The sequence below is a fragment of the Protopterus annectens genome, chromosome 1.part1, assembly GCF_019279795.1.
Source record: "Protopterus annectens isolate FY-2018-M chromosome 1.part1, PAN1.0, whole genome shotgun sequence".
NCBI lineage: Eukaryota > Metazoa > Chordata > Ceratodontiformes > Protopteridae > Protopterus > Protopterus annectens.
Genome location: NC_056726.1, coordinates 977,563,816 through 977,635,904, shown reverse-complemented (window position 1 = coordinate 977,635,904; position 72,089 = coordinate 977,563,816).

Here is a 72,089-nt window from a genome sequence, read left to right as displayed (position 1 = left end):
GATTCCCAATGAGGCATCACACTTCCCACTGGCCTCTACCATTGTAATCAACTAGACCACTCTCTTACCTCACCACTCCATGTAACTGTACCTGTGATGTCACCCTTTATGGATGTCACATCTGTGGCCACAGTAGCTTAATACACAGCTATCATGCTCTTGGATTAGGAGACGTGTTTGTAACGTGGGACATCCTCACTGGTATGTGGCAGCTACATGGTGCATGCTGGTATATGCATACATACCTGTGACTAGTCCACATTGACATACGGGACACTAACTGCAAACACTGACATCCACCAGCATGTGCAATTAGACCTGAAGGAGGACAGCAGAACATCATGACCAACATGCAGTTACTGTTGTTACACAAGACACATACTGTTAACAGTACGAAATGCATTGTACACCTGTAGTACATGGTATTTCTGCTGCCTGTCAGCAGTACTCAACAATTGTAAGCTACACTTATCTTCCTAGTCTGTTCACCCTGTGCATCAGAACATATGAGCATGTCCCTGTACCGATGGTGTGGATGTCAGGGATGCGGCACAGGCATCATCATATGCACAGGGTGATAATGTTTGCCAGAGGCCTAAGCTGCACCATTGGATGACATCATGTGTGTGGGTTAGGGCCTTTGATCTAATTGGGCATGTGTGGATGTTATGCATGTCTGTGTTGCGGTGCCCTACATATGTTTCCAGTGTGTGCGTGTATGTATGCACACAGTTCTGCCATGTGTCTGGCCTACACAGGGGTATTATGGAAAGCTGCAGACTGTACAGATGAGGTTTTACAGTTCATGGTGTCTGGCCATGGACATGTGACCTGTGCCTGCCAGGGGTTGCACGGGCACTACCAGGTAGAGGTGCAGATTGGGTACTGTCTGATGTCACTTGTCCACTGGAACCATGTCCCTGTTGGGGCTGTCCCGAGCCAAGTGCACGTGGCCTGCTGTGTCGTGATGTGGACAGCACTGCTGCTGCTACCGCCACTATGGGAGTGCAGACATGTGAGGTAGCTCATACACGTAGACCTGAAACAGGTGATGTAGCAGGCTACGTCCACGTGCCTGATGCCTCACTCCTACCAGATGTTCCAACACAGACAGCTCATGCTCGCGGAGTATCATTCCACAGTCAAGGACACCAACCATGTCACCCAACAGTATATCCAAAGCTTCAGCAATCTGCTGATGAGTATTTACCATTGCCTGGATGTTGTTGTTTAAAGAATGGACAGCAGCTGTCTGTAGCCTCTGATCTTCTCTGTTGTGCTATTCAGCACGTGCGTGTGCCTCCATTACAGCCTGAAACATGTGTCTGATGATACCAGCTGCTGTGCTCTGTCTTGCAGGAGCATGTTGGCCAGAGGTCCTCCTATGAGCAGCACTGGCCACGTGCCTGTGTGGGGCACCACCAGTCAGTTGGCTGACACCATGGTGTGCAGGCACACCTTCCATAGCCTCCACACTTTCCTGTTCCAAGCTACCACATGACAACTTTCCTTCCTCTATGGCCACTGGTGATGGGGTATGTGCAGGCATGGGATCTGTGCGTGGGGATGAGGGGGGGTATAGCTGGAATGGCAACCAATGGCACAATTTCAGCCCCTGACAAATCTGCCTGTGACTCCATCATACATTCATCATCACTGCTGGAGTCTGTGGGGACACTAACATCAGATGTACCGCAGGAGGGAAATGTACCTACATCACCTGTGAGGGCAGACAAAAACTGTGCATTACAATCTATACAAGAGACACACACACAGACACACACACATGTGATATGACAGAAGGCATGCAACATGAATGTGATACGGCAGACAGCATGCAGTGCAGACAATAATAGTGGTAGTTATCATACATCCCTGGGTTGCACACAAACAGCATGCATGTGTCATAGCAGATGGCATGCAAATTACACAATCATAGTAGTAGTTAGCATACATCCCTGTGTTACACCATGTAGACCAGCACAGGTTAACAGTACACCTGCCTGATGTGTGGCATATGACCTTGACAATCACATGTAGTATGACATGTGATCTGCTGACGTGTGCAATGACATGCATACATGTTTAACACAACAGTGTCCTGTCAAATATACAGTGGGGCAATGGTGTCCCAATGCAGTGTTGTCTGTCTGCCCTACAGATATACTGCAGATTTAGCTGATATGCATGGCCATTGCAGGGAATCATGAGGCATCTCTATTGCTATACAGTGTGAGTTACAAATACAGTTCATAGCCATGACTGTGTTCAGATACGATACATACATATTGTGGAATGTGACCCACATCACTGAGGTCTATACATACTAAACCATGATGTTAAAGTTGTGACACAGGTCACTGATGGGTATACGGATGACACCCCTGGACATCTGCAACCATATTGCTGCTGCCTGCAACTATGGCCAGACATGACAAATACGTCGGTACACCATGTCCCACATGACATCTGTGTACCACACACACACACACACACACACACACACACACACACACACACACACACACACACACACACACACAATCAGTTTGCCATCTGTTCCCTATTGCAATATTACTAGCTTATCATTTTTTAATGTAACATAGGCAATTTATTCTTCAAGGGGAACAGCCACTTTATTTGTAGATGAAACAATGAAATACACAGTTGTTTCCTAGCAGCAACATCTTCATTAGTTAGAGATCCCTTTAATGTGGAATTATTTAGATGACTGACTTCTGCAGAGATTTTGCATATTTACAGATATTGGTGGATTGCAATGACAGAAGTTTGAGTGGCCTTTTATGGTTGAAATTTTCTGAAATGGGTAGTTTTGTCGTTATTGGTTCCTACATTTTGTTTCATTGCTTACTAGAAGATGGTTCAAAACTACAAATTTAAAAAACATTCTAGCAACTGGTGCTGTATTATACAAGAAACATAATTTAATGCAATCAGCAAGGTGAATCATAGAATGCATACATGTATGCATGGCCCTAAAAATGTGCTTGAAAACACCCCAGAGGAAAGTATGAAAGGTTCAAAATCATGGGCAAATTTTAAGCTTTACTCTTGTTACCAAAGCAATGATGAAGGTAAAACATTTTGCACCACATTACCTTGACCTGGCCAAGCCTTTTGATACAATTCCCTTCTCAGGTGGAGTACAAAAGATGAATAATGTAGGAACAAACACTTGCATCACTAGCTGGATTGCCAACTTGCTCACAGGATGCAGGAGATCAAAATAGGGGAAGAGACCAGTCAGCAATGGAGTCTCCCAGGGTTTGATGCTGATAATTTTTCTGTTTGGCATATACATCTCAAAAGTAAAGGAAATACCAAAGGGCTTTGGCCGGCTAGGTTTGAGATGACTGAAAGCTAGGTCAATCATTTTGTATAATTCCCACTTTGGCATGCATCTGTCCAGCCCCATGCAACAACTGGAATACCTTTAGAGATACCTTACCAAAAGGATACAAGTCCTAAACAAGAGGTCTTGCATGGACCACCTCAAAGATTTATCACTAAACTCAGTATTCTACAGAGTGCTTAGACGTGACCTGAGTCTGGCATACAAGCCATCCTCCAACCTAATACAGATGGACCTACTGAATATCAACAAGTCAAATGGCATCAGAAACACTTAGTCCAGGTATCTAAACTGAATGCTGTGGAGAGATGATATATATATATATATATATATATATATATATATATATATATATATATATATATATATATATATATATATATCAGAGACTACCACCGTTCCAGAACAGACTATCCATAAAAATCAAACAAAGCTCAACTGTCCATATTCAAATGCAGCTTGGATCTAAGGATGGGTAATAGAAAATGTACTCCAGGATTGCCCCTCATGCCACTAATGGATAGAGGCAGTTCCTAAATGCTGCATTCCTTACATGGGCCCCCTCAAAGTATCTATGGTATGATCAGAGTTATTCTCACTAGGGCTAATATACAATTATCAGCCATGGGATAGCTAAGACCAATCAGAAAATCAAGCACCAAAAGGGGAATTGGCTAAGCTTAAAATGTTCTTCAGGTGAACCTATGTTGTGGTAGTAAATAGTTATAAAACATTGCCCTTTATAGATAACTAAGTGGCCCTCTCACCCTCCACCCCCGCCCCGCAGTCTTCAACAGCTTCCAGCACCACTGGCCACACTACTGTCTTCTTCAACATTAATGCCTAACTGTCACAGATCTTCTTTCACACAATCCATCCACCTCTTTGCTGGACATCCTCACTTCCTCTTACCTTCTTCCTATCTGTCCCAAATCTTCCTTACCAGATTGTCTTTCTGCATGTGTCCAAACCACAGTAATCTAGTCTCTTTTATCTCTTCTGCACTTAGAGCTACCTTGGCTTCTGCTCTTATGTCCTCATTTCTTCATTTGTCCCACAGTGTGCATCCTACCACCCTTTGCAGGCACTTCATTTCCATCACATTTAGCTTCTTCAACTGTTCTGCCTTTACTGCCAGGTTTCTGTACCATACAACAGTACTGCTCACACCACTGTCTTGTACACCTTACTTTTCAGCTTCTTTGGCATTCTTCTGTCATAGACTACACCAGACACTCTATGCCAGTTGGCTGCAGCCCCTCTGATTCTAGCTTTGAACTCTTCATTCAGACTTCCCTTCTCCTCAACCACCCCTCCCGGATACATGAAGCTGTTTATCTGTTCCACTATCTTCCCTATCTTCTATCTCTATTCTCAGCTTTTTCTGATTTCACCAATTTGCTGCCATTACCACTGTCTTATTTGTGCTTAGTTTCATCCCATGTGCCTTCAGTTTTGCATTCCATTCTCCTATCCTTTGCTGAAGTTCTAGCTCAGAGTCTGCCTGTAATGCCACATCATCTGCATACAGCAACTTTGTTGATCTGCCCCCTCCGACCTGTTTGCTGATGTAGTCCATCACCGGTATGAACAGTAGTGAGCTCAGAGCTGAACCCTGGTGTACACCCACTCCCACTGGGAACCCCTCTGTGAGGACAAACACTGTTCATACTTGAGTCACTGGGTCCTTGAACATAGTCTGCACTAATTCTATTGTTGTTTCTGGGACTTCAAACCACCGCAGTACTGCCCAGATCAGCTTTCTTGGGACCTTGTCGTATGCTTTCTCCAAATCTAGGAATGCCCAGTTTGACTCTCTCCTCATCTCTAGCGTCTTCTCAAGTATCTGTCTCACTGCAAACATCAGGTCAATTGTGCTGCATCCTGATCTGAATCCAAACTGCTCATCTCCCATCTTACATTCTACCAATCTGCATATCCATTTATCAATCACCCTCTTCAGAACTTTCATGCAATGTGATAGGAGTTTGATGCCTCTGTACTGCCCACAGTTGTGGATGTCCCCTTTGTTCTTGTACACTGGGAGGAGTATGCTTATTCTATAGTCATCTGGGAAACACCTTTCTCTCCACACTGCTATGAGTACCCTCAGGAGCCATTTCTCCCCTATCTCACCCAGCATCTTTATCATATCTGCTGTAACCTCATCTGACCCTGCTGCTTTCCCTGACTTCATTTTCCTTAGTGCTGTTCTTACTTCTTCTAGGGTGGGCTCCTCTTCTTCTATCATTGTGGGCTGTTTCTGGGGCAGTACAGCTTCTGTGGGGTTTTCTTCATTCAGAAGCTGCTGGAAATACTCCTTCCATCTGCCTTTGATGTCCTGAGGACTGGTGAGCAGGTTGTTGCTGGCATCTCTTATGAAGGGTGTCTGATTATCTTCTTTATCTTTCTGTCTTTGCTTTGCAACCTGATATAGTTTCTTTATGCCATTTACTGAGTCACTTTCCAGAAGTTGGTAGAGGGCCTCTGATGCTCTATTCTTTGCTACTGCAATTTCCTTCTTAGCTTCTTTGTTAGCCAATCAGTAGTCCTTCCTAGCCTGGTCAGGTTTTTATATCTCCCATTTCTTCCTGCACTCATTCTTTCTTTTGATGACTTTCTGGATTCCGCGTTCCACCACCAGCCTTCCTTATGGACCTTTTTTCCATACCTGGCTCAGCCACATATCTTTTCTGTAGTCCTAACACATGTTTTTAGGCACTGCCATTCTTGTTCAACTCCACCTATTTACTCCTCTTCTTGGTATGTCAGAGCCCTGAGTAATTCCTTGAACTGTTTTACTTTCTCTCCAGTCAACTTCCAGGTCTTCAGCCTGGTCTCTGTTAACTTTAGACTCTTCTCTGACCTCTGCTTGCAGCTGATTGTGGCAACTGGTGGTTTATGCTGTGAGCCAACTGTTTCACTGGGGATGACTTTGCAATCATGGATTCTACCCCATTGCCTTTTCCTTACAAGGAGGAAGTCTACCTGAGTTGCATGTTGGCTACTCTTGTATGTGATCTTGTGACTGTCTCTCTTTCTGAACCATGTGTTGGCTATTAGAGATGAGATTATGAATACTGTCATATCATTACACTGGAGTCTGATTGCCATGAGGCTGTCATTAATTCTGATGATATGCCTCACTGCCTTCTGAAGCCTATCCCTTACCATAATTCCTATACCATTTCTAGCATGTGCCCCTCCCGAGTAGTAGAGTCTGGATCCCAAGCCAAGTGGCTTTGCTGCACTGCCCTTCGATCTCATCTCTTGGATACATAGGATGTCCAGCCTCCTCCGTATCATCATGTTATCCACTTCCAAGTTGCATCCTGTCAATTAACCTACACTAGGCATAGCAATTCTCAGTTCATGTTTGGCAAGTTGATTGGTTTTACATCCAGCTTTCAATCAATAGACCTATCCGAGGTAAGCCAGGCTGGGCAACTAGACACCAACCGGCCAGTAGCTTATTGACCCAGGGCTGCTGGGCTTTATGGTGGGCACACGCTGGCCAATAGGGGCACATATACCCCTCCCACCATTAGCAAAAGTCCCTGGCGTAGGCTAGAGTAGGCCGGGTCCTTAACCCACTTATCACCAGTAACTACCCATGCCCATTTTGGTAACATTAGTCAACATGATCAAATCATCTAGAGCCTTACTTTACACCATCATGTGGTTAGCCCTGCCACGGCATGCAGTTGGTGATCCATGTTCTCCTATCTTGAAGATACTGCGTACCACAGTAGATGCCCATAGCAGTTGGTCTGTACAAATCGTCTGCCTATAGGGCACCATGTAGAGTCTGTACTGCTGCCCACAGCTTCATTCATTGGTGAGTTTGAGATGGAAACACTCAGCATGTTTTTTGGATATGGGAGAATCCACATGGAGACACAGGGAGAACGTGCAAACCTAAAACAGGCAATGATTGGAGGTCAGGATCGAACCTTGTACCTTGCGCATGGGAGGCAAACACCTTAACCATTATGCCAACATCCTTCCATATTTGGACAATATCTCTGCAGACTATCTCCAGATGTGAAGAGTCTTTAGCAGCTGTTCAGAATCTCCTACATAGATTGAGTTTTCAAATCAGCATACAAAATCTTTTCTCATTCTTTCTCACAGAATTATATTCTGGAATATCTATTAGATTCTGTCCTGGGAAAAGCATCTCTTCCTCCAGACATAATTGAGATGTTTCAATTGTTTTTCTGGAAATTCTCCATCCAAAGCCAGATATCTCCAAGGGAAATTCTCAGGATTTTAGGGTACATGGCATCACTGATTCCCATGCTTCTCCTAACTAAACTTCCCATAAAAAAATCTATTGGTACCTTAGGTCTTTCTTGACTCCACAAATTTATGTTTTGTCTTTTTGGATCACTTTTTTGGGGATATGGAAGAAGTAAGATTCTCTGGTGTGTCCATCAGTTATCATCATCATCAATCCCCTTTTTCCATTTTTTATATGGAGTTGAGGTGTAATGTCAACTGTTGCTAACTTTCTCTTCTCAGTGCCAATCTCCTACCTTCTTTAGTGGTCATACCTGCTGCTGCTTGTCTTCCCACACACAATCCATCCATCTCTTTACAGGATAACCTCATTTTCACTTGCATTCTTCTTGTGTGTCCCAAATCACCAGATTGTCATCTGCTTTCCTGCACATGAGCCCAAACCTCTGTAATCTGCTCTCTTTGACTTTCTTTGCAATTGGAGCTATTTTGGTTTTGCACTGATGTCCTCAGTTCGTCTGCCCCACAGTGTGCATCCTACCACCCATCTCGGGCATGTCATCTCTTTCACCTCTAGCTTTCTCAGCTGCTCTGCCCTCACTGTCCAGGTTTATGTGCCATATATTGCTGGTTACATCACTATTTTGCACACCTTACTTTTCAGTTTCCATGACATTCTGGTACAGTGAGAATGTTGATAATGATCGCAGTATAAATAATGTACTTTGAAAATGTAGGTTGTGATAGAATGGGCTAAGAACATTTCAGGTGTAGAGTAAGAAGGTGTTGTCAAATCATAATATCGGATGATGAGAGAAGATAAGTAGGTATGCTGGGACAGCAGTGGGTTTGCCGGAAGAGGAGTGAGTTCGCCAGGAGAGGAGTGGGTTTTGAGAGCAATGGTGATCACCAAGGTAGGCTTGTGAGAAAGTGGGACGGTTGTTAGGAGATAGGTGAAATGGTAGTAGGTGAAATCAGGGGTGCTACAAAAAGTAGAGAAGAAGGTAAGTAAGATGGCTAAGGAGAGAAGTATGTCATCAGCATTTGTGGATTACTCTCTAGAAAATTTCCTAGACTTCTCTAGTTAGTCTAAGACTTCAGCAAGATAAATTCTCAGGAATCTTGGTTTATAGCTTCTGTGATTCTCCTGATCCCTCTAGCCAGGTTACACATTAGAAAAATTAAGTGATTTAAATAATGTTTGGACCGAACACTCTTATCTATTAGATTTCCAGATTTCAGTACTGGGTTTTGTAAACTGAGAAATTCTTTGGAAGACAGAGCAAATCACTTTGAATTCAGCTCTGCCTTTATTTTTCATGCCCTCCACTCAATCTTTGACAGCAGATGCATTAGATTTTGCATGGGGAGCAGTATCCAGAAGGGTAAAAGTGCAGGGCTTTTGGAATTAGCAAGATATGCTAAAATGTATCTGTATCAAGATGTTAACCATGATGTATGCTATTGACTCCCTTCATTACTTGTGGTACCAAGGATGATTGCAGGTAATTACAAACAATGCCACTGTAATGTGTATCAAAGCTTCTAAGGTTCCTTAGAAAACTATTTGATAATGAAACAACTTGCTCAAAAATATTGTGTCTGTGTTGTAAATCATCACCAAACTAAATTTAGTATAGAACTTTTTAGGTCTAATATTTTATCTATCATTAAGTCCCAAGCAACCAAAACTATGAATCTTGTAAGGCTCAAAAGAGCAATGTTTAATTCCTTATAACTCTTTTAGAAGACAATACGAGCGAGCATAGCTAAGCCAGTCTTAACTGATGCATATGTACATGCATGAATACATACATACCAATAGATATTTCAGACATAGATGATAATGGCCTTTTTGCATACCAATATACCATATCCCCATGAGTGTCCAAGATGGTCCTAAAAATACCTAAACTAGTGCTCACTTTAATATAATTTTGTATTCTATTCCAGGCATCAGTTACTTTCTCAGAGAAAGAGTTAGTGCATCTCTTTCCTAAATATTTTCCTGGATGAGTATTCCAAAAGTTGACTGACAAAACGGCATGCACAGAAGTTTGCAACACAAATAAATTAAAAGAAAAGAAATACACAAAAAAGACAAATTTTTTTTTTTTTTTTTTTTTTTTTTTTGCTGGAGAACACCCCCTACTATTTTTTATACCAACTTTAAGATCATACTGTAGTGGTGAAAGGACAAATTTCTCAACCTCCACTGCTCCACAATCTTTCCTAGACAAAAAGCTGGTACAGTTCTAGCAAATACATTGTGATCATCTATACCAGCTTTTTTTGTTTTCGACCAATACATCATTTGACCATCTAATTTACACCCAACCATCTACACAAGTAGTCTGATGATTCTGTACCATGTTACAGGGCAACAGTCTCTGACTGTGTGTTCACCTGAGCTGGTGGCTATGGCTAGATCCATTACATAAACTGTTGGTTATTGGTTGAAAACCTGGGTTATGAGTAATGCTGACATTTCAACTACAAATTGAGCAGCCCCTGCAAGTACGGCAACTGCACGGCTCCAAAAATACCTGATAGCAATACAAAATAGAAGGGAGCCAGCAGACTGTAGCATTCAATGTTTATTACAAACTAGCTCAAAAACATAGTATATAAAATAAAAAAGAGAGACTAAACAGACCAGTTTCGGCTGTAAAATTCACATAGCCTTCATCAGTGCAGTAAATTTTACAGCCGAAACTGGTCTGTTTAGTCTCTCTTTTTTATTGTATATACTATGCTTTTGAGCTAGTTTGGAATAAATACTGAATGCTACAGTCTGCTGGCTCCCTTCTGTTTTGTAATGCTGACATTCCCACCCCCATTCAGCTACCCAAGGATCCTAATTTTGAATGGAATCTGGAATCTGTAGTTTCTGAAGTGTCAGAGTCAGACCAATCAGTTTCCTCTGAGGATGAAGAAGTTCAGAAACCCAAATAGATGTTTTCTTTTGCTAAAATGCTGGCTAGATTTAAGAATGTATTCAGTTGTGAGCAATCATTGGTTGCCACCCCCAAAATCAGCAGGATATATTATCTTTTGGAAGATGAGGCCGCAGACATGCAACTTTCCTCCATTGATCCCAGTGTAGTGAGATTTATTTAATTATTTATGACATTTGTTTACCGGGAAGGTCCACTGGGCTGACGAGAGCCTGTTTTCAGTGGAGGTCCAGGGAATAAAGCTCCAATAGATTAATACAATAAGGAAACTGCATTACAATCCAGAGGTGGCTACCACAAGGTAGTTACAATACTTACAAGAGCTACTAAGTGATGATGTTTTTAAGAAAACTTGCAATTCTGCTCTGCTCTGTCTGCTGAATGGGCCTCAGCCTAAAAAGTGTTTAAGAAATTCAGGGTATGCTCAGCCATACCTGGCCTTCATGATCTCTTGTCTGTGGACCATGCTTATGTGTCCCAAGCAACCTTTGCTAATAAAAAGACAATTGGCGAAATAGCAGGATAAGCTCAAAGGCACACCAGTAGCACAAACTCCAAAAATCCTTTGTGAAAAAACCTTTATTATAGCAGCTTCTTCAGACTTCAATGTTAAATGGATAAATTTCCAGCACTTATATACATTTTATAAAAACTCAATTAGTCAATCAAACAATTAACTTAATGGATTTTTAAAGTGCCAGTGCTCAATATGCATGAATATGCAGTAAATATCTAGAACAGTTAAAAACAAAAACAGAGAAAAACGCAGCATTATATAAAGAAAACTGAGTGATTAAATTAATTGACATGAAACTATATATACATATATTTTTTATAAACATGTTAAAAACACATTAAATACTCATTTAAAAACAACATTTAATAGCTTAATGTTTAAAAGCCTTAGCTGCTAGAAAAGGTTTTAATGTAATTTTGTCATTTAAGCCATGTATGTGTGCCTGGAGTCTGAGAATCCACCTATTCTCTACCTCCTCTGTGCGATTCTTAACATTCCCTTAAACTTAAAATGATGGGTTGACCTAACATGTTTTGCTAGGGCGTTAGTGGCATCTTCCTTGTTAATTTGTTTTACCTACATAGTATTTTAAGCACAACTGACATTGAGCTAAATATATTAAATTCTTAGACCTACAGTCAGTATAGCTTTTAAAAGTGTAGGTTCTGCCAGTGTAAGGATGAATGAATGCATTTTCTGTAGTTATAAACCTGCACTGATTACACGTCCGACATGGAAAAGTACCTTCGGATGTCCTACATTTGTCCTTTCATAGCATAGGAGTCTTTTGAGGGACTTCAAATTCTTGTATGCTATATTTGGTGTTCCTTTAACTAATGTCTTGATTCTCTCATCCATAGTTAGAATCTTCCAATTATTCTCTATTATCTTTTTTATTTGACTATTCCTATTAGTATAGGGTATGACAAGTCTATTTATGGAGGTAGGTGTGTCTTTCTTATTCTTATTAATAATGTTTGATTTATTATGATAAAATGGACGACCTCTGTCCTTTCTCAATTCACCTGCCATAGTTATGGTGTTGTGCACTGCTAATTTGTTGTATCCTCTGTGTACAAAATTCTTTTCTAAGACATCCTTCTGTTCATCAAATGCTATCTCATCAGTGGTCAGTTTAGAGACTCTTAGGGTCTGATTCATTACCACATTTTTGTGAACATGTCTGGAGTAGATTATTCCTCCAGCATGGCTTCCTATACATTCCCGTGTTTACACCATTAGATCCCTTGGTTAACAGAACATCAAGGAATTGTATCATCTCATGTGAATGGGTACTCTGAAATTCTAAAAAATTAGTGGTCCCATTTATATATTGTGTAAACTCATTTAAATGATCCACTGTTCCTCTCCATAACAAAAAGACGTCATCTACAAAACGACAATAATGTATTATGTTGTCACTGAAGACTATGTTATTAATCACAACACTAGGTTGGCATAAGATAATAATTGTTGTCATACAGCATAACATTATTTTCTAAAACTATTTCAAGTAATGACGTCCATCTGATAATTTTATCATTATCTATGCCATGGTTCAGAAGAAATAGTCTCAAAAATTAAATCCCGGTGTTATTTGGGATCGATGTGAATAAAGATTTCACATCTAAAGTAACAAAGAGATCACCAGTTTCAATATGATGCTGCTCATTGCATCTTGCTAAATTTTCTATAAATTGTTGTGTATCCCTTAGAATGTGTTTAGTACTGTTAACTATGGGTTTAAACTGTTTATCTAGAAAAATTGATAAGGACTCAGTCAGCCACCCTTTACTGGAGACAATAGGTCTTAAAGGTGGATCATTCAATTCTTTATGTATTTTTGGGAGGCCCCTGAACATGGGTACTAATGAATTCTCAATGAGAAAAAAACTGTACAAATTGATATCAATAACATCAGTAAATGTACACTTTTAATCAACTTATTTAGTAAACTTGCACTTAATGGTGTATAGGTATCCGCTTCTGCAAGCATAGAAGATACTTTGTTGTCATACATTTCTCTATCCATAACAACTATGGCTCCCCCCTTGTCAGCTTGCCTTATCACTATCTCTTTATTAGAATAGCTGCTTTCTCTTTAGTAGTTATATTGAAAAATCAGGTTTCCTGTATTATTACTATAGAGCTCAATTAAATCATGTTCAAAAACCTCAAGTAAAGGATGCTGTACAGGAATGATATATTATCAACATAGTTTATATTCCATTTTAATGTCCACTATAAACTCAGTAACATCAGTAAAGCCGAAGGAATAAAACTGAGTCCTTTATTGAGAATGAATAATTCACTGTCATCCTGTTGGTATTGTTGGAAGGAAAGTCTGTTTCAAATGAACCATAGCTTCAATAGTGACAATATTCAAATTAGTCTCATCCGGAATGCATCTGTTGTAGCATTTGTGAATCACCTCCATTTGTGTTTCGTTTTACAGGAACACTATTTTTGCTGTTAGAAACATTATGTGCAAACTTATTAACTTGAAAGTCCACATAATCTCTCTCTAGTTTTCTCTTCTTGTCTTGGATTAATTTCTGGTCAATGGAACAGAGCATGATGTTCAAATCATCGTACAGCATGCTCAATTCCTGTTGATCTAATAAGTCCAATAGCTCTCTCTCTAAAGTAGAGATTTCTTTGGATAAAGTTCCTAATACCATATCATATTGTTCAATTAATATGTCTATGTACCCAATAAAAAGACAATGTCTTCATCAACAGGAGAGACCTTATTTCAGACATCTGAGCTGGAAATTGCTGGTGGAAAAGCTCATTGTGTGCTTATCTGATTGGCCTTAGAGCATATTTAGTGTAAAACTTGCTTTTTCTTATCGTATGTAAGCCCTGTGTCTTTGTGAAGCTGCCCTTCGCATAGCACCAGTTACTGATACGTTGTATATATGCAATCACCAAAAGATGAAATGTCCCTACAAAAAAAAACACCTGGGAACTTTACCTCAGTCCAGCATTACTCAGGGGGCAACTGGTTTGCATGGTGAGCATTTATGCAAGTAGTTAGGACTGTTTAGGTGGCACCTTATCTTATTATAGCATCCAGGACTACTGCTGCTCAGACAGCATCTGGTTTGGGCACTGGCCAGCATCACTGGCTAGGTTAGTTGCAGATTACACCAAATAAACCCACTTTCCTTGTCCAGTTACAACCCTCCACCTTTATCCCTTGCAAGTACACATTAGGACCTGCAGCCATGGATAGGCACTTTCCTACTATCTCTGGATCCAGTTTTGTGGACATGGGCATCCTGAGCAATGTAGCAATTGCCTTATGTACACTGACAGCCACTTAATTCTCGAACAGGCAAATGCAGTATGTGAGGGATGTAGTTAAACATTGACACTGGAGGTTAGACTCTCATGTACAGACACAAAAAGCAACAAACAGGTTGTCAGCGACTCACACACATCACTCACCGCACCCACAAATGACCACACACATAGACCCACATATGCTGAGGTGTTCAAATGTAACTTATGCGAGCCTCAAAGGCCTCTCAGGTGCAGTCCTCAGAAACTCTGCATGCATACAAACAAGACAATTCCCATCACAACACATAAAACAATGTTTCATTACATCTCAACTACCAAGGCCATAAAGTAAAACAATTCGCAACCCAATATTTTGGTCATAGGAAACACCATTGTGAAATATACAGATACCCATCTTACCAGGCTGGATGAGGAGAAGGTTACAGTTAGCTGACTGTTAGAAGCCAGGATCTGCCCGATCACACAAGCACTCAGGTCACTTACCATTAAGTACCAGTATGACACAGTTATAGTCCATGTGGGCATGAATGACCTGAGACGTACTGTACTTCCTTGAGCTATATGAACAGATAGACATGACTGAGCTCCCAGAATATGTGTCACAGGCAGGTATGAGCCTAGCACTGAGCAGCATTCTACCATCTCCAAGGATGATCCCACAATACCAGCAAAAAATGATCAACTTTAATAATAGGTTTAGCTATGGGTGTTATTCCAAAGTCATCCAATACTTGTCAGCTTGAGAGGATATGGTTGACAGGCCATCCTGCTTTGCCAAGGATGAACTTCACTTGTCACCTCCAGATTTTCAAATATTGGCCAAAAGATTATTCAAGCCTATAGTGTCTTTTTTAAGCATTGCCAAACAGACAAACCTTCCAATGTAATACAAACTACTCAGGACAAGCTAGCAGTGTTACTGTTCAGTGCTAGGAGTCTCAACAAGAAACTGCACCTCCTGGAAGCTCTCTTCACCTTGGAGAATGTTGAACTCTGTGCAGTTACTGAAACATGATTCAAAGCCACGGAATGCACTGTTGCAGTGCATGGCTATAACACCTTTCATACATTCCGACCACCAAGAGCAAAATGCAGATGTGTATCCATCCACTTAAAGGATAAGCACACCTCAAAGCTGGTCAAACAATGTCACATGTTTGTGCTACTCTGTGTCCAACTAACCATGGGAAAAATCCATTACCATATTCTTGCTAGCTACAGGTCCCCCACCTTGAACCAGGAAACCCATACATCATACATGATGTTATTAGAATCATCATCCAGCCCAATACCATACTCATGGATGATTTTAAGTACCTCTCCGTTAACTGGGATGCATGCACAACCACTAACATGCAGGCCCAAAGATTTCCTTACTTCATAAATTCAAATTCCCTGTGCCCTGGAGCAGCTAGTCTTCACTCCCACTATGGGAACAAATATCCTAGATATGGTACTCACAGATGTGGGAGAGTGCTGCACTCTCAATAAGACCTCTGTGATTTTCTAAACTACGTATTTTTCCCCACTCTCTGATTCCTGGAAAAGGACTTTTGAGGAGTGAAAAAGCGGATGCCTATGGCAGAGAGGTCTTACCATCCTGCTGACTTCTAGTTAGACTGTCTTTGGCATTTGGTCCAAATAATGTAGATCTATCATAGGGAGCGTTGATAAAGGATGTCTTGAAACTTTTTGCAAAGTCACAAAGATATATCCAAGCATGCTGGTTTATTGTAATGTCACTGCCTGCTGCCCTAGCTGAGCCATCTGATGCATTTAAAATTAGTCTTATGGCTACATTAGACAAAGATTGTAGTCGACAACCGGATTCCACTTCCTTTTAGACATCTAAAGGCAAGACTCCAGAGAGAGACTTGGAAATCTTTTTGGTCAGGTCTCTTTGAAAATGAGTAAGATGGGCAAAGTAAATCAGCACCCTCAGGGCAAATGGCACTGAAGCATATGTACATTTCCCAAAATGATCCAACACTCTGGACTCTCTATGAGGAGGATGGACCACTGAACAATCTCTCCCGAGATTTCTTTCTTGGTGTCTGCAGCTGCCACCACTGCTTCCACAGGAGGACCCTTGCTCCAGTGTTTCCTATTGACCAGTGCTGATAATATCTTGTCGGGATTTCTTGGGATAGCCATCACCACATCAGGATCCTTCTATGCCCATTGGGCCATCAGGTCCACTAATGGATTGATGGGAGTACCAACCAGGATGAAGATGGGCTGGAACTAAAAGCCTCCAGGAACATAGATTCATCAGGAGAGGAAGAGCAGGTGGACCATCTACCCTTCTGTTTAATTAACAAGATTTTGCCAAATGTGCTATCTTTGGGAGGAGTTCTGGGAGAACCTTTTTTCTTCCTCTAAGTCCATGTCTTTGGTGACTGACTCTGAAGAAGAATCGATATGCTTCTGCTTGCAAGTCTGATTTCAGTATACCTGCGCTGTGGGAAAATCAGAGGGTTCTGAATCAGACTGGGAACTTACTATGTAAGTCTCCTGAGGTTTTGGTTCCAACTGGTCCTGTCAAACAGAATTATGATGGGAAGAGCCAGATTTCAGATGGACTTCAGATGGAGCTACTCTAACTGAAGACATCATCTCCCTAGGGGTAAAAATGACTCTATGAAAGGCTTTGAAAGCCAATGAGGCTATCGGATTTGAAGGGATCTGCTCCAACGAAATCAGTATGAATATCTCAGAACTGACAAACCTGGACTCCAAAATCATTCTTAGTGCTGAACTACTGAGTGCCAAAGCACTGAGAGGCAGGGACAGCTCAGACAACCTTATCATTGAACCCACTCCTTGCATTCTGACACCAAGTCCTCAGGTACAAGATTCCTCTGGCTGTAAACAAGTCAGGGCCAAATGAGAGAAAGAGAGAAACTGTCAAAGTCAAAAAGGGTAAGCCTCTCGAGTCCAACAATGATGCCTTGGGGTAGACTTACACCAAAAGCACCAATTCTAGTGGGTGGATTGGTATCAGACAAGGTAATGGAGGGGTGAGTGGTCCTGCACTTGGCAACACCTGAGGTAACAGTACCAAGAGACCCTCAAGTTCGACCTGTGCTCTTAGGAATCTTCTCAGCACTCTATCAACATCCTGCTCTGACAGACTCATATAGGACCGGGTCAGTTATGCCAATGAAGCTGGTCTAAATGGTCTTCTTTCTTGAAGATGTGGGGAATGTAACCTGGGACTTACCACTTCTGATGAGAACCTGGGCCAACTAACCGGCAAATGGATCCAAGATTCTAATGGATCCAAAATCTAGGTATCTTTGGATCAGGCCCAGGTGGTGGGATCAGATCCCGTGTACTTTTCCTAAACTTCTCAGTCTCTATGCTGTCCTGTTTGTCCTTGTACTTTGTAATCTCTTTTTGTTTAGACTCCCTTATTTCCTTTGATTTCTTTTCCTTGGCCCCTGAAGAAGAGATAGAAAGAGTAGACTGGGGAAGAAGAAATACCTTGACAATTAATATCTCCCTTCTTTGCTGCAAAGCCTTCACTAAATGAAGAGCAAACCTGGCAGGGCTCCTCCAGGTATTCCGCTCCTAAACAATATACAGACAAAGTGAGGGTCCTTTGGTGGCAGTTTGTGACCACACCTTGAACATTTAAAAAAAATGTGGCTGTCTGACTTCTTCAGCAATTCAATTAAAAGAACAAGGAATGGCCTATTATTGAATGCAACCACTAAAAATAATAATGATATCTTATATAAAAAACACTATCTAAAGTTATGGTCTAAAACACTACACACAATGAAAAAACTCTTACTACTGCCTAAATGCTATATAGCAGGACTATAGAAAACTTCAGAACTATTAACACATTCAATTACATACAAAAAAAAAACTACTACTAAACCTAAACTGTAAGAGTACAGCACAGGATGCCCACACTATTTTATTCAGAGACAGCACACCACGAACTAAAACATAAACACTTATATCCACAAGTGCATTTTCATCTATACAGACTTCCTCAGATATATAAATGAATGTAACTCACAGGCAGCAGTTTAAATACTTCTAAATGAATAATGCCCCTGCAATCACAGTACAGCTAATTAAAATATCTAACTGTGACAAGTTAAAAGTATATAAAATTGTTTCTCATAAATATATATGTATGTACATAATTAAGCATATATATTATATAAAACTTAAAACACAAATACCCATATTTCTTTAGAGATTTTATACTTAAAAATAGTGAATAAAACACGTGAATTTATTAATGAAGTCAGTCAATTTTTCAATAGTAAAACATCTGAGGAAGTCTGTATAGATGAAAACATACTTGTGGACATAAGCGTTTATGTTTTACTTTGTGGTTTGCTGTCTCTGAATAAACCTGTTTGCTGTACTTTATTGGGCATCCTGTGCTGTACTCTTACAGTTTTGCTACTACTAAACCTACTACTAACCTACAAAGCTGCAGCACCTAAGGTATCTATAAGACTACAAAAGCTACAAACTGTAAAACTACCAGTTATAAATATCTATAGGGGAGGAATAAGAAAGGAATATTCCCACAAGTGGAACAAATGCAGAGCCCTCAAAGGATGCATCTGAACTCTTCCATAGCAAATAAGATCTGACGTGATTAGGTAGAGCTGTAGGAATCATGGGTAAATGAGGAGTCAGAGCCCTGAAGCAGAAGTCTTCCAGTCAGTGCCAAGGTCAGATCCCATTGGATCTGACAGCACACAGTTGAACCAGACAAAAATCAGACAGCATGGGTCCAGCATTATAGTAAGTAAATAACTTTCATTTTAGATGAGTTTGCTGTATCATTACATGCTGAGCAGAAAGACTATGTGAAAGAGATTGTTTCCAATGTTTCTCAAGTGTTTAAACATGATTTAAAGAGTGCCTTGGAAGGGGCCAATAGTGTGTCTAGAAATGCAACTTGGTTGTGCAGCCAAAACATTTCTGATGAGTTAAAAAATGATATTAAGAATGCTCTGCTTGATTGTGATTGTATGTTTGGTACAACAGCTAGTCAGATCCCAAAACACTGAGATAACTGGGGTATATTGATGCAAGTGGTGTCTAAAATGTTCCATATTGCCAAGTATCCCCCATTAAGCAGAAAACTTTTTGGTGGTCCAACAAAAAGTAATCCCCGCCAAACTGAAAACAAGGCAAAAGAAGGAAAGGGCAGGATGAGAACTTCAGCATGCCTAACAAGAGGGGTTCCTTTTCCAAAAAGGATAACCCACCTTCTAACCTATGACTGTTCTGATGCTTGGCTCCCCTCATTCTCAAATTTCCTTCTGGGAACCCCATCTCAAAAGTTAGCTATCAAAAAGATAACCTGGCTGCCTGTGGTTTATGACAAGTGGGTACTTAATGTCATTGGCAGAGGTTACAGATGGCAGTGCAGGGAACAAACACCTCAATTCTGGGGGGATTCCCCCATACCCACTAGGCCAGACATTCTTATTCCCTCCTATACTCAGGCAAAATTCTGGACTCAGGGGTCATATTGCCGGTCCCTCCTTTGGAGAGAATGAAAAGTTTCTACTCCTGAATTTTTCTGATTCCCAAAAGACAGCCATCTTCATGATCAGTGTTGGATATACTCTTTCTGAATACCTTTGTCAGGGATCCTAAGTTCAAGATATTCACCCTGCTGACAGTGATTCCTCTTCTGCCAGACCAGTGCATCATGGTGACCCTGGACTTGAAGGATGTATATCATCATATCCCCATTGCTCATGACTTTAGGAGATGTTTAGTTCTCCACATTACCCCTTGAGCTCTTCACTGCACCTCAAGAGTTTACCAAATGTCGTGATCTGAGAGTGGTTTACTGCTGGACTCTTGGCATTCACATTTTTCTTTACTTGGAGGACTTGCTGATTTGTGCAGAGTCTGTATACAAGTATTTGGAATTGCTACTGAAGGTCTCAACCTTACTCTCCCAGCTACGGTTCAAGCTGAATCTTTGGAAGTAATGCCTGACACCCTTGCAAAGACTTGTCTTCCTGTGGTGCTTAATCAACACCTACAAAAACTGGCCTTTTTTCATGAAGGCAAGGTTCTGTCCTACCATAAGATGCTACAGAAATTCTCCAGGAGGAACACTGCCATGGCAAGAGAATTTCTAAAACTTCTAGCACTGATGACATCCATCATTCTCATGATACCACTAGCCCATCTCCAATGGCAGTATCCACAAACCATTCCAAATGAGGAAAATTCAATGGTATCTATGAATTTGTAAGTCAGCCCTTACGTTCCCCTGGAAGTCCAGTTTCCAGTGCTGGACTTCATCAGATGAGAGTTACCGTCATGGAGAGCACAGCTGTATATCAATCCAGGGCTTCCTATTTCCCACTTTTTCCAGTGCAGTCTGTCCAGACAGATTCATCTGACTTTGCTTGGGGAGCTGTTTTAATGAGAGTCCAAGTGCAGGCTACTTGGAGATGCAAATATGCACATTATCACATTAAAAGCACATTAATATCAAGGAAATGCTGGCCGGTGATGCACACCTTGAAAGTCCTTCACTACCTACGGATTGTGCCCTCTTGGGGTATGGACAGCAACACACTGATGATGTATCTCAGCAAGTACAAAGTTGTATCCTTTTTGCCAGTTGGCAGTGATGGCTTTGGAGCTGGGTTTACTGCACTGTCTGGCATTCAGACATCATAAATCCTGTCAGAGCAAAACATTGTGGCAAACTAAGTAGATCCTGGGTAAACATGCACAAGTAGCAGCTCAAGTCAATGGTGTTCCAGGATATAGTACAGATTTGGGGAATGCCTCAAACAGATATGTTCACCTCTTTTCAAAACAGACAGCTGGAGAAATTCTGTTCCAGACAACACTGCATCCACATTTGGTGTCAGTTGCATTCTCATTCCCTTGGACGGGAATGTTCCTGTATGTGTTTCCACTGTTTCTACTGACACATAAGTTACCTCTGAAGATTCAGAAAGAAATGCTAAAGATCATTATTGTGATCCCCAATTGGCTCTGGCAATCATGGTTCTCCCTTCTAATGATATTGGCCAAGGGCAATTACCACACACTTTCTCATACTCTGGATTTGTTCACACAGTCTCACCTGTAACTGATAAACCCCAATTTGGAGCAGCTTGGATGATTCAATCTTGACTCAGTATTAAGTACTTGTTTCATGAGTATGTGCAGCAGATAAGCTGCTCCTATAAAATCTTATGTTTGAAAATGGATGAGGTTTTCTAAGTGGTGCCAAGGTGAGAAAAAGAGAGTTTCTTAAGGTTAACATCCGTCTTCTCTTGAAATATTTGTCTGAGTTACTTCAGGATAGCTTATTGTATGCATCTATTAAAGCACATTTATATGCCATCTCTGCTTGTCTTCCTTTGAATTCCCCTCATTCTTCTTCTTATTTGATAAAATAGTTCATGAAAGAAGTAGTGCACATGAGACCCTCCTACGCAAGTAAATTGCTCTTTTGTGGGATCTCATCTAAGTCCTGTAAAAGTTGTCCTTACCACCTTTCAAACCTGCTGCTCAGGCTGATCCGAAGCTTGTAAAGTGTAAAATTGTTTCACTTATTGCTCTTATATTTGCAAGGCAAGTCTCTGAGCTGCAGGTTGTCATGGTGGGACAACCTTAACTTATTTTCCACAGGGATACGGTTGTGTTACACACTAACCCCTCTTTCGTGCCAAAAGTGGTCTCAGAATTACTTTTTAATCAGTCTATTAGTCTCTCTGTTTTCTTCCCAGAACATAAGAATAAGGAAGAGAAGATACTTCATACCTTGAATGTGAACCGGCAGCTCAGGTACTATCTTGAAGGAAAGAAACCCTTCAGGAAGGCTGAAAAGCTTTTTATTTCCTACACTGAGAAAAAGAGTCAACCTGTCACAATAGCATCCATCATGGCAAAGCAAATCCAGGTAAGGTAAAGGCTCACTCTACAAGGGTCTTTTCCTCTTCTGTGGCATATTGGAAAGGAGTAAACTATAGAAGTGTTCTACAAACAGCAACTTTGTCCTCTATCCATACTTTTACAAAATGCTAGAAACTGAATGCCTTTTCTGGATTCAGAGCAGGCTTCACTAGGGCCATTCTCCAGGGGCTCCTGGACTTGTATCCTTCCTCCACCCAGGTTGAGTAAGCTTTGGGAATCTACCTGAATGTCAATAAGTCATTCTGGTAGATATGTTGAACATAGTACAGCTGTGTAAGTTCTACTTACCTGTAGCAGTAGATGTTCATATAAGACACTGCCTTACTGGCAGTATCCACCAACCATCCCCTCTATTTGGATGTACATAGTTTGGTGTTTGGGCTACTGTTGAGAGCTGCTCTGTGGCCTTTATTGTTGTGTGTGTGTGTTTTGTTATTGGAACAGTTGGTGTTTGCAAAGCTTGTATATTCATCTTTTCATCCTGTTGGTCCCTAGAAAACTAGAAGGGTCTTCCTTTCTGTGGGTCTGTAAGACAGTCCCTGTACTGACAGGTGTTTGGTCCATCACACCCATAGACAGGAACTGGGAGGGACTTTGAGCTTTAGTAGACTGCCAGAGGAGGGTAGCAGGTCACTAATATCTGAATGCCAGTAAGGCAGAGTGTTATACAAGCATCTATTACTACAGGTAAGTAGGAGTCATGCAACTGTACTTTCTTCTACAGACATGCCCTATCTGAAACAGAAGTAATGAGTTTTCCCATTTTCAAGTCATCTACATACAGGCTATAGAATACCTCTTACGAAAATGATAGATCAGAAATATACAGTTTGAACAAGTATAGAACAAGAACATAGCCCTAAGGGAAATTCTGACTATAACCTAAAATTTAACCTATCAGTTTGCTACTTGATACTCTCCATGTCCTATTTCTAAGCCATACAGCTAGCTATGTTATCAAGATTAAATTAATACCTAGTTGTTCTAATTTATTAATCAGTGTGTTGTGTTTAACTCTATCAAAAGCTGAAGATAAATCTATATAAACTGCATACTTGTCATTATTATTATTGTGGAACGTCATGTAACTTGTAGTTATAGATCTAGTGTCAACTTACGCATTCTGGTATATGGTTTCAAGTCCCAACTCTTCCAATTCTAGCAATATTTTATACAAAATAACCTTCTCCATTATTTTTCCCACAAAAAGAACGTAGAATTTTGGGTCTATATGACACTGTGTTTGTCCCTTTAACTTACAGGCAGGTTTAACAAGTGCATGTCTCTAGTCTGGTTTCCGGCATGTAGCTCGCAAGACATTTCCCTGCGAGCTACATCGCCGAAACCAAATGGCTGCAGCGGCACTTTGCCGTAGTGCAATATGGCTGAAAAGCCTAGCCGCTGCAGCTGTAATCTATGAACAGGCAGAGACAGCCGTACCGGATGTGTAACACATTCCTTCTTCACATTCAAGGAATGCATTTATTTAATTTATTTATTTTGTTGTCAGTCTTTTTCTGTGGAGAAATTGCATTTATTTTACTTTTGGAGGCTGGGGAAAGTGTGTAAAATGCTTTTTCCTGTGTCTTCTGTGCAAAAACATTACTGTTTTGTTAATTTGCTGTTTAACTAACTATTGTTTGACTACAGAACAAATTACTGATCCCCTGGTCAGACCTTCTTCTAGCCACAAAAAAGAAAAAAAGATAACTAAGCAGCCTTTGCCATCAGAGCAGGCAGATTATTTGCCTTAATCTGCAGGTGAGTGACTCTGCTGTGGCCAAAGCTGGTTCCCCAGACCATTCATCTTTTCCTTCAGATCTCTCTGGTGTTGTCTATAAAGCCACCATGGACCAGTGGTTAGCCATGTCCTCTGTGACTGTTAGGGTCCCATCAGTGGGCAAGGGAGAGACATTCTTTTTTTCAGTCATGGAAGAAGGGACAGGGAATATTCTCCTGCTTGGTGAGATTGTTGTGCCCATCCCAGTGGAAGCTGTTGCTGGCAATACTGCATCTGTTTTTCATAACTTTCCTGTCAGAAAAAAAGAGGGAAAATGGATATTTAGCTTCTCCTGTGTCAGTTACACTGGACAGGAATAATTTATTGGGATTAGCAGAGAGGGTTATATACAGGCTGTTGATCCTTCTTGTAAGGTGGTTTCTGATAAAAAAGAAGATTCCTCTTTCCCTGAAAAGATTCACGAAATAGAATCTATAGGTAAAGGGACAGATGCATAGGATCATAGAAAGTTACTAGGCTAGTGGCCCTGAGGCCCTTATAAGCTTATCCAAGAGTTTTGCCCATGTTTAGAAAAATCAGCACCAGATGCCCCTGCTCAGCAGGAACAGAGGTGAAATCCCAGGGATGTATTTTTTATTTACCATCCAGTTATCCAGGGCTTTTTCCTCAGGTTTCTGATTCAGATTCTGAGGAGAGTGTGGCATATGAAAGTCCCTGTGAAGGATTCTCTTTCTCTGAGACTGTTTACAGAATGAACCATTGTTTTTAGTCAGGAATTACTGAGGTTTCTCAGTATGTTAAAAAACATTATGATTTGTTGCACCTGAAATTTTCAAAACCCTCACCCATCCCCCAGTGCTGTCAGCATTTAAGAATGTGTTTGTCTCAACCTGTGTTTTCCCTGACAACCAACATACTACCCCTACAAAAGCAGATAGAATGTGGAAAGCTCCTCAGTCTTTCAAGTTTTTATACCCACATTCCATTCTGTCCCAGCAGCTATAGCTTTAGCTAATGCAGTTGCTGCCAAGCATTTTGTTAAGTCTAATCCTCCTCATTCTGATAAGGATGGTAAAGCTTTTAATAAGCTTGGGGAAAAATTATACACTTCTGCAACTTTGATTTTTTTATAATTTTGAGCAGTCAGGTTCATATGTCAAAGTTTATCCTGACTATCGTAAAAGTATGAGGAATGTTTTGGCTCAAATTCCTCTTCTGAGGAAAAATCCATTTTATGTAGTTTAGTTTCTTCTCTTTTTCAGATCACTACTTATTGTTTGAAATGTGTTTATGATTCTGCAGATACTACTTCCAGGGCTGTTGTCATTGGTACTATTGTAAGTTAATTTGCTTGACATACCTCTCAACCTCTCAGACCAACAAATCTGGCCATAAATAATGGGGGGGGGGGGGGGCAAAGGCCCAAAAATAGGGAACATTTTTAAACATTCCATTTAAAAAATAGAATGTTGATACAATAACAGGTTTTGCATTAATGTTAATTGTCTGAAGGGTATGAAGTCTGAAACTCAAATATCTGTCACTATATTCTGACATCAGTCCTAAAGAGGGGAGGGTGGCCTAATGGTTAAGGTGTTTGCCTTACAAACGCAGGGTTTGAGTCTCACATTGGATAAATGACTAGGCTTACAATGGCTCGCAAGGGCAGTTAACCTAGTACTAACCTATGAACCTATGATTTATCAAAGATTGACCAGACAAATAAAATTGTATGTGTAACAGATCAAAAATATGAGGCAAAAATCTGGACAGTTGAGAGGTATGTGTTGTGTTCTCAGAAAATATCAGTATTACATTTTGAATTCTCCTTTGGATAGAGATCTTGTTTTTCGACCCTGTACTGCAGATGATATCAGAAAGTGTGATGAGAGATGTAAATTTATTCAAGGCATTCTCAGATTTTTCAGCCTTCATTGTCTAAATTCTCCAAGGGATTTTCTGCTTCCTTGTCCTATTTTAGCAAGAAACAAAATAAACAGTCTAAGCAGAATGATGATAAGCCAATGTTTAAAAGGCAAGGGTAGCAAGGTCCCAAAAAGAAAGCAGGACCCTCCCCCCTGAACAAAGGACAGTCAAATAAGTCCAAATGAATATATAAGGGAGCAATTCCCCTCCACCTGACTGTCCCTTACACCTTCCTGAAAGTCTGGTTCTCCATTTCTTTCTTTGGCAACATATTGTTTCAGGCAAATGGGTCCTGAACATGATCTATCTAGGTTACTAATGGCAGTGGCAGGAAATTCCTCCTTTTCAAGGGATTGCACCTCATCCTCCAGACCAAGCCCTTCTCTTTCCTCCTGTTTTATAACATAGGCTGTCTTAGTGGGTGACAGAACATCGTTCCTCATCAGATGAGGAAAAGATTTTATTCAAAAATGTTTTGGTGTCAAAGAAAGATACTTCCTCATGAGAAGTCCTGGATCTTTCTTTTCAAAATCAGTTTGTGATAGTGCCAAAGTCCAATATACTTTCACTTCACAACCTGTTATCCCTTTTTCTGCACTTGAGTTTCTAATAACATTAGAGTTAAATGATGCACTTCAGCACATTCCTGTTCATACAGATTTCAGGGTTTTGTGTGCCTGGATCACATGATCAGTTCTCTGTCTTACCCTTTGGGCTATCCAGTGCTCCAAGGTCATTAACAAAGTGTCTTGCTCCCATTAAAACCCATTACAGTCTACAGGGTATCCACATTTTTTCATATAAAATGACTTCATTATCTTTGGAGACTGTTTTTCAAAGTGTTAGGAATTTGTCAACTAGGTAAGAGATATTCTACACAATCTGGGATTCAAAGAGAACATTCAAAAGTATTTTGACTCGGTCAAACAAGTCTGTGCTTCTTGATGCCTTCTAGATACCTCAGTACAAAAAGCCTTTCCTCCACAGGAAAAAAAATAGATTTGTATTTCAATATATTCCAGGGGGTTCAACTCAGATTTCTCTCACAGAGAGAGGAGTAATTCATGATTTTGTATCTTATGGCATCCATTATTCTCATGTTACCACTTGCAAGACTCCACATGAGAAAAATGCAGTGGTATCTGAAGTCTCTTTGATCTCAGCATCAACACCCATTGTCTTTTTAAATCCCAGTTCTGAGATTTGTGAAAAGAGAAACAACTTGGTGGAGACATTACATTTCTCAGAATCCGATCTCCCAGTCTCCCCACCAGCACCACCACTGCTCCAAAACAGTCATCTTCAACGGAAAGCTCAAACCTTGCTTGGGGATAGTGCCAATTGGAATAAAAGTGCAAGGTCTTTGGGACAAGAAAGACAGACCAAAACACAAACGTATAAAAGACATGCTAGCTGTTATAGTCTCTCAAGTTTTTGAATCATCTGTGGTCCCCAGGACCTCTTCAAGTAGTTACAGACAATGAACAATGATGTGCTACATAAATAAGGGTGAATCAGATCTTACCCCCTGTGCAGACTAGCCATGCTAGCATGGGATATAGCTTTACTGCCAATCTCATTGTACTGGTATCTGACATTCCATCAGAGCAAAACTGTGTGTAAGCTGAGAAGAGACAAGGCAGACCTTCATGAATGGAAACTAAATCAGGGGGTCTTCTAAGATTTGATCCATCTGTGGATAATTCCTCAGGTAGACCTTTTTGCCTCCTCCTTAAACAATCAACTGATAAACTTCTGTTCCAGGACTCCATGCAAGAAGGTCTGGAAGACAGATAACTTTTCTTTTCCTTGAACAGGAATGTTCATGTAGGCTTTTCCACCCTTCCCACTGATTTTCAGGGTATATCTGAAGATTCAGAAGGACTCTCCAGAGATCATTGTGTTGACTCCCTTCTGGCCCAGGCAACAGTGGTTCTCCTTTTGGAATTGGTCAGGGGCAATTAATACATGTTTTCTCATAGATTGGATTTACTCACTCAAGATCAGGGGTATTTGATACAACCAGACCATAAACGACTACAAGCCTGGATGACAGGATATTAATACCTTTTAGGCACCTTTTTTTCTGAGGATGTGCCACAGGTACAAATGGAGACAAGAAAACTTGCTACTATAAAGCAATGTATAAGCAAATGGAAAACACTTTCTATAGAGGTAAAGGTTAGTGCAGAGGGTTAAGGCTTTGAATTGTTCCTATGCAGCCCGACTAAAGAAACTCCAGCTGTACTCAGTTGCATACTGCTTACTCAGAGGTGATCTCTGCTTAACATACAATGCCATGCCTAACCCAGAATTGATGGATATGCTCCACCTAAAAAAAAAACAAATCCCTGACAGCCACACACTCTAGGGATATAAACCTTACCACAACGATAAATAGGACGTGCTGGATGGAGAGATTCCTGACCCAGAGACTCCCCATGCTTTGGAACAAGATTCCAATATACATCAGGCAGAGCCCCTCACTAGCACTCTTCAAGAGAAACCTTGACAGGTGGATGGGAAACATAAAATTTACCCTGGGGATCACTGCAGTGGCTGTGCTGGACAGAGGTGCAGGGAACTGATGGCTCTGCTGCTCAGAGGCACAGCGAACTAATCTAAGGGGGTGGCGAAAGCCAACACACTCTGGCTAGGCTTATAAATGCCCTTGGGCAGATAGCCTAGTACTTACCTATGAACCTGTGAACCTAGTTGCTGCCATCAAAACAACCAGTACCCATTCAGAGCTAGTGTCTGCCTGGTTTTACAGTATTTGTGTGTTACTTTACTATGGCCTGTCTACTCCTCAGTCAAGGTTCATTTGTCAACCATTTCAGCATGTTTGCCCAAGGACCCCCCTCTTTCAATGCAATCTCATGTCAAAATGTTTTTGAAAGTGTTGCTACATAAGAAGCCTACTAGGAAAACTGGTGTCTTCTCCTTGGGATCTTAATTTTGTGTTAGAGAAGCTAACATTTGCATCATTTGATTCAGCTCATCTGGATGACTTGAAGTCCATAACACAGAAAATGGTTTTGCTGATTGCTCTGACCTCTGCAAGAAGGGTATCTGAGTTGCAAGCTCTTATGGTGTCACAGCCATATCTCATTTTCCACAGAGACAGAGTTCCTTTGAAAACTTAAACCTTTATTTTATTTATTTTTATTTCATTTTACATTTGTTGACTGGGCTGGTCCAACTGGATATATGTCCATTTTCAGCAGAGGCCCGGGGAGAAAAGCTCCAATGAACACAAATAATAGTAATTTTGCATGACTGATTCTAAAAATACAGGTATATCTTTTAACAATTCTTTACATTTCTTTACATTGCTGGTTTAAGATTCTTTATACATGAATTGATTTAGGGAATAGTACAGGAAGATGTTAGGAATGACATGCGGTTAATATATGAAAACACACTCTCTTCAAAGGTTAACAGAGGAGCACCTACTTAGTACAGAAAGAGTACTATGTACCCAGTGATAAGTGAGGAAGTTAGTCAGGGTTAGTACAAGGGCATAACCAATGTGTTTTGAGGTATAGTTTCAGTTTGTTTTTAAAAAGTGTTATTGAGGAAAGCAAGGTCAGGTCACTAGGGAGTGAGTTCCAGGTTTTGTCAACAGTGTTAGAGAACAAGGAGTCACCAGCCATATTGTTGGTTTTGCTTAGTTGTACAAGTAGTTTGTTTGAAGAGCATAGGGTCTTAAGATTATTGTGGGGGGTGATAAGGTTACTAAGTATTGGGGTATTATTAGGTTGATACAGGATCTTGTGTGCAGCTGTTATTTGGTTATATACTAGTTGGTTTGGTAACTCTAGCCATCCTAGTTGTTCTAGATTATGACAGTGATCGGTTCTGAAAGCAGAGCCAGTGGCAAATCTGGCAATATTGTTGCAGGAGATTGCTAGATTAAGTTAGTAAATACAGGGGAGGCATAGAAGAGAGGAGAGGAGAGATTAAATGGGTGTGGGCGATAGTAGTCCTAGCTAATGGAGTCAGGAAGGGTTTGATCCTATAAAGGGAACCAAATTTTTTTGTTGACAGTTTTTATTGCACTGTTAATATGAACGTCGAAGTTAAGGTTGTTATCAATTAATACCCCTAGTAGTTTGGTAGTGGGATCAGGAGATATGATAGTACCATTGTTTGACATAACAGTAAAGTTAAGTGGGTAGGCCCTACAAGTTGGAGTGAATAGTAAGAGTTTTGTTTTTTGGGGGTTCAAGATGAGGCAATGGTGTAGAAGCCATTTTTCAACTGTGTTGAACACCTTTTGGGTTAGAATCTGTAGATCAGATGGAGACGTGGCTGAGCATACTAACATGGAATAATCTGCATATTGGATACAGGTAGCTTGTGGAATTACTGAATGTAAGTCATTAATAAAAACAAAGAATAGGAGAGGACCTAATATAGAGCCTTGAGGGACACCAAGGGCAATGGGAAGGTGGGTGGATAAGTTATTATCCCATAGTACAGTGTGTTGTCTATTGTTTAAGTAGGACTGGAACCATTGTATGGCCAGTGAGTCTAGTGAGAGGGTGTTAAGTATGTTTATGAGTAGCTGATGATATGCCTAAAGTGGTATTCAAGTTTATTTTAAGCCAAGCTATCCATCTCCATGTTGCTTTCCTGAATGGAAAAGTGATTAAGAATTGTTACTTCATACCTTATGTCCACAGACAACTCACACACTATCTTGACAGAATAAAATCTTTCAGAACTTCTGATCAGTGGCTCATTTCTTGTGAAGGTAAAAAGGGACAACCTGTGTCAAAGTAGACTATTTCCAAATGGTTATTGCAGGCCATTACCTTTTGTTATTCTCACCACAACAAAAGTATTCCAGGCAGCATCACAACTCATTCTACCAGGGCTTTGCCTTCATCTGTTGCGTTGGCCAGCTGTTTGATCTAATGCAGTAAATAACTCATATAGTTTAGGCTACTGCAGCAGTGATCATTCAATCATCTACATTTAGCAATAATGACCTGAGAACATTTCAGAGTGAAAGTACATTACTTACAGTAAAAATGTACTTTCACTCTGAAGTGTTCTCAGGTCATTATTGCTAATTCTGTCTGCTCCCTGCACTTTGCTTTTGTCCAGTTTGCATAATATGTTTTCAACATAATCTAGTTTCATTTCAGTAGCTGAAGTTACCTGGATGCTACTAGGACAAATTCTCTCTCCTTTTGTGGATCCAAACTGCTTTCCATAAGATGTTTTAATATATCCACAATCTGTTGTATTTAAGAAAACATTTTAGAATCTACAGTCTACCACATATGTATCTGTAAAATGATTTCCTGTCATGTTCAGTATCCATAAATTTTCTTCAATTTGTTTCCTGATTTATATTAAATTTGCCTGCCCAGTTTATTTATTTCAGTTTTCAAAGTTCTGGTTTATCCTCACTTCCAGTTCTTATATTTTTATCTCTCATCTTAATCAAGCATCTTGTTCTTTTTGAAATAAAATCTTCTGACCTTGTATGCTTAAATCCTGATGTTAAACACTTATTTGTTTTTTGCATTCAAACCATTTCCCTTTCAAAGCTTGTCACGTTCCTTCTGCTATCTTTCTACTGAATGCATTACTCCAGATAGTTTTATGTAGGGACTGTCTTGTTTCCATATAGTCTGATATTAATCTTCTGTCTATTGCTGAGTTTCAGTTTCGCAAAACTTGACATGATGTAACATGTAACAATCATTCCCTTAGGAACACAAACAATATTAAACATGTTTTTTCCCTGGAAGGTTTGTTTACAGTCTGCAACATTTGCTGTTCTTCAACATATGCAGTAAATAATTTCCCTTACTAATGTTGTAGAATCAATATTATTCCAGCCTGTTCCTAGCAAATTTAAGTCCCCAGCTATTATGACTTTTCCTTACCATGTTTCATGCAAGAAATGCATGACTCTTCCATGTCTTTAGCACTTGCATTTGGTGGTTTATATACTCCAACAATTGCAATTTTTTCTACAGTTGTCTTTGCTGTCACTGTCACACAATCTGCAGTACTGGTGTTATCATCATATATGTAATAATTTAAGGTCTCACAATAATCTACATTCTTGAACTCTGATTTTCTTTTTTTTTTTTTTCTTCTGAATTTTTTGTATTTGACTTACTTGGTGTTTTTGGATCTAAGACTGAGTGCAGTTCTAAATGATCTGGGCACCATTACACAGAGATATATCTCTCGATTTAAATTTGTTAACAAGGGTAAAACACTGATCCATGTGGACCAATTTCATGTTCAGCCCAAGAAAATGAAAAAACAGATTGTGTGTGTGTGTGTGTGTGTGTGTGTGTGTGTGTGTGTGTGTGTGTGTGTGTGTGTGTGTGTGTGTGTGTGCGTGTGTGTGTGTTGAGAACTGGTAATTCAAAGCATGAGTGAGGGTAAGGTTTTAGTCTGTTTAGAAAGCAGATTATTTATTTACAACTGATTACTTAGGAGATATTCCCCAGGATTCATGAAGCTTGCGCCAGGCGTCAGAGTAGTGTTGGCGATCTAGTGCCAAATATAGCCACCGAGTGATTCAGGTATGAGCAGTTTTCATGTGCACTACCAGCGTATGCCAGAACTGCGCAGCTCCCGGCGCATGTATGCTAATTATCCCATGTGCAGCAGTGTAGCATGCAAATGAAGGTATATAGCGATTCATGAAGTAGTGCAGGTGTAGCGTAAGCATGAAGAAATGTAAACCAAAAAAAATGGTTTACATTTTGTCAAACATAAAATCGGAGCCATGAAAGCAGACCAAACTTACATATTATAATGTTAATATATGCCAATGGCTAAATATATAGCCAATGGCATAAAAAACATGCACAACATATAAAAAATAACATTTAATGTCATGGCCACACTAACGCAAAGTAAAACCGCAGTGCATCTGTGCGCAAACCGGATCACAAGAAAAATATATTTAGATGTCATAAAACTGCAATGTAACACAATTCATGATATCCCCATAATGGTCAATGGCACGCATGCTACACCACAACCATGGTGCAAGGGTTGCTAAGGGTCTGTGACAGTGTTCCGTGCACTAACTAGGAATTAGTAGTCAATGCCATGCAAATGTGTCAAGTAATACTGAATCGCAAATGCCCCGCTGGTGCAAGGATGTACCACATGGCGTAGAGGTACAACACCGAGGAGTGGCCTGGAGGTAAACATGACATCAAGAGAGGGGTGCACCACCGTAGCTGTAAGCACATTGGATCATTGCTAATCCAGGTTGCCTGTTGCTAAGCAAAGCCGCAGGATAAGGGTGTGGAAGTAGCCATAGCTTTGCTTAGCTGAGAGCACATAAGGTAACTGAAAGTTCATGTGAATGTGGATGAAAACGCGCACGAAACCTGGTAAACGGCTGTGAGGGGCGCGCACCACAGCTGAAACAGGAAGGATACGGGAAGACAATAAGGAAATGCTGCAGCATGGTAATTGGAGAACAAATGAGTAATTAACACCTAGGAACTCACAGTGGGCCATAGACAACAGCTAACGAGGCTGCTATCAGCTACTTGCAGAACAGGAAAGGGGAGGTGCCATACAGCAAAGAATAGAGAACTGTCACAGCAGAACAAAGCAAACTTGCAGTAGATCAGCTACATAACACATTTCCCAACACAATCCTGGGTTGTGAAAGTACAAAACAAGACAGCCGGCAGCTGGATGCAAGCCTGACAATGGGAGAGGAATCAGGTTGAAAATTGAAGTAAAGTGCAACAGATGAATCACGGCAGCCAAACGTAAGTCAACACCAAAGGCCCCACAATAGCAGTACCTGCTGTAAAACCAATAATTAAGATACCCTGCAGCTAGAATAGCACAAACACACCCAATTACACCAGCATCTTCCATTGCACAATAGTATAAGGTGTAAAAGCCCCACACACACACTTGTGTATTCCCAGACACTCTGCACCATTGGTGTATACAGACAGAGAACTTTTAATATGTACATGATAGGGGCCGCCATAGCTTTGATTCACCAGCATGTGTTGGAGACTGACGGTGGTATGGAGGATGATGCTGACAACCATCTCAGGCACTGGAGGAGGAGAAGAGTGTTCAGACCCAGGGTAACCTACCAGGGGCTACATGATCTGGAGATAGTAGAATGTTACAGGGTGGACAGGGACATCATACAGCAACTTGTTGAGCTGTGCCGGCCACCCCTCAGAGCCAGAAGTAACAGAGGGGAACCCATCCCAGTGGACACGAAGGTATGTGTAAGCTTGAGAATACTAGCCACAGGTACCTTCCAAAGGCCAACTGGGGATATCATGGGGATCTCACAAGCATCAGCATCTGGGATACTCCACCAGTTCCTGGATGCCATGTTACCACATGCCAGTGAGCACATATACCTCCCCCGAATGCAGGAGAAGTTGGCCAGCAATATGCATCTCTTCCACCGTGTGGCAGACTTCCCAGAGGTACTGGGTGCAATAGACTGCACGCACATACACATCAAGTCACCACCCGGTGAGCAGGGTAGGCGCTACATAAACCGCAAGGGATACCCCTCCATCAACTTCCAGATCGTCTGCAATGCCCAGGTCATTATCATGGATGTGCGTGTTGGCAGCCCTGGAAGCTATCATGACTCCCACATCTGGCATGCCTCACAGCTGTATCAGGGATTTGCCAAGGGGGACATCCCATATGGCCATCTGGTGGGGGATGCTGGCTATGCACTGGAACCATGGATGATGACTCCCACCAGAAATGCACACAGAGCCACGCAAGAATGCCATGAGGCACACGCAGAAACCAGAATCATCATAGAGCTCATGTTTGGGATGCTGAAATCATGGTTCCGTTGCTTGGACATATCTGGTGGAGCCTTGCAGTACTCTCCAGGCACATGTGCACACATCTTCATAGTATGTGCCATGCTACACAATATGATCCTGTGGAAACAGCTGCAGCAGGGACAGAATGGTGAAGGCCCTCACAGCCCACCACCATTGCCAAGGGACCCACAGGCACAGAGGGACTCAGACCACGAACACCCTGTGCTAGCCCCAGTAGGCAGACGGAGGCGTGCCCAGTATGCCCATGCCTTGGCAAAGAGGGAACGTATAGCACACACACTGACAGTGTAGGCACTCATGGACTGACACCCTTCCCCACCTGCACACACAGCAAACATGGATGGCACACTCACATGACCACCTGTAAATTGTCATGTATAGGTGGTCTACTGTGTGCATCCTACATAGGTAGCCCTCAACTATTGTACACACAACCACCATTGGCACAAGGTAAGTCAATACCTGAACAGTAAATTAAGCTATCAGCATGTGTCCATACTGTAGGTAGAGGTTCATAGATACATAGGTAGGTACATGCCCAACTGCCGAGACCACTCATAAGCATAGGCAAAAAGTGTCTGCTGTCGCCACCCCATTGATTAACTAACTGTCCCTCTGTGGAGCAGAGCCAATTGTGGGATCCCTGGGGTGTATCCACTGTTCCCCACCCACTCTGCAGGGATTCCCTGGAGTGTTAAGGAGGGGTTATGTATAATGTAATCAGGGATGTAGTTCCAAATAATGAGGAGTATCCCTGACAGGAATCTTCTCAAATGTTTACATGTTACATAGTATACCTTAAACACAGCTTGCATATATAGGTAGTTCTCCACAGAATAATAAACATGTGGAACACACAACCGCTGAAATGTGCGTTAATCACCCTTGCACTACCAGTGCCTGCTCTGAGAGGTAAGATATCACTGCCAGGATTAGAACACGCAACCATGTACACAATCTTCACAATAATATACCACTAAGCTACCTGAGATGTACCAATGGCAGTCGTGTTTAATGCCAAGAAATGCATAGTTATCCCCTTTGGAAAAAAACATGTACACATGAATTACCACATAGGTGGCAGGACACTAAACATCAAAAGTGTGGTGAGAGACTTAGGGACACAGGTGGACAGTGGTCTCACTTTCAATAACCACATCGCCACAACAGTCACAATTTCTATGTGGCACACCTCATCAATAAGGGATTTTCATCCAGAAAAAAGGAGGTCATTGTCCCACTGTACTCATCCCTCATTAGACCCATTATAGAGTATAATGCCCCATTTGGTATGTACCTCACAAGACATCTGCAACAGCTGGAAAGGCCAAAGAAATACCTCACTAAAAGAATCACAGGCCTAAAGCAGATGCCATATGCTGACCATCTAAAAAAACTCCAGCTATACTCTGTTGCATATTGTCTACTCAGAGGCGATCACTGCTTAACATACAAGACCATGTAAAACCTTGAGCTGTTGGACATGCTCCACTTAAATAAATCCCAATCTCTCAGAGCCACACGCTCCAGGGATCTAAACCTTGTCATCACAATGAACAAAACATGCTGGAGGGATAGGTTCCTGACCCAGAGACTCCCCATACTCTGGAATAGACTGCCCATACATGTCAGGCAGAGCGCCTCATTGGCCCTCTTCAAAAGGAACCTTGATGATTGGATGGGAGATAGGAAATTCACCCCGGGGATCATGTCAGTCACCCTGCTAGACAGGGGCCCAGAGAAGTAAATATTGTGGGAAGAAATATCCAGGGAATTATTATGGCTAGGCTTGCATAGGCCGTAGGGCTGATAGCCCAGTACCAACCTATTAACCTATATATATATGGAGAGAGAGAGAGAGAGGGAGAGAGAGATATATATGTCGATATAGGGTGATATATATATATATGTAGATACATAGATAGGTTAACAACATCTACATAACCATGGAGGTACATATAAATGGGATACCTACCACATACTGACTGCTTTACATACCGACGCACGTAATCCCGAGGCTTAAGGTCCGAAAGAACACAGTACCAAAACACCAGATGCGCAAGGTATAAAATCACGATGTTAAGGGACAGTTAGTCAGTGCTTCTGGTGTTGTGGTTCAGGTAGGTTACTGTGTGTAAGTGTGTTTCTTAGGGCTGTAGTGTGTGTATGTGTGTGTTCTGGGTGTGGTGTGTGTTCTTGGGGGACTGTAATGTGTGGGTGTGGGTTAGCTTTGTGCATCTGTTTGCGCGATCTAGGAGGTAGAATATTAAAGTAGGGGGTGTGGGGGGTGCAGACACCTACATGGGGGTGTAGACACCTACATGGGGGTGTAGGGGGGCTTGGCCACCTGCTCATACGTAGTGTAGGATGGTTTGTTTGGATGTGGTGGGTAGCAGTGTGTCTGTGTGTGCGTGTGTGTGTTCCATGTTCATGTTACTTTCGTGAGTTACTGTCGCTGTCAGTAATGTGGGGTATGCGAGTCTGGGCCCGGTACTGTGTGCGTCAGAACTGTGTGGTTTTGGGATTCCGTAGGTATCCCGTATACAGCGGTTGAAGTGTTCATATATGTGTATAACATGCGCCATAGCAATCACACATTCCGCCACTACCAACTTTTATGAACAAAGGATATGGAGAGCATATGCCTATACACTATTACAAATATGTGCTATGGACATGAGCCAATGATAGTGTTACCACCTGTCCCACTTTGCGAGGGACAGTCCCCTTTGGGTGGTTGTGTCCTGACCAAATATATTAAACGTGGCAAATGTCCTGGGATTGTAGGACATAATTATGTCCCATATGTAATTTAATAGTTGCATACAATAGCTCTTTCTGTATCTAAAATACCTACATGTTACAAGAAACAGGATAAGCAACTAAACTGCTACAAGAATAAGCTTATATTTAAGCAAGAAAGGAAAGTTCTATCCCTTGTACTGACCGTGGGTTTGTGTCGGCCTGTAATTTCTGATGTGTGTCCCGAAAATATCCCACTATGGCCATATGAAAAGGTGGCAACCCTAGCCAAAGAGGGTCAGTCACCAACACAACTACAATGACTGCAAATACCTATGACAGAAATACACAGCTTTCATGTATCAACACTTTATTACATTCTGATGTATTTCCGAAGGGATTCAAGGACTTAACATCACCTGCATGCTATACAGGAACCACATAACAGTGCCTTAATGAATCTGCCTACAATTACCATGGTATTAGTCCACTAAAGGATAGGTTTTCAAATAAGGAAGGAACCCTCACATACATATCGATTATGTATAAAAGCAGTTCCTACACACCTGCATCTGCTATGCACACCCACCAACATCACCCCCACACCCAAACAAATTACAATACAAACTGTAATAACATCACAAATCATTCACTCACTGTACGACATCTGCAGAAGCCTTAACATACCTTGTCAGAGACACACTAACATGGTCCTATGTGAAATAGTTGCTGTTATACAATGGAACAGCTGCTGATGTTACAGGGTTTGTTTGCACTAATCCTGTTTCAGAGGGTTGTGTGTACACCGGGATGTGTTAGCAATTACTGAGTAACAGCACAGTATGCTACACTTGTACACCAAATCAAGGATATCTGGTGAGCACACTGTAAACTGCATAACAGTTCATGCATAGCCATACAGCCTTGAGCTGCCCAAACATACTTGCCAGACTTAAACATCTACAGAAGTATCAGGTACAAACAAACCCTGCATAAGTAACAATGTTCTGAAATATAACAGCTGTACTCACATGTAGAACAAAATCGTCTAGCCATTACACACATTCCACGGGAGTCATGAAGCTAATATATCTCTGTCTGTCTCCATATAGCTGTTGAAATATATCACAAACAACACATCCAGGCCGTCTTCCTTGAAAGTAAGGCAAACGGGCAACGCCCAAAAGGAGTACCCAGTTATACACCACTGTTGCCATGGTATCGGCTAATGGAGTAGCTGCGCAGCTGATGTGCATCTAATTAACTACTTTGGAACACCAATTGGTGGTCAGGATACCACATGTTACCGATATTTAACTAGAAAAGGATGGGTTATCACACATTCAAACCATCCGTATATACCAGCAGAACGTTACAAAGAAGATTGAAACACAAACTGAAAAGGATTACATCAACAGTTAACGACACCTTGGGTTACTAATAAGGTATGTAGAACATTCAGTATGTCTGTGTATTTAGTACCTTTTCTGTAGTATTTAAAGTGCACGCAATCCATATAGTGGAAACAGTTATCTTGTAGTGATGTACTGTTGAGCATAGTAATGCTTGTAGTATTTGTGTGTACTGCTGTAGGTCACAAGGCAAACACCGCAAACAACACAAGGGATGCTATATAAGGGCTTTGAACAGAAATATTCCTCACCAGCCGCTGTCAGTGGCAGGGCTGGTCCAACAAGTATGTGCTATAACAGGGGATAGTATATGTTGATATATTGTAATCGTAGCCATATTTATGGGTGTATTACTGAGAATAACATGTCAAAGGTTGGGCCACTGTGCAATTATGATTTGCATTGTGGGATATTGTGCCAATAACTATGTAATGTACAGTATTGTAGGCAGATATGTATTACAAGTTACATAGCATTACTGTTATGTTAGGCAAACATTAGTTATGTCTATTGGCATTTACAATACACAATAACAGGATACATATGTCTTTTAGTCACCCGACAGTTTATCAGCATGATAGCAAAGTAAAATGGAAGAGCTAGTTAACTATCCATGCACATAAGACATGTAATATGTGCAAAGGTAGGTACTAGGCTGTCTTACCAAGGGTATTTATAAGCCTAGCTAGAGTGTGTTGGCTTTTGCCACCCACATAGGTTAGTTCCCTGTGCCTCTGAATGGCAGAGCCATTAGTTCCCTGTGCATCTGTCCAGCAGAGCCACTACGTCTGTCTCCCATCCACACGTCATGGTTTCCCTTGAAGAGAGCTAGTGAGGGGCCCTGCCTGATCTACATTGGAATCATGTTCCAAAGCATGGGGAGTGTCCAGGTCAGGAATCTATGCGTCCAGCACATCCTAGTCATCATTGTGGTTAGGTGTATATCCCTAGAGCATGTGGCTCTCAGGGGCCTCTGTTTAGGTGGAGCATATCCAGCAATACTGGGCTGGACATGGGCCTTGTATGTCAAGCAGAGATTACCTGTGAGTATGCGGTATGCAACGGAGTACAGCTGGAGTTTCTTAGGTTGGGCTGCATAGGTCATCTGTTTGAGGTCAGTAATCCTCTTGGTGTGGTACTGTTGTGGTCTTCCAAGCTGTTGCAGTTATCTTGTAAGGTATATCCCAAATGGGGTGTTGTATCCTTTAATGGGTCTAATAAGTCATGAGTAGAGAGTCACAATGGCCTCCTTTGATCTGGATGCGAACCCATTAGAGATTAGGGGGGGCCATGTAGAAGGATATTCTAACCATCTTTTCATTATGGGTATTGAAGGAGAGATTGCTATCTACTGGGGTTCCCTGATCCCTTAATACCTTTTCTGTATGTAGGGGACTAGCACCTATGTGGTAGTCCCCGGGTAATTAGTTATATCCAAAGGAGATGACTATGCACTTTAGGCATTCAGCTTGACCCATGATAGTGACACCAGGTATCCGTCTCAGTGCGACCCTTCCAGAGGGTGTCTGTAACAGCTGGGGAAACAATTATGTCCCCTAGTTTGCAGTTGTCTGCAAACCTTTTCAACCAAAGCCCTCCGGTGCTTGTCTGTACATCAGAGAATTATATACCTAACATGAGGGTTCCTGGGACTGAGCCCTGGGGGATGCCACTTGTAAATGGTATACAGTCGGACCTAGGGTATGCAACTCCCACTGTGTGGGTTCTTTCTGTGAGACACTTTGCAAACCATCACATGACGTAGGGGTTAATGTTCAGGCGGATGGGTATGTTGATAATACCAGAAGGAGGAATGGTGTTGAATGCCTATGAGAGATCTAGGTAGGCTGTGTGGACCTCCTTACCCTCATCTAATGCCTTGCTAACTGTCTCTAAGAAGTCCACCAGGTTTAGGAGGCATGGTCTGCCCTTAACAATGCCAAACTGGGAGGGGTCAAAGGTTTGGAGGTACCCAATGTCTCCGTGACTGAGATCCATGATGTGCTCCATAGCCTTGCAGACCAGGCTAGTCAGGCCTATAGGGCAATAGGTCCCGTGGTCCATTGTGGCGCCACCTTTGTGAAGTGGGATAACTGTTGCTGTGCGCCATTCACGGGGCACTAAGCCCGATGTGAGGCTATTATTGAACATGGTGCGTAGGTGGGGAGCCAGTACGTTCTGAAGTTCATGTAAAACACAGCCTGGGATGTTGTCCGGTCCCATGGATGCTGTGATATTGGCTTTAGAGTGTGCAGCTTTGAGAGGGAGGGGGGAAAGGTAGCACTGAACCTATCTGCCAGGATGCTGCCAATATCAGTTGGTTCTGTAATGTTTGTGCCTTTGTGCTGTAACTCAAAGCAGATCTGGCTGTTGACATCAAGATATGTGATACAGCTATAGAATGCTTTGTGGTTGTTGTTGGAATTAGTGGCGGTTTTGTTTTCATAGTTAGTTTCGGAGGATCTTATAAGGGATCTCACCTTCTTACTGAGGCTGACCAAGGAGCTCCTCCATGCATGGGATTCTACTCTCGTTTGCAACAGTGTCTTCCTCCTGTAGTACAGTTTGTTTATGGCAGGGGACCACCAGATTGGTTTCCTTAATTAGGAGTATAGCATCTTGGTTCTGTTTGGGATAGCACAATCCATGCACTCATGTAAGTGTTTATAGAGTGCATTTGTGTAGGATTCAGCAGTTGTAACAGTATTGTCCATCTGCATGGGTGTCATGACGTTTACCACGTCTGTCTTAAGAAGCATGAAGTTGGCTTTGTAGGCATATTATACTGTGGTTCACTTAATGGGTGGTGGGGGCGGGATGTGGATATCAACAGTGTTCAGCTCATGGTCGGATCGGACCAACGAGGAGTTGACTTCACGTGTGGAGCACCAGTCAATCATGTTGGTAATGCCTAGGTCTAGGATATTGTTGCCCCTGGTGGGTGTGTGGATATGTTGATTCAGTGCATTGGTGTTTATGAATTCCAGAAAGCATTGAGCTAATGAGTTGGTACACGAGTAGTTTTCCCATTTAATGGTGGGGTAGATTCAGTGAGACTATGTGATGAGTGTGGTGTGGTGCAAATGTTTGCCTTCTCCACATGACTGTCAGGGTCAGGTTTGGTTGGAGAGAGCTTTACCTCCAGTTTGGCTAGATGAGTGCATTCCTCACAGGTTGTAGTGTTGGGTGGTAGGCAGAGAGAATTGTCTGTGTACATGAGGCAATGTGTACATTGCCTCAAGATGTCCAGATTCATCAGATAGACAGGTGAGAACACTGGCAGTTGACTCTTGGACATGCCTAAATATAGAACTACTTTCCCCTAGATAAGTGAGGAAAATGAGTACAAGAGCTATTGTAATCTAAGCAAGTGAGAAAAGTATGTACAAAGCCTGTTTACCTCTAGGTAATGAGGAAGATTGAGTGCTATAGTAATTATTAGCTTACATAGTGCTTAGAAGTTCTGAACAAGTACTGAGCATGAATAAGGAATCCAGATAGGGTCTTGGATAACATAAACACACACCCCCAACAGGTACACAAGCATATATCCATGTACACCACAGGGCCCCTGTACCCACAACTATGCAGGCACAAGCTGCACTCAGGCTGCATGGGACCTGTCCACATCACAGGTTGTATCATACCCATATGGCAAAACAAGATGCTCTCTACGTACACATCATGCAAAACATAGCTCCATGTCAGGCTGTGTACACATTGAGTGGTGTACACCAACAGGTATCACAACCCACAAAGGGGGAGACACCACTGATAATGGGAAGTACTGCACTACTACCCTGCTGAGTCTGGTCTGGAAGGCCATGAACCTTGATCAAATAATTGATGTCAGCAGTACAGATGTAGATGACAGTAAGGTTGATGTCACACTGCATATCATAACCTTGCCAGGTCATAGGACATCATCACCCATACTGTGTACCACCTACACTCGGTATACTAGATGTACAGTCCTATATCACAGGAGTGTTTTGCAATGGGACTGCTTGCAGAACCAACACTACAGAAGGTGTCTGAATAATACATGCTAATCACACCAGTGGCAGCTACAGTATGTCAGGGTTAATGGATTTTATTCCCCCTCATTGTAGTCCATACCTCACAGACAAACAGAAGGCATCTGCCTATTGAAGTATGTGAATGACTATGACCTAGGAGCAATAGCCAACTCAGGAGTGTTGTGGACAACATACAGAAGGGGCTTTGTGGGTGAGGTGTGTGTGACATATGGCCACAATCTGACAGTTACATATTGCATTGTCACCCCTATGTTAATAACCCTGTACCCATGAACTACCACCTAGGCTGCGATAACCACATCACCACAACAGTCAGGAAATCCTTCTATGTGGCACACCTCATCATGAAGGGCTTTTCATCCAGAAAAAAGGAGGTCATTGTCCCACTGTACTCATCCCTCATTAGACCCATTATAGAATACAACGCCCCATTTGGTATGTACCTCTCAAGACATCTGCAACAACTGGAAAGGCCTCAGAAATACCTCACTAAAAGAATCGCAGGCCTAAAGCAGATGCCCTACGCTGACCGCCTTAAAAAACTCCAGCTATACTCTGTCGCATATCTACTCAGAGGCGATCTCTGCTTAACATACAAGGCCATGTCAAACCCAGAGCTGTTGGACATGCTACACTTAAAGAAATCCCAATCCCTCAGAGCTACACGCTCCAGGGATCTAAACCTTGTCATCACAATAAACAAAACATGCTGGAGGGATAGGTTCCTGACCCAGAGACTCCCCAGACTCTGGAATAGATTGCCCATACATGTCAAGCAGAGTGCCTCTTTGGACCTCTTCAAGAGGAACCTTGACGATTGGATGGGAGAAAGGAAATTCACCCCAGGGATCACGCCCGCCTGCTAGACAGGGGTCCAGGAAAGTAAATAATGTGGGAAGAAATAGCCAGGGAATTGTTATGGCTAGGCTTGTATAGGCCCTAGGGCTGATAGCCTAGTACCAACCTATGCACCTATGAACCTATGAACATAATGGGCACTTGTGTGTAAGGGATGCAGCTGGGCAGTTGTCTTTCCTGTGATAGCTACATCACCACACCTGTCAGGTAGTCATATGTGGCAACCCTATTAATGACAGGGTGCCATCCATGAATTTAGAGATCATTGTCCAGCCATACACAACACTCAAGTGACCCATATCAGATCACATATTTCCTTTAAGGGGTATTGGCCATGTGCAGATGGCCTACACCAGCCTTCCCTTTCCCCATCTCCACTATGTAGCATGATGCATACCTTGAATAAATCCATGTCTAACCCAGTGATGTTGGACATGCTACACGTACACATCCTGATCTCGAACACATACTTCATGAACATCTACCTTCCACATGCAGGACAGATCTTTGTCCCATACACTTTACATAGTCCTGCCATACTATGCATTCCTGTCCGTCAAAGCTGCACATCGCTCCCCTCTCAGACATGGTGTGATGACCGCATGGTAAATGTATCATTAACCCTGTGGATCAGTAATGTGGCACTGCTCCACCTGGCCCCACAGACCCGCCTGTCGGCTACTGCCGGGTAACCTTTCTTCCTAGATTCATACATGACCCATGGCATATAGCCCACTAGTTGACTTTGACTGTACATGCTATAGTTGATATCCATCCCTGCAAATACCATCTGGCTAGCCAGTGTCCCATGTGTATCACATGTGCAACATAGGTGATACATGGCAGGATGTTGAATTGCTGTACAGTGCCATGTAGATGTATATGGCAGAACACAAACATGTAAAACCTTATGTGAGCAAGTCTGCAGGGTCACAGGTCATGTCTGTTAAATCAGTGTAAGTCCTTATATGTGACATATACACAGCATCAAGGTCGACTGCATTAATGTGGACACATCCAGCCATGTGCTGATACGTAGGAACACCAGTACAGGCAAACAGACATACCCACATCAAGACAGCATCCACATGGAGTATGGGAAATGTAATCAGGTGACACACACACACACATATATGGTGATAATATCCACTCACCATTGAGCGTCACATGTGTGTGACACAAACACGTCAGTGTCATGTAGGTTTGCAAATACAACTATTTAAACGTAATAAATGCGATACACATGTATGTTCAGCTGTAGCTCTGTATGTCTCTGTGAGTTACTCTGACCTGCCTCCATCATGTCTTCCAGGTATGCCACGTGCAAGGCTACCCCCTTTTACCAACTTGGAGGATGAGGCCCTCATCCCATACCTACTTGACAATCATGATATCCTGTTCAGCCATGTGCCACAGGATGCACAGCAGCAGGATGCCCTGTGGATAGAACTTTGCAGGAGGGTTAATGATGTGGGTGGCCACAATCGCACATACCAGCAGGTGCACAGACACTGTACAGACCTCATTAGACAGGCGAAACAGCATGCAAATGCAATCATCAGGGAACAAGGTGCAACAGGTGGTGGACCACCAACCCAGCCCCCACTCACATGTACCGAGGAGCTACTGGCCAACCTGGGGACACCTGCAGAACCACATCCACAAGCCTTAGCCGATATTGTGGAGGTGGGTGTCTCTCAACCACTGAGCCTGGAGTTGCCTGATAAGTCAGTACTGCACCTATAACAACTATATTCCATATAGTCGCATGTGTCACTGTGCAATATGTAATGTAACATCATATGCAAGGCACATTTACACACATGCTGCATACTATAGTGTGCTACTCTGTGTATGTGCACATGTGCATACACCATAGTATAGTCTAATGTACTGGTGTATGTGTTATGCACATTGCACCCTGTAGCCATTATAGAGGCGTGGATAATGCTCATACTGCTGTGTTACTCCTATTTAGGTACCTCTGGCATTCCGCTGCGACAGCAGCCTGTTGCAGGTGAGACTGTTATTATTTATCAGGAATCATAATGCACAGATCTATCTGCCATGTGGCCATTTACAACATGTACACGTAATGTATGGTCCTGTCACAATATACAGATCGGACCTGCAATGCATCACAATGCCTACCATGTGCAACATTTGCAAACTATGTGAATCATCTCACCGACATGAATCCTCACAAACTGTCATTGCCAGATGTGTGGACAGCTGTGCATACAATGGTGGAGGTGCTATTCACTGTAGGGACATGTACTACAGATCAGAACTACACATGTGGGGAATACAAACAGTACTACACAGTGGGCTGGAGTATGGCCAGCCCACAGGATTCACTGGTGGGGATCATAGCCCTGCTATGAATGTCACACAATGTGATGTGCTATCTTGACATGTCCATGACATCTAGTGGCCTGGCTGCAACACTGCCTACCTAACCTGAAAACATATGCCACATACCACCCTTTGTCTGCATAACCCTGTCGTCAGTGGAGCATATGACATCTATGGGTGTATGCCATGTGGGACAACACAGACATGTGAAATAGGTGCCCGTCACAATAATTTGGCCAACACGTGTACACACATGGCTATGGAGGATGGTCAGAGACATGGAACAACACACACAGTAGACGTGATGTGCTTGCATACACCCTGTCATACAATGGCTACACATGGTCCAACTATGCCCTTTGTGTAATTGTTATATTGTAGATGTGGAACACTAGACATCCTACAGGCCTGTGCACATCTTGTATAGGTGTAACATCAGTCCACCACATAAGATGTGTTGAACATCTTGAGGGTGTCACGACATGACAGCAGTCACCTGTACAGTATCCACATCAGCTCACAGATACAGTACATTCCCCTTGCTGGTGTCGGACATCAATGTCATACTTGCTCCTCAACACCTCCAAAGAAGGACATTCACAGAACTGTAGCATCTACACCCTTTAAAATACAACACAGTACAGTATCAGCAATCCATCTGCATACTGTGGGAGTAGAACTCACAGCCTTTAGCATCAAAAGTAAGGCTGCTACCTGTTGTGCTACTAACAATGTGAACAAGCTTGGAATAAGCAGCACTAAACTTCTCTTCCCCTGAAGCTCTCAGCTCCTTGTAAAATGTTTTATGTATTTCACATTTGTTTACTAGGAAAGTCCGATTTGGAACAAAGAATTTTCAGAGGCCCAGGGAGAAATGCTCCAGATGCATGCCTTTGTAACATAGGAGGAAACCCACACAAACACAGGGATAACATACAAGCTCCACACAGAAGGCACCCCAGCCAAGAATCAAACCAGAGGTAACAACACTACCACTTCACCATCCACTTGACACAACTAAATCTTTCAATTTCACAGCAGAAGAAATGTGGAAAGAGCCAACATTTAATGGGGGAGAGGCATAGGCCTAAAACCAGGGACACATTTTAAATATTCGTTGTATAATCTTAAAAAGTTGCTGAAATAGTGTTTTGTGTTACCATGTGTTTCCAAAAAAGATAGGAAGACTGAAACTTAAAGGGCTATCATTATTTAATGAATTCTGTTCTCACTGATTTGCTACAAAACCACAAATTTTAAGGGGAAAAAACAAAAGTATGAGTCAAATATTCTGTGAAATCTAGATAGTTGAGAGCTAAGGACTCAACTCCCTGAATCACAAAAGTGGTGGTGTAGGTAGAGAATGCAGGCACCTGTACCTAAGGTTTGAACCTGGGTAAACACATGCACACACTGCTAATAACGGAGCTTCCAATAGCTAATAATGGAGCTTTTGGATTTTTCTCTGTTGGTCAGTAACTTAATGCAGCATCATATTTAGTGTTTTGTTAACAATTCAGCCATCTGATCTGTTTGAAAATGGTAGTCAGGCGTAAACCCCTTGCCAAAAATTCAGTTTGTTCCTTTTTTCTTTTGTCTTCCCTGTTTCAAGATATTCAAACAGTAAATGACTGTATGCAAGTTTCAGCATTAGGGTCCTATATGATTTGGTATCAAAAAGCTGTTCAATAATGTTTCTCTTCTTTTATTTACTTTAAAAAGTAAGTTGTTGAGTACAACAAAATATGGTATAATGGGAGATTTGTTTGGCTGCACAATCATATGTTTATAGGTTCATAGGTTCATAGGTTGGTACTAGGCTATCGGCCCTAGGGCCTATACAAGCCCAGCCATAACAATTCCCTGGATATTTCTTCCCACAATATTTACTTCCCTGGACCCCTGTCTAGCAGGGTGACTAATGTGATCCCTGGGGTGAATTTCCTATCTCCCATCCAATCATCGTTTCCTTTTGAAGAGGGCCAAGGAGGCACTCTGCTTGACATGCATATTTGTGTGTGGTGCTTATGTCACTTAGCTTCCATGAAAACAGAGTACACAACTAAAGAATAGGTTCCAGCAGCTAACTAAATAACAACAGAGCTTCCAACAAGCAGCTAAATAATGACACACATACAGCTAAATAATGAAATGGAGCACAAAACTAAATCATAGCTTCCAGCAGTTAACTAAATAATAATGGACCTTCCTCAATAATGAAACGGAACTTCCAACAGCAGCTAAATAATGACACACATAGCTAAATAATGAAATGGAGCATGCAATTAAATCATAACTTCCAGCAGCTAACTAAATAATAATGGAGCTTCCCAAATAATGAAACAGAGCTTCCAACAGCAGTTAAATAATGAAACTTAGCATGACGCTGGCTGCAGCAATGATGTTATTAGATTTCTGCACACTTTTGTGTTTAAATTACTTCAGCATGCAGTGCATGCATGAGTCCTCCATTGGGTCCTAAAACTCCATGTTGTTAAGATCTTGCAGCTGTAAAAGTGGTGGTGGTGGGGGGGGCGCTCCACCCTCCTTGCTCTATGGTTCTGGCGCCCATGAGTGTGGCGCCCATGAGTGTGGCACTGAATCGAGAGAGTTGGCAACAGTTAACACAATACCCCGACCACATGTAGAAAAAAATGGGAAAAAGGGGGGCTGATGATGATGATGATAATGATGATGTGGATGCCTTGTAGTCTTCAATGAGCAATTACTGGATACAGAGAATTGCTAAACACTCTTGGTGAAGTAGAAAGTCCAGAGGGTATCAAAGAGAACTGATAATGTAAGCCAGATGCAGAAACTCGTAAACAACATCTGAACTGCTTGGCAATGGGAACATGATGGTAAGTATCCTTTAAGTCTAGCTTTCCCATGAAAGCCAGAGAAGGGAAAAGAGGTAACAGAGGATGAAGGGAAAGCATTCTGAGCTTTAGAAAGGAAAGGTCCAGCACAGGCTTCCAGAATTCTTCCTTCTTTGGTACCAGAAAACATTCCTTGAGTAATATAATTTTGCCAGGGAGGCACTGGTACTAATACTCCCTAAACAAGTGTTAAGCTCAGAGTGGGAGACAGAATGAAACTTGGTTCACAGGGTAAGGGGAAATTCCTTGGGATAGAGGGAGGGATTCCCATTGCCAAGTGTATTCCTACTGATTTTCTTGTAAAACCAATTTGTTTTCCACTATCTACGACCACAAGGGAAGATGAAGCCTCAGAAAGTTGGAGAGGTTCCTGGGGGATGCATGAACAGGTGAATGGCCTTATTTACTGTCCTTCATTTTTAGAGAATTTTCCTTTCTTTTTGGAGCCTCCTTGCCACAGAATTTTAATCTTCTGCTTGATGACTCTTGCTGCTTAAATTGCTTATTGAAAAAAGGAACTGAGGACTTTTCATTTGCTTTAAAAAAGGAGGGTTGAAAAAATTGAGTCACTCCCTAAATCAACTTTCTTTTTTCATCACTCTTGTTGAGCACCTCAAGCTGCAGAAGGGCCAAACCAACCTTGTCTAGGGGAGAATTTAACATTTCAGTTTTTACATTTTAATGAAGATTTTGAAAACAAAGTCACAGCAATCTTATCATTTCAGAAGCAGCAGCTCTGGAGTACGAATCTGCAGCAAAATAAGCATGCTTTAAATCAAACTTTGTCACATAAAAAGCAAATTCCTGCAATTATTTCCTGTCCAGAAACATGAGAAAGCAAGATTTTCTCACTAAGTTCACTTTTATGGGAATCTTTTTTGGAAAAGACTGACGCTTAGTTCGAATATTCATCCCAGATTAAGGACCTTCACATGCCCCTTCCTCCAAGACCAACAAGAACGATTCTCCCTTGCCCACCAAGGCCATCCTTACAGCTGCAGAGGACATAGGTTCATAGGTTCATAGGTAGGTACTAGGCTATCTGCCCAAGGGCATTTATAAGCCTATCCAGAGTGTGTCAGCTTTCGCTGCCCCACTGATTAAGTAACATAGCTCACAAAGCCAGTGTGCTGAACAGTCACAGCCCTTAAGGCTAAACAACACACCTGATACCTTGTAATAGGTGACTCTATCATCAGGCACACTGACGTCCCGCTCACCAGTCTGAACAAGGAGAAGGTCACGGTGAGCTGCCTGTCGGGTGCTAGGATCCGCCACATAACACAAGCACTCAGGTCACTCCAAGGCAAGTACAAATATGACTTAGTCATTGTCCATGCTGGTGTGAATGACCTGAGACGTACCTCCCTGGACTACATGAAAAGAGACATACAGGAGCTCTCTGAGCATGTAGCTCAGGCCGGTATGACCCTGACCTTGAGTAGCATCTTACCCTCACCAAGAATGATGCCACAATATGAAGACAAGATGATCAATTTCAACAATTGGCTTAAGTATTGGTGTCATTCAAAGGGGATTCAATGCCTGTCAGCCTGGGATGACATGCTCGACAAGCCACGATGCTTCGCTAGGGACGACTTGCACCTGTCACCCCTGGGCTTTTGGATATTGGCAAAGGCTCTTGCTACCCCCATAGTGCCTTTTTTAGGCAAGGCTCAAAAGACAAACCCACCTCCATAGGTATCACAAGGGATAAGAAACTAAGAGTAATGCTACTCAATGCCAGAAGTCTAAACCTCAAGATGCACTTTTCGAAACTCTCCTTAGCATGGAGAACATCGATATCTGTGCAGTAACAGAAACCTGGTTCAAGGCTCCTGAGAGCACCCCAGCACTACCAGGTTATACCTCATACCATGCTTTTCAGCCCCAAAACTTGGACTGAACCACAAACGGAGGGAGTATCAATATTCGTCAAAGATACCCACACCTCCAGGTTGGTGGCACAGCACGAAGCATCAGAGACTATCCATGTGCAACTAACAGTGGGTAAAACTGCCTTCCAGTTTATAGCCTGCTACAGACCACCCTCCCAAACCCAGGAACCCCACTCAGCCTTCCTGAGAACACTGGAAAATATGAAGGTCTCTCCAAACACCATTATATTGGGCGACTTCAACTACCCAGACATAGACTGTGAGCATTACTTTAGCTCCAACAACCTAGCCCAAAGGTTCCTAGAATTTATAAACTCAAATGCTATGGAACAACTTGTTACCACTCCCACAAGAGGGGAAAACATACTGGACCTGATCATCACCAACATGGGGACTCTATGCTCCAGACCAGAAGTGTATCCCTCACTGGTAAGATCAGACCATAAACTAATCTCACTGGATATTCACATCCCGACTCAACCCCCTGCCCTGAAAACCACAGTGAAAAACTTCTCTAAAGCAAATTTCACACTCCTCAAAATTGAGGTGGAATGCTTCAAAGCCCCCGGGCCTGTGGAAAATACGCCCCAGACCGCAGAATCCTTTATAAATGCATTCTATGAACACCTTCAGGAATGCATGGATGATGCAATCCCAAATAAAACCAAGACCCAATCCTCCAAAGGCAGACGTTCTGTCTGGTGGACCCCAGCCATAATCAAACTATGCAATAGAAGGAGGAAGCTACTACATGATAGAGCAAAATCCCAAAAAGAGAAGGCATCTCTGGTCAATATTAGCAAAAAACTACGGGCACTCATAAAATCGTCTAAGGCCAGCTTCGAGAGAAAAATTGCACAGGACACTAAGGATAATCACAAGGCTTTCTTTAGTTATGTTACGAACCTGGGTGGGAATTCCCAGATATGCTCAGAATTAGTCCAAAATGACAAAATATACACCGAACCCACAGACATTGCCAACATCCTAGCTGACAGGTTCAGCGCAAACTTCTCCCCCCTCCCTCCCCACCAAAAGGGCAAATATCTATCCCAGCAGAGTGCTGCCCCCCTGACATCTCAGATGCTCAGGTAAGAGCTGTCCTCTCCAAAGCAAAAAACACAGCATCAATGGGACCAGACGGTGTCCCGGGCTGCATCCTACATGAACTCCAAGAAGAGCTAAACCCAAACATAAAACTACTGTTCAATCTTGACCTTACTACAGGATATGTACCCAAAGAGTGGTGTACAGCAACAGTGGTCCCTCTCCATAAAGGTGGTGCCTCAACGGATCCTGGAAACTATCGCCCCATAAGCCTGACTAGCTTGGTCTGCAAAGCTATGGAAAGGATCATCATGGACCTCATAAATAAAGATATTGGGGACCTACAGACACTGGATCCTACCCAGTTCGGCTTTGTTAAGGGCAGATCCGGCCTCTTAAACCTGGTTGATTTCTTTGAAACAGTCACCAAGGCCATTGACGAGGGGAAGGTGGTCCACACAGCCTACCAGGACCTCGCAAAAGCCTTTGATACAATACCCACTCGGGCATTATAGATAAGCTCACCAGCTTAAATATAAACCCCTATGTCACTAGATGGGTTGCAAACTGGCTCAAGGACAGAACCCACATGGTTAGAATTGCTGGAGCCATGTCAGACTCCAAACCAGTTACAAGTGGCGTCCCACAAGGCTCAGTCCTGGGACCTCTCTTGTTCGGTATATATTTCTCGGAGGTACAGGCCAACACGGATGGACTGTGGCTGACCAAGTTTACAGATGACTGCAAACTGGGCGCCATAATCGACTCTCCAGGCGACACAAGTATCCTCCAAAAGGGCCTCATAGAAACAGACAACTGGTGCCAGAGCCATGGCCTCAAGCTAAACGCCAAAAAGTGTATAGTCATCCCCTTTGGCCAAAACAAAGTGCCCACAAATTACCACATAGGTGGCAATCCATTAAGTACAGAAGAAGTAATTAGGGACCTGGGGACCCAAGTTGATAGCAATCTCTCATTTGACAACCACGTGGCCAAAGTGGTTAGAAAAACATTTTATATAGCCCACCTAATCATGAAGGGATTCACATCTAGATCAGGGGAGGTCATCGTGGCTCTTTTCTCATCCCTCATCAGGCCCATAATTGAGTACAATGCCCCTTTTGGGATGTACCTTACCAGACACCTGCAGCAACTGGAAAGACCCCAAAAGTACCTCACCAAGATGATCAAAGGGCTCAAACAGATGCCATATGCTGCCCGGTTAAAGAAACTCCAGCTCTACTCAGTGGCATACCACCTGCTCAGAGGTGATCTGTGCCTGACATATAAAGCCATGTCTAACCCGGAATTAATGGACATGCTGCACCTCAGAAAATCCAAATCCCATTGAGCTACTGGCTCGAGACTTGAACCTCAGCACTGAAATAAATAGGATATGCTGGAGGGACAGATTCATAACCCAGAGGCTCCCTTCACTCTGGAATAAAATCCCAGTCCAGGTTAGGCAAAGTCCCTCATTGACTCTCTTCAAGAGGAATCTTGATGAGTGGATGGGAGATCGTAGGTTTACCCCGGGTATCACTTCTGTGTCACTGTTAGACAGAGGCACAGTATACTAACCTCGAAAAAGGGCATAGCAAAATTAATTTAAAATGGGTGGCGAAAGCCAAACACACTCTGGCTAGGCTTATAAATGCCCTAGGGCAGATAGCCTAGTATGAACCTATGAACCTATGAACTGAGCCTCTGTCAAGAAGAGCCAATGAAGTGATCCCAAGGGTGCATTTTCTGTTACCCATCCACTCGTCAAGGTTTCTCTTGAAGAGCTTTAGTGAGGGGGCAATGCCTAATGTAGTTAGGAATTTTGTTCCAAAGCATAGAGAGTCTCTGTGACAGGAATCTATCCCTCCAGCATGTTCTATTTATTGTTGTGGCAAGGTTTAGCTCACTAGAGCGAGTGGCTCGCAGTCACTTGGATTTCTTCAGGTGGAGCATGTCCATCAATTCTGAGTTTGACATGGCTTTGTAAATCAGGCAAAGATCACCTCTGAGTAAGCAATATGCCACTGAGTACAGCTGGATTCCAGTTGGGCTGCATAGGACATATGTTTGAGGTCAGTAATCCTCTTGGTGAGGTACTTTTGTGGTCTTTCCAGCTGTTGGAAGTGTCTTGTGAGGTACATCCCAAATGGGGCATTGTTCTCTATGATGGGTCTGATGAGTGATGAGTAGAGGGGCACTATAACCTCTTTATTTCTAGATGCAAACCCTTTAGTAATTAGATGGGCTACATAGAAGGATTTCCTAAGTACTTTGGCAATATGATTGTCAAAGGGGAGATTACTATCTACCTGGGTCCCCAGATCTGTTATTACCACTTTAGTATTAAGGGGGCTCCCACCTATGTGGTAATTCATGGGTGTTTTGTTTTTCCCAAATGGGATGACTATGCATTTTTTGGCATTTAGCTTGAGACCATGACTTTGACACCAGGTGTCTGTCTCAGTAAGGCCCTTTTGGAGAATGCCCATGTCAGCCAGAGAGTCAATTATGGCTCCCAGTTTGCAGTCATCGGCGAACTTGGTTAGCCATAGTCCTCCTGTGTTTGCCTGTACTTCTGAGAAGTATATGCTGAACAGTAGGGGTCCCAGGACTGAGCCTTGTGGGACACCGCTTGTGACTGGTTTAGAGTCAGACCTGGAGCCCACTATTCTTACCGTGTGAGTTCTGTCTGTAAGCCAGTCAGCAACCCATCTTGTGATGTAGGGGTTTATGTTCAGGCTGGTAGTTTTTCTATAATTCCCGAGTGGGGAATGGTGTCAAAAGCCTTGGCGAGGTCAAGGTAGGCTGTGTGAACCACCTTTCCCTCATCTATGGCCTTGGTGACCATCTTGAAGAAGTCAACCAGAGTTAGTAGGCATGATCTGCCCTTAACAAAGCCGAACTGGGTCGGGTCAAGTGTTTGGAGGTTCCCAATGTCTTTGTTAATGAGTTCCATGATGATATACTCCATAGCCTTGCAGACCAGGCTAGTCAGGCTTATGGGACGATAGTTACCAGGGTCAGTTGTGGCCCCTCCTTTGTAGAGTAGAATAACCGTTGCTGTGTGCCATTCTATGGGAACATAGCCTGTGGAGAGGCTGAGGTTGAACAGTGTGTTTAGGTGGGGGGGGCTACTTTGTTCTGTAGTTTGTGCAAGATGCAGCCTAGGACACCATCTGGCCCCATTGACGCTGTGCTTTTGGCTTTTGAAAGGGCTATTTTCACCTGTGCGCCTGTAATTTCTGGGACACTACAAATTTCCGGTATTGTAGTGGGCCCTTTTGGGGGTGAGGGGGGGTGAAGTTTGCACTGAATCTATCTGCCAGGATGTTGGCAATATCAGTAGGGTCAGTATATTTTGTGCTATTTTGCACTAGCTAAGAGCATATCTGCAAGTTGCCACATAGATTCTTGACATAGCTAAAGAAGGCTTTGTGGTTATCTTTTGAATCCTTGGCTATTTTTCTTTCAAAGATAGCCTTGGATGGTTTTATGAGAGACCTTAGTTTCTTACTGATACTGATCAGGGATGTCTTTCCTTCTTGGGATTTGCTTTTTTTTCTCAATTAGGTTCCTCCTTCTATTGTATAGCCTGTTTATGGCAGGGGTCCACCAGACTGGTTTCCTTCTCTTAGGGGAGTGAGTCTTGGTTTTGCTAGGGATGGCACAATCCATGCAGCCTTGTAGGTGCTCATAGAGTGCATTTGTAAAGGTTCCTGTATCTTGGACACTGTTAACCGTTAGCGTGGGGGCTGTGAAACTTACCACCTCTGTCTTAAGTAAGGTGAAGTTTGCTATAGAAAAGTTTTTCACTGTGGTTTCCTTAGTTGGGGGTGGTAGTGTGGTGTGGACATCCAGAGTGATTAGTTTATGGTCTGATCTAACCAGTGACGGGTTAACCTCTGGTGTGGAACACCTGTCGACCATGTTGGTGATGACCAGGTCCAATATGTTTTCACCTCTGGTAGGGGAGTTTACCAGCTGATCCAGGCCATTTGAGTTGATAAATCCAGGAAGCACTGAACCTGGGAGTTTATACTTGAGTAGTTTTCCCAGTTAATGGCAGGGTAATAAAAATCGCTCAATATTAGGGTGTTCGGTAGGACCTTCATGTTTTCCAGTGTCTCCAGAAAGGTGGATTGCAGATTTGCCCGATGTTATTTGTACATGGATGATCTCAGAGGTATCATGCTGTGCCACTAACCTGGAGGTGTAGGTATCCTTGATGAATATGGATACACCTCCTCCTTTTGTGTTTTGGTCTATGTTCTGTGGCCGAAATGTGTGGTATGAGTTGTAGCCCAGTAGTGCTGGGGTGCTCTGTGGAGCCTTGAACCAGGTTTCAGTTACAACACAGATGTCGACGTTCTCCATACTGGGGAGTGCTTCGAGAACATGCATTTTGAGATTTAAACTCCTGGCATTGAGTAGCATAACCCTCATTTTTTTATTTGTGCTGTTTACTGAGGTGGGTTTGACTTTTGAGCCTTGCCTAAAAAAGGCACTATGGGGGCAGCAAGAGCCTTGGCCACTATTCAAAAGCCTAGGGGTGACAGGTGCAAGCCGTCTCTTGCGAAGCAATGAGGTTTGTCGAGCATGTCATCCCAGGCTGACAGACACTGGATCCCCTTTGAATGACACCAAAAGCTTAGGCAATTGTTGAAATTGATCATTTTTTTCTTTATACTGTGGTATCATTCTTGGTGAAAGCAGGATGCTACTCAGGGTCAGGGTCATACCCGACTGGGCTACATGATCAGAGAGCTCTTCCATGTCTCTTTTCATGTAGCCCAGGGAGGTACGTCTCAGGTCATTCACACTAACATGAACAATGACAGATTCATATTTGTACTTGTTCTGGACTAACCTGAGTGCTTGTGTTATGTGGTGGATTCTGGCTCCCAAAAGGCAGCTAACAGTAACCTTCCCCTTATCCAGCCTATTGAGTGGGACATCAGTGTGCCTGACTATAGAGTCACCTATTACTAGTGTGTTAGTTATGTTATTTCGCCTTAAGGGCTGTGATTGTTCAGCACACTGATTTTGTGTTTTATGTGTTGTCTGGTTTGTGATGGGAGGTGCAGGTTTTTTTGGGTGTCTGCTTTGGAGGTCTCTGATGCTTTTGCAGGTTTTTATTTAGAGCCTCCGAGTATGATTTTGTGTATTTATGTGTATTTTTTGCCAGTGCTGGTTTAGTATGTCTATGTGAGGCTGGAGGTGTGGTGCAAGTGTTAACCTTCTCCTCATGACTACCTGTTCCAGTCTTGGGTGGAGAGAGCTTAGCCTCCAATTTAGCTATATAATTGCATCTCTCACATATGTTAATGTTTTGTGGTAGGAGGAGAGGGTTGTCTGTGTACATGAGGCAGTTGTAACATTGCCTCAGGATACCCAGGTTCACCAGCTGGACTGGCGAGTGTACCTGAAATTGCCCTTTGGTCATGCCTGAATAGTAGGGTGAGCTGCTTAGTTGTTGGTTGGTGAGGGGTGAATAATGAGCCTTGCCCTGCTGGGCAATCGAGTGTAAGGGTATATTAGTGCTTGCTATTAGGTCTGAGCAAGTGCTGGACTGTAGAATTCTTTTTAAGTGCTTAGGTTGAGAGTTAGACTACTTTCAAGGGAAAAACTGAAAAAGAGACTTGGTGGAGCCAGGAATAATTTAGCCCTAGCTAACCGGCACTGCCAGGATGTGCAAAGCCATGCAAACATGGTTTTACAGCAGGGAAATGAAAGAGATAGAAATTAGCCCAAAATGGCCTATAAACTACTAACTTCTGGGCTGGAACCACTCCTCCAGGGACAGATGGCTGCTCAAAGCTCCCTTTCTCGCTGTTGAACAGAGAAATGTCCTTCTATCCAAGTACGGTATGGGCAACTTAGAAACTTGTAACACAGCCCTGAATTCCGCACTAGCCTGAAAACTGGACTATACTAGCTTAGAAAGGTGGGTATAACAACCCTGTGTTTCTTATGCTTAGTCAAACACTCTGCTTGTGCTATGCTGATGAGGTCATAACAAGGCCGAAATATGCATATTCATAGCTAGTGGGGTTTGCCTTTATTGGTCTGAAATTGTCCATTAAAATGACTTCAAACGGAAAAGTCATGGGCAATCAGAATTGCCACATAGCTGAAACAGCTGATGTTCATAAGGGACATTTGCATATATCCCATGTGCCTCTGTCGCAGGAGGTTTGGGAGGTCACTCATTGGAAGTTCTAGCTTGGCTGGAGTTTTCATTTAGTTTTTACTGATTGGTTTTTCAGTGTGACCTTCTCACTCTTTGTTTTAATTTGTTAGTTGGGATATTTTGCAGTCACCCTAATAATAATGGAAATCAGCTGGGTATAACAACCCTGTGTTTCTTATGCTTAGTCAAACACTCTGTTTGTGCTATGCTGATGAGGTCATAACAAGGCTGAAATATATATATATTCATAGCTAGTGGGGGTTGGCTTTATTGGCCTGAAATTGTCCATTAAAATGACTTCAAATGTAAAAGTCATGGGCAATCAGAATCACCATATAGCTGAAATACCTGATGTTCATAAGGGTCATTTGCATATAGCCCATATGCCTCTGTCACAGGAGGTTTGTGAGGTCACTCATTGGAAGTTCTAGCTTGGCTGGTGTTTTCATTTAGTTTTTACTGATTGGCCTTCTCACTCTTTGTTTTAATTTGTTAGTTGGGATATTCTGCAGTCACCATAATGACAATGGAAATCAGCTGGGTATAACAACCCTTTGTTTCTTATGCTTAGTAAAACACTCTGCTTGTGCTATGCTGATGAGGTCATAGCAAGACCAAAATATGCATATCCATAGCTGTTGGGGTTTGGCTTTATTGGCCTGAAATTGTCTATTAAAATGACTTCAAACGTAAAAGTCATGGGAAATCAGAATCGCCATATAGCTGAAACACCTGATGTTCATAAATGGCATTTGCATTTATCCCATGTGCCTTTGTCACAGGAGGTTTGGGAGGTCACTCATTGGAAGTTCTAGCTTGGCTTGAGTTTTCATTTAGTTTTTACTGATTAGCTTAGAAAGGTGGGAAACATGGTTTCCCACTTTTCTAAGCTACTAAACATGGGTATCACATGGCCATTGGTGTCTATAGGCCAGGGAGAACTAGTGAAAAAAATAAGAGGTCTGGGGAACCAAGGGTTGACCACAGCAGAGTCACCCGCCAGTTGCAATGGTACAACAGGAGATATCCTGACACCCAAAGACTTCTTTACTTTCTTCTTCTTGCGAATAAGGGAAAGTAGAACCATGGAGATCAGTGGCTGTTCCATAGGTTAGGCAAAGTTCCTTAGGTTAGCTGAGAATGAGACCTCAAAGGCATTTGAGGAGCCTGGATAAGTCAATAAAAGGGAAAGTACAGAACAAGTGGTACTGAGGTATGTAATTCTTTAATAGTCACCCATGCAGTATCCTGTCCCAAATACAGTAACTCAGAAAAGCTGTGAGGATTTTTTTACACAAAAGTGCCCATAGGTATTTATACACAAACTCCCTTAGAAATTTAATGACAGTCCCACAAAACACTCAATTTCCTAGCAAAAACAATACTTTTTAACAGGAAAGTACCAGTTTTTCTCAGAAAAAAATAATATAATGGAAGGTTTTCCCAATGGGGAACATACCTGCCTAGCTTTGAAGGATCACTAGCTGACTGATAGGGCCAGCTGAAGGAGTGCTCTTTGGTGTGAAAAAGGCTATGACTAATTAGGAGCTCCCTTGCACTCCTGACAGAGTGTGGAAGGTACCCCCAAGCTTTGAAAACGGGCTGGTCATGTGGCAGTAGTCAGGGCCCAGAAAACTTAGGCTACTGCAAAAGTCATCTAAATGCTGAACATGTTTCTGTTGCTTCCACAAGAGTCACAAAAGAGACCAGCATTTAATTCCAAATGTTAGACTACTTAAATTACAAAATCTGTACATATATTTACAGGAATTGCTGATTATAGGCTTTAAGAGCCACAAAATAACTTTCCAGATGGTGTAATGTCAGAACAGCAAAACACTGATTAACTTTTAATAATGATTTAAAAACAGTTGAAGCAGCTGCTGACCATTAAAAATGAACTTAAAACAGAAAACAGAAATAAAAACAGCTAAAACTGATATAGACCATAATAGAAACTAGTTACAGAAGAATGTCTAGCTCCCCACAAAACTGCCACAGTTTAAGTGCCCACTAGTGTCGCTCTTTGCTTCTGTCCATTAGATAAGAAAAACTATACATCTGTTGGATTCAAACCAGGTCGAAATTTCTGATCACCCTTTCTAATGAGTTATGACAGATTCATACCATAAATAGACCCTTTTTGTTAGCAGCCTAAAAAAGGAATAAAAAAGATATGGTTTCTACTCCTTTCTACAAAACAAGGTATTTTTATTGAATAATCACACTTGTATAAGCTGTTTAAAGTTGTTGTTTCTTTCGGCTTTTCCCAGTTAGGGGTCGCCACAGCGGAACTTCGGTCTGCTAATGATTGGCAGTAGATTTTTACGTACCAAGTTGCCAGCTCTGATACTCAACCTTCAATGAAGGTACGCCCATTCACGCATGTCTCCACGCAGAAGACGCTCTAGCTGAGAATCGAACCGGACAGCGTCTTACTGTGAGGCGACAATGCTACCACAGCACTAAGCTGTTTAAAGTACACTGCTGTATTTGTATCTTTAAGTTTGTACATCTACCATACACAGATAGACTAAAAGCCTTGTCCGTCTACTCAGTTTCATACAGACTCCTCAGAGGTGACCCCTGTCTGGCATAGAAAGCAATCTCAGACCCCACTTTGATGGGACTGTGGCATATCTGCAAGTCAAGCTCCACTTGCGTAATCTGCACGCGCAACCTCAACCTGGTCTGTGACATCAGTAGGACTTTTGGTGGGATTCGTGTCTCAGAGACTCCCCCATTTGTGGAATAGACTCCCTCTCCACATCAAGCAGAGTACCTCATTATCCCCTTTCAAGCGCAACCTGGATAATTGGATGGAAAACAGAAAATACATCCCTTGGATTCCACCTGTGTCCCAACTGGACAGTGGCATTGGGTGCTAACTTGTCTAAACATGGGCTAAACTCTTGACTAGGCTTATAGAGCCTCAGGGCCAATAGCCTAGTAACTTCCTGTGATCCTATGATCCTATGGTAACGTTTCACTCTGGACACTCCATTACTAGCCTTTTACATTAGGACTGGGATTACTCTTCTAGTGGCAGTAGGTGATTACCTGGTCTATCTGAGTTGGGAAGCACACAACAGGGCTCTAAGTGTAGTCGTTGTATTGGCTAGAGGGCTCAGTCAGATTTCTGTATTTCCAGAGCTGGTATAAATTCAGCACATTTTCACAATCCTGCTTGGCTGTGCCAGTGCCCTGTACAGACGCAAACATCTGTAAACATTGCATATTTCCATTACACAGTGAGATTTTACTGTGTTAATTATCTTATTAAAGCTCCCAAGATGATTGCTGCATAGACAGCATCTGATGTTGGCTCTGGACAGCATCACTGGTTAAGTTAGTTACAGATTACACCACCTAAGCATCCTTCTCTTATCCAGTTAAAAACACCCTCCACTCATATTCCAGTTATGTACACAACAGGGCCTGTAACCATGGATGTGCACTTTCCTGCTATCTCTGTGTCCAACTTGGTGGACATGGGTATCTTGAGGCAATGTAACAGTTGCCTTATGTACATTGGTAATCACTCAATTCTCGAACAGAAAACTACAGTATGTGAGAGATGTATTTACACATTGACAGTGGAGGCTAGACTCTCACATACAGACACAAAAAGCAATAAACAGGTAGTCAGTGACTCACACACATCACTCACTGCACCCAGAAATGACCACACACATAGATCCACATATGCAGAGGTGTTCATATATAACTTACCCAAACTTCAAAGGCCTCCCAAGCACAGTCCTCAGAAACTCTGCATGTACACAAACAAGACAATTCCCATCACAATACATAAAGCCACATCTTAACTAACAAGCTCATAAGGCAAAACACTCCATGGCCCAATATTCTGGTCAAAGGAGACTCCATTGTGAGATATGCTGATGTCTCTCATACCAGGCTGGATAAGGGGGAGGGTACAGTTAGTTGTTTGTCAGGAGCCAGGATCTGCCAGAACACACAAGCAGTTAGATCACTTACCTCTAAGCACTAGTATGACTCAGTCATAGTCCATGCGGGTGTGAATGACCTGAGACGTACTTCCTTGGAATATATGAGGAGAGACGTGATTGAGCTCTCAGAATATATGTCACAGGACAGTATGAACCTAGCACTGAGCAGCATTCTACCATCTCCAAAGATGATGCTGCAATTCCAGCAGAAAATGATCGATTTTAACAATTGGCTTAGCTACTGGTGTCATTATAAAGGGGTCCGATACTTGGCAGCCTGGGAGGACATGGTTGATGGGCCACGCTGCTTTGCCAGAGATAGTCTTCACCTGTCACCTCTACGCTTTTTGATACTGGCCAAAACATTTTCCATCCCGTCTAGTGCCTTCTTTAGGCATTGCCAAATAGACCAACCTTCCAACATAACAAAAGCTACTCGGGACAAGCTAAAGGTGTTGCTGCTTAATTCTAGGAGCCTCAATAAGAAACTGCACTCCCTGTAAGTGCTCCTCAACTTGGAAAATGCTGACATCTGTGCAGTTACTGAAACATGATTCAAAGACACATATAGCACTCTGGCAGAGCATAGCTATAATACCTTTTATATAGTCCAACCACCCTTGAACATTAGTAAGCAAAAGGTTTGGTTAGCATAATGGTTAAGGTGTTTACCTAACAGATACATAGTACAAGGTTTGACTATCACCTTGGGAAGCATGGCTAGGCTTATAAAGACCCAGTGGGGTCATTAGTCTTGTAATTACTTATAAACCAATGTGTCTATGAAACATAAAGGCACCTATGTATCTATCTATATAAAGGATAAGCACACCTGAAGGCTGGTCAAACAGTGACATGCTTGAGCTACTCTGTGTCCAAATAACCATGGGAAAATCCATTACCATATTCTTGCTAGCTACAGGTACCCCATTATGAACCAGGAAACCCATACATCATACCTGAAGTTACTAGAATCACTCACCATTCAACCCAATACCATACTCACGGGTGATTTTAACTAACCCTCCATTATTTGGGAGGCATACACAGCCATTAACATGCAGGCCCAAAGATTTCTGGACTTTGTAAATTCAAATGCCATGCAGTCCCAGTACCAGAGCAAATATTCCGGATCTGGTACTCACAAATATGGGCGAGCTCTGTACCTCCACTAGTGTGATGTCCTCACTGGTAAGATCAGATCACAAAGTGGTCTCCCTTGAATTAAAGCTAAAACTAGTCCCCCCACCTAACCCCAAAAACATTTAAAAACTTCTCTGAGGTAAACTACCCCCTATTAAGGGATGGCATAGCTAGTTTCCAAGCTGCCCCAAGTCCAGAAAACACAGAAACCTATGCAGAGACATACACAAAAGCCCTGTATGACCATATAAACAACTGCATAGAAACAGCAGTACCAGACTGAAATAAATCCAGGTCAAAACTGCAAAAACAAGTCACCCTGGTGGACCCCTGATATTAATAGATTGTACAACAAAAGAAACAAAATCCTGATGAGAAGTAAGAGGGAATGTGCAGAGCACAGCAATAAGTCCCTCATTAGTCTAAACAAGTGAATCAGAGAACTTGTCAAGTTTTTGAAAGCAGACTTTGAGGTACAAATAGCCTCCAAAGCTAAGGATAGCCATAAGATATTTTTCAGTTATGCCCACATTCTTAAAGCACCCAAAAATGTGTGGAATTAGTTGTAGATGGCAAACCTATACTCAGCTGGAAGACATAGCAAATCTGCTGGCCTGCAAATTCAGCTCAAATTTCACCTACCTATCACCCACAGTTCTCCCCCAAGAACTACCATCCACCACTCCACCACCAATTGTCACTAAAGAACAAGTTGACACTGTGTTCTTTAAACCTAAAAACATGGTTTCAATGGGGTCTGACAATATACCAGATTGCCTCTTAAACAGCTTAAATGAGGACTTATCAGGCCTATTAGGATAACACAGCATCTGGACTGGCTTTGTCCAAACAGTGTGGAGGACAGCTCTCTGAATAAAGAGGGACCATCTCCTGACCCAGAAAATTACAGACCCATAAGTTTGACTAGTCTTATATGTAAGGCCATGGAAAGAGTAATCATTGATCAGATAAATAATGACATTGGGGACCTCCAAACACTGGACTCAACCCAGTTCAGGTTTGTTAAGGGCAGATCATGCCTTCTGAATCTGGTGGACTTCTTTGAGGAAGTCACTAAGGCCATGGATGAGGGTAAAACAGTACATACTGACTACCACAACCTGGCTAAGGCATTTGACAAAATTTCCAACTCAGGTCTTACTAATAAACTCAAAAAACTGGGCATAAATCCCTATGTCACCAGGTGGATTTCCAATTGGTTTACAGACAAAACACATGTGTTGGGTGAATCCAGATTCAGCAAGACAGTTACTAGTGGTGTGTCACAGGGCTCAGTACTGGGACCAGTCCTGTTCAGAATATACTTCTCTGAAGTCAAGGCAAATGTGAAAGGCCTCTGGATGACAAAGTCTGCCAATGACTACAAGTTGGGGGCAATCATTGGATCCCCCAGTGATGTAGATATCCTTCAGGAGGGTCTAGATCAGACAAATGATTGGTGCCAGTATCATGGCCTAAAACTGAATGCAAAAAAATGCATGTTCATACCCTTTGGGAAGTCAAATACCCAATGCAAATTACAACATCAGTAGCACACCCCTTACAATAGACTCAGGGGTAAAAGATCTAGGTACACAGATAGATAGTAGCCTGAACTTTGACTGCCATGTGTCCACAGTGGCAAGGGATATCCTTTCATGTGGCACAACTTATAAGAAAAGGTAAGGCATCCAGATCCAAGGAAATTACAGTCCTGCTGTATTCAGCCCTCATTAGACTGACAATTGTGCGCCATTTGGCATGTACTTCACTAAGCACTTACAGCAGTTGGAGTGACCTCAGAAGTTCCTCACAAAGAAAATACAGGGTTTAAACAACATGAACTATGTGGTTAGACTAAAAGCCCTATTTATTTACTCTGTCTCCTATGCTTGACCTGCAAGACACTCACAAATCCAGCCCTGATGGTGCTGCTACGCATCCACAAGTCAAACAGCATGATGGTCACCTGATCTAGAGATCTAAACTTAGTTAACAACTCAAACAAAACATGCTGGAGAGACAGATATGTGTCTCATACAGCCCATTCTTTGGAATAGGCTACTTATTTACATTAAGCAGAGCCCTTCCCTGGCCCTCTTCAAACACAATTTGGATCAATGGCTGGGGAATCGTAAATTCACACCTGGAGTAGTGCCTATGTCCCTTATGGACAGGGGAGTCTGTAAGATACTTAAGCAACAGGCACAAATCTATGCCATCCTCTTGCCCCTAGGGGGCATATTTTGGGTAAAATCAGGTTATATTGGCTAGCCTTGCAAGGGTTCTTAAGCTGTTAGCCTAGTAATCATCTATGAACCTATTAAAATTGCAGGAATATAACATAATAACAAAAATCTGCTTATACACAAATTTGAGGGAATATTTCTTGTTTCTTTGCTGTTGCTGATTTTCTTTCAGTTGCCACACAGAACTTCAGCATTTTTTGACAATAATAAAGCAGGACTTATGAAATTAAGCTTCTTCTTCTTTTGCGTTTTCCCAGTTAGGGTTCAGCACAGCAGATTATCTGTCTGCTCATGATTGACAGTGGAGTTTTATGGTGTCAGGTTGTCAGCCCAGTGCCCAACCTTCCAGAGAAGGCACACACATGCACACACTAACACCTAGGGCCAATTTAGAGTGTCCAATCCACCTACAGCATGTCTTTGGGATGTGGGAGGAAACTGGAGCACCTGGAGGAAACCCACTGACCACAGGAAGGACATGGAAACTCCACACAGAAGTCATCCCAGCTGAGAATCGAACCAGAGAACCTCTTGCTGTGAGGCAGCAACTCTAACCGCTGCACCACCGTGGCCGCCCACTTTACAAAACTAAGCAAATAAAAATTAATTATTTGATATTTAAATAATACAATAGGACAAAATAGATAAAAAAACAGTCCTTTGTTTTTGCTGCAAAAATATCAATGGCCTATATATTTCAAGATACTGAAAAAGGAATGTGGTTCCCTTCTGCATAGTCTCTCCAACTTGCAGATATTCATCTGCTATAGGAACAGCACTGTTGTTTGCAGTGCAACTGCTCATTTGGTATGCAAAGCATTCAGATGCTTCATTGCCATTCTGACTTTTCATCCCAGAAAGCCATACCTCTAACCCTGAAAAAAACACAGTACTCCGCCTAACCTAGAATTTTTTTTGAAAAATAAATGCAACCTTTAATTGAATGACATCATGTGGAAAATGTGATTTCATGTTATATCCAGGATTAGTTGTGGCATTTGTGGTGATCACAGAGGACAAAAATACGAAAAGATAATCCGTACCTGAGAGATTTAAGCTCTGACTAAGGTGAAACATCATTGTCTGCTTAATCCTTCAAATTGCAACATGATAATTTATTGAGTTTATTTGTAATATGACAGATTTTAGTTCTCTTTATCCTAAAAAGGAAAATCACAGCTGTTAAAAGCAGTCATTTTGACTTTCCATCAAATGGATCTTTTACCACAGGGCAATCTAAGCAGCTAGTATTGCTATTATAATATTTGTTCATGCAATAATATTTCCAGGTCTGAAAGACATCATTTTCCATAAAATATTTAATAGCTTCATACTTCTACCATTTCATGAATTACGGCACAGATAAATTTTTCAAAAGTTCTGGCCAACAGCTGAGTATATCACTTTCATATTTCCCTGATATTATAGCAGGCAGACACATTTTAATTATATATTTATTTTAAATTGGCATATTATACACATATATATATATATATATATATATATATATATATATATATATATGTACATACACACACACACACATATATATATATATATATATATATATATATATATATATTATAGGCTTTACCATATGTACCATAATCATTTTCTACACATTGTTTAGTCAATGTCTGCTATATTACCATTGTTATTTGATTCTGCTGTACTTTTTTTTTTAATTTATATTTTGCCCTGCTCAACTTAAATGTGTTTACCTTTTTTACATCATTAACCCAATTAATCTCACTATGCATGCCCCATTTTCGGGGTAAACCTAATATAGCATTCTAAACACAAGAAATTTAGATTGGACACTGACGAATTCCCCCTTTTGTTTGCTATACATGTGGTAGGATCTTTTTCATTCATAAGAGCTATGTCAAACCCAGACAGATGTGAGCTTGGTTTAACATATAATTGACATGATGGTACCTGAGGAGTGCAGCGCCATTCTTATGCTGTGATAAATAGTAGTGCTTAGCGACTATTAGAAAATAAATCCAAGGACATACTTGGGAAAGAAAATCACAACTTTTTGATCTTTCTGGTAACTAAGGCAAGTATGTTATCTGGTGAGCCACTGACACTGATGTTTATCACAGCATGTTTTCCTTCATAGATTATCTGATAGTAATCTCAAAAGCAAACATAAACCCCCCCCCCAAAAAAGCAAATTATATTTTTTGCTGTGAGGTATTTACATTTTAAACATCTATTAGCATTCATGACAATTTACATAGCACATTTAAGAAGGAAAACTTCAATTTGTGTATAACTGAGAAGAAAAATGTCTTAATGATATGAGTAATATAATTTTTGACAACTTTAGGAATATTGGAACAATAAAATTCTATTGGGATTCAGTTTAATTTACACATATGAACTTACAGATCTGTTCATCATATTGTACTTTATTTGAGATTTATAACTGGTATTACATATTTCCTTAAGAAAATAAATTTAGTTCTTCAGACTTAAGAATGTGTTTTATCAGAATATTTCCTTTACATTTTCTATGATTTTTTTTTTTGCTGTTAGCTTGTCCAATATTGTATCAGTCTTTTGTGAATTGGAATAATGATATACTTTTATCAAAACTTATTCTATTCATTTTCCATTTCTTAAAGTGGGTTGTGTTGTTTAAAATGTTGCATTGGTATTACTCATTATTTTAGTATTGCATTTAATTTTAAACAAAGATCATCCATAAATGTATTTACCATAGTACAAAACTGGAACCACTAAGGCTTTGTCCCCTTAATTTGACATTGGAACAGAGGACTTTCTAGATCAACATGTTAATTTCAGCTCTCCCTGTGTGAAAAAAGAAACTGAGAGATAAGGGCCAGGATCTCTTTTCACTTTAAGTAAATTCAGTTACTGGCTAGTAAGTACACTGCCTGGAAGCCAGCAAAGAAGAAACTAAAAGAGCCTGAAAAAAAAAATCAACCAGAAAAGGTGAAGAGAAAACAAAGACTAGGAAGAATCCTGCAGCTGCTCAGGAAAACGTTCAAGCTCCATCTTTGGTGCAAGACTTGGCTTCAGTAACCTAGAGAAAAAAATAAGTCAAATCTGCTAGGAGGTGATTAAAATAAATGAATCATTGAAGGAGTATATCAACTCAAATAAAAAAGACTGGACAATGGAAGAAGCTTTAAACAGATTTTCAGATGAACTGATAAAACCGAAAAAAATCAGAGGCTAAAATACAGAAAAAGCTGGTTGAATATGAGATTGCTCAAGAAGTGATGTTTCAAAAACTGGTAGAATTACAAGACACAGCTCCAGGGAAAACCTGAGATTTTCTGCTGTACCAGAGAAACTGGAAGGAACAGACTGTATTAATTTTATGAAGATACAAATAAGCAACTGAACTGGTATTCCACAGCAAGATTTGTTAATTGCAAGGGCACATTTTGTGTATGCTTCAAACCTGGCCATGAGAAAGCAGTCAAGACCTGTTTTAGTAAAGAAGCAATACTACCAGAAGAAAGAGTTGATCCTGACAAAACTGTGGCAGAAGGGCAAAGTATTAAAAGTCTAAGCCAATAAAGTGTTTGTGGAAAATGATTATTCACTGTACACCGGGTAGAAGAGAAGCACGTTTATTCCAGCAATCAAGGAATGTGAGAGGCAGGCGTCAGATTCAAGCTGTTGTCTTCAGAATATTCTTTTTCCTTAAGGATCAAAGTCATTTTTGATGCAGAACAGGCTAAGGAGGAAATCCAAAAGTTTTGACCAGCAAAAAGTGAGCCATCAAGCAGAAGGGGATTCTGCTTCTCATTCTTCAAATACTAAGGCTCATAAAGATGTTTTGCCAGTGAAACCTTTTTCAATGTTCCAAATGAAAATGCTTGAGAGTCAGAAAAAAGTACAGGAATTAACCAGAAGAAACAGGAGTACCTTGAAATTGAACTGGAGAAGGAGTTAGGAAATGGAAATAATGAGGAAGAAGATCAGTGACACAGAAATTAGTGAATAAGATGACAAAGGATTGGTCACATTTGTGAAATATGGCTGTACCACAAAGTCGAAAGAATTGACTTTTGTTGACATGTTAAACTTCTGGGGGACTAAAAGGCTATTGTCCAACTTCATAACATTAATGGTTGGTTGAACATTGAAGGGAGAGGAAGAGAAAGGAAAAGGGCAACTGTAAGCAAACTAGTTTCTGTTCTTAACAGTATTTCTATGAAACTTTTCATAATATAAATTACATGTCATACAGTAAAGTGTTTTAAATATTGTATGTGATAAAAATACTGAAGTGCACAGCTTGTCTTTTTTGTCTTTCATTCTTCTTTTTTAGTATGAATAAATGTAGGTGTTGCAATGCAGAAAGCCAAAAGAGGTTAAACAAAAGCATTTAAGTTAATAGGCTTTGATTTGGGGTTGTTGAGGTGGGGGATGAGACGCAGAGTTACATAGACCCTAATATATGTAGAGCTGTATGTTTTCTCTTACTTTTGTATAGGTGAATGTCTGGATTAAGACCCTTGACATAATCTAATAATGAGTCTTAGGTAGAAACAAGTAAATAAGAGAACACTGAATGTAATAACATTTTTTTCTTTAGTAATACATTTTCAGCATGTCTTTAGAACTCTTCAGCCAAGGGCTACATTTTTATCTCATGTTTCCATGGAGATAAGCAGATTATAGGGCAATAAAAAGCCAAAAAAATGGTTTCTTTAAGGATAACAGTTAACATTTTCTGAAGCCATATAAGTTGTTTTTCACATCCGAGTGGAGAAAAATGATTAAAAAAATGGACAGCAATTACTGTAAGTAGGAGCACAGTCAGTAACGTGTCTTAGCATGGACAACTGTAACTTCAGGTTAGATGAGTCCGCAGCTGTCTGTTTAGGACAACTGTTTCTATTAGGAGGGTTAACCTTCATTATTTGAAGATTTACATAGTTTTGTATGTTTCTATTAAGTTAGCAGATTATGGGGTGTGTTTGCTTTTCTGTTTAAGGTTTTTATTAAAAAATCTTGTAAAATATGACATTGGATCAAATGGAGATAAGAATAAGCAACTGTATAAAAGATCAATTTCCCAACTATTAGTGACTGCACATATCACAAAAGCTAGAAAAAGACACCTGAACAGCTGCGATATATAATAGGTGGGAATAATAACTTCTTATCATAATAGTGGCAGTTTCCACATTATGATGGAATGTGAATGGTATCACAGATGTAGACAAAAGGGGAAGAGCATTGAATTATATTAAGAAATGCAGAGTGCAAATAACAATGCTACAGGACATATATTTGGAAAGAAGTGAGCATGTGAATTTGGTAAAGAAAGGATTTCAAGGTGGATATTCAGCAGAATATCAGGGACACAGGACAACTGAGTACTTATATCAATTGCTAGAGGAGTTCAAATAGTGATAGAAGAGAAAAAAAGATAATGGTGGATTTGTTCATAGGTTCATACTAGGCTATCTGCCCTAGGGCATTTATAAGCCTAGCCAGAGTGTGTTTGGCTTTCGCCACCCATTTTAAATTAATTTTGCTATGCCCTTTTTGAGGTTAGTATACTGTGCCTCTGTCTAACAGTGACACAGAAGTGATACCCGGGGTGAACCTACGATCTCCCATCCACTCATCAAGATACCTCTTGAAGAGAGTCAATGAGGGACTTTGCCTAACCTGGACTGGGATTTTATTCCAGAGTGAAGGGAGCCTCTGGGTTATGAATCTGTCCCTCCAGCATGTCCTATTTATTTCAGTGCTGAGGTTCAAGTCTCTCGAGCGCGAAGCTCGATGGGATTTGGATTTTCTGAGGTGCAGCATGTCCATTAATTCCGGGTTGGACATGGCTTTATACATCGGGCACAGATCGCCTCTGAGCAGGTGGTATGCCACTGAGTAGAGCTGGAGTTTCTTTAACCGGGCAGCATATGGCATCTGTTTGAGTCCTTTGATCCTCTTGGTGAGGTACGTTTGGGGTCTTTCCAGTTGCTGCAGGTGTCTGGTAAGGTACATCCGATAAGGGGCATTGTACTCAATTATGGGCCTGATGAGGGATGAGTAAAGAGGCACGATGACCTCCCCTGATCTAGATGTGAATCCCTTCATGATTAGGTGGGCTATATAAAATGTTTTTCTAACCACTTTTGCCACGTGGTTGTCAAATGAGAGATTGCTATCAACTTGGGTCCCCAGGTCCCTAATTACTTCTTCTGCACTTAATGGATTACCACCTATGTGGTCATTTGTGGGCACTTTGTTTTTGCCAAAGGGGATGACAATACACCTTTTGGCATTTAGCTTGAGGATATGGCTCTGGCACCAGTTGTCTGTTTCTATGAAGCCCTTTTGGAGGATGCTTGTGTCGGCTGGAGAGTTGATTATGGCGCCCAATTTGCAGTCATCTGCGAACTTCGTCAGCCACAGTCCTTCCATGTTGGCCTGTACCTCCGAGAAATATAG